The 70,512-nt window shown below is 46.3% G+C and overlaps 4 protein-coding genes and 1 long non-coding RNA gene across 8 annotated transcripts; 1 reads left to right on the top strand and 4 right to left on the bottom strand.

The window, feature by feature from the left end:
* Positions 1–866: 866 nt before the first annotated feature.
* LOC133250304 (lactoylglutathione lyase-like) lies at positions 867–2,704 on the bottom strand. Its single transcript, XM_061421328.1, has one exon. The coding sequence runs from the start codon at positions 2,636–2,638 to the stop codon at positions 2,084–2,086; it is 555 nt and encodes a 184-aa protein (XP_061277312.1). The 5' UTR covers positions 2,639–2,704; the 3' UTR covers positions 867–2,083.
* A 13,050-nt stretch (positions 2,705–15,754) lies between these two features.
* On the bottom strand, positions 15,755–23,694 carry TRIM11 (tripartite motif containing 11). The gene is made up of 6 exons (XM_061421329.1): positions 23,038–23,694; positions 20,776–20,871; positions 20,093–20,323; positions 18,251–18,273; positions 18,066–18,166; positions 15,755–17,572 (listed from the first exon to the last, which is right to left on the bottom strand). Exons 1-6 carry the CDS (start codon positions 23,443–23,445, stop codon positions 17,025–17,027), a joined length of 1,407 nt encoding a protein of 468 aa, XP_061277313.1. The 5' UTR covers positions 23,446–23,694; the 3' UTR covers positions 15,755–17,024.
* Positions 23,695–23,815: 121 nt separating this feature from the next.
* Positions 23,816–42,001, top strand: LOC133250306 (uncharacterized). Of its 4 annotated transcripts, none has more exons than XR_009737298.1 (4): positions 23,816–24,042; positions 27,316–32,037; positions 32,686–33,376; positions 41,831–42,001. It is a non-coding gene; the product is annotated as an uncharacterized LOC133250306 (long non-coding RNA). The 4 variants fall into 4 exon arrangements; XR_009737300.1 differs by lacking the exon at positions 41,831–42,001 and adding an exon at positions 33,944–34,073 and having other exon boundaries at positions 33,173–33,376; XR_009737299.1 differs by lacking the exon at positions 41,831–42,001 and adding an exon at positions 33,944–34,073 and having other exon boundaries at positions 32,824–33,376.
* On the bottom strand, positions 24,506–31,885 carry TRIM17 (tripartite motif containing 17). The gene is made up of 7 exons (XM_061421327.1): positions 31,787–31,885; positions 29,207–29,640; positions 27,894–27,989; positions 27,178–27,408; positions 25,803–25,825; positions 25,607–25,707; positions 24,506–25,310 (listed from the first exon to the last, which is right to left on the bottom strand). The coding sequence occupies exons 2-7, from the start codon at positions 29,633–29,635 to the stop codon at positions 24,763–24,765; spliced, it is 1,428 nt and encodes a 475-aa protein (XP_061277311.1). The 5' UTR covers positions 29,636–29,640; positions 31,787–31,885; the 3' UTR covers positions 24,506–24,762.
* A 22,377-nt stretch (positions 42,002–64,378) lies between the features above and the next one.
* On the bottom strand, positions 64,379–67,241 carry H3-4 (H3.4 histone, cluster member). Its single transcript, XM_061421325.1, has one exon. It carries the CDS (start codon positions 65,271–65,273, stop codon positions 64,569–64,571), a length of 705 nt encoding a protein of 234 aa, XP_061277309.1. The 5' UTR covers positions 65,274–67,241; the 3' UTR covers positions 64,379–64,568.
* Between the last annotated feature and the right edge of the window lie 3,271 nt (positions 67,242–70,512).

Raw genomic sequence — 70,512 nt, 5'->3', positions numbered from 1 at the left:
GACAGCAAGGAGATCCAACCAGTCCATTCTGAAGGAGATCAGCCCTGGGATTTCTTTGGAAGGGATGATGCTAAAGCTGAAACTCCAGTACTTTGGCCACCTCATGTGAAGAGTTGACTCATTGGAAAAGACTCTGATGCTGGGAGGGATTGGGGGCAAGAGGAGAAGGGGATGACAGAGGATGAGATGGCTGGATGGCATCACTGACTCGATGGACGTGAGTCTCAGCGAACTCTGGGAGTTGGTGATGGACAGGGAGGCCTGGCGTGCTGCGATTCATGGGGTTGCAAAGAGTCGGACATGACTGAGCGACTGATCTGATCTGATCTGATGTAGAAGATCATGTCATCTGCAAACAGTAGAGTTTTACTACTTCTTTTCCAATCTGGATTCCTTTTATTTCTTTTTCTTCTCTGATTGCTGTGGCTAAAACTCCCAAAACAATGTTGAATAGTAGTGGTAAGAGTGGGCACCTTTGTCTTATTGTTGACTTTAGGGGAAATGCTTTCAATTTTTCACCATTGAGGGTAATATTTGCTGTGGGTTTATCATATACGGATTTTATTATGTTGAGGTATGTTCTTTCTATGCCTGCTTTCTGGAGGGTTTTTGTCATAAATGGATGTTGAATTTTGTCAAATGCTTTCTCTGCATCTATTGAGATAATCATATGTTTTTGTTTGTTTGCTTTTGTTTGTTTTTTAATCTAAAATTTTATTTTATTTCAGTCTGAGTATTGCCACTTATTCAAATAGCTCACATAAACCCATTGCATCCAAAAAGGAAATATAAAATGCTTCTAACAGCATAAGCACAGTTGGCATGGCCTATCCAAAGGTCTTCCAATAGTGTCCACAAGCAAAAAAAAAAAAAAAAAATCTAAATGGAGTTAAGCCATAAACTGGATGTTCTTATCATCTGTGCCGTAAGAAATATTCAACATCAGTTTGGTTTTAAAAACCCATCAAATATCAGTCATGGCAAGGAAGACCACTGAGCTGACTTCTGATAACTAAGTTGTTATCACTGAACGTAACGTATCCTACATGATTGCTGCCATGCGGAAGATCTTGGGGTAGGAGCTCTTCACAAGTAACACAAGCACCACTTGCACAGGAATGGCCGGGCATTCCCAGAGCAGCCATGTGCTCCTGACTTCCTCCACTGCTTCTTCCTCACCATGGCACTCAAGCCTCCAAAGCTGAGAGGGCAATGCTCAAACTCACTGAAGGCTTTTACAAAGAAGACTAATGAAGGAGATGTTGTGAGGTACAGCTAAATACTAAAAGTGATGACGATGATGAGATCTTGAGTACTTGAGCCTATTTATATTGCCTTGGATTCATTGATTTTGCATGTTAGCCTGATTTCTATCTCACAGGACACTGTGGGGGATTAAGTGAGATAAAGTATGTGACAGTCTAGTTTGTGTCTGCATAACCAGTATATAGTATTCCTATCCTCCTCCCCATCCCCAAAGAGGGTAGTCCTTGAACTTTCAGAGTACTCTGTAAAGAAGAAATTAGTATTTCTATCTGCATCCGTGTCAGCATGATTCTAAATTTCTCCCGAGAGTCACTTCTCTTTTGTAAAATAAACTTTATACTATTTGAAATATATGTGAAGCTTCATTTTTGTTCAGGGTTTTTAACTTCTCATTGTGAAGAGTTACTTCTGAGGAACTGAAACCCCAGAAGGTAACCATAACAAAAACATGTTCAGTGTTTTTTTATATTTTAAATGATGGTTCAAAGGCAGACTTGTAGACTTGTATCTCTTCAGGAGATGGAAGGCAAATGCAGCCTCTGAAGGGAACTGTTCTAATTATTGCCTAAAAAAGTAAAGTTATACAACTATATTCAAGGACATAAGACAAGGCACTACATTAAAACTAGGATGACTGAACAGTTAGGGGGAAACAGCTGAAAGAGTAAAGGGAGAGAGATTTAAGAATAATCTGAGTTGGGACAAGGATCCATCATTCCTGGATGCTTCTGTTATCTGAATATCTTGAATCACATGATTTCCTGTTTTACCCTCTACAATGTCTCCACTGAAATTTCAAATCAGCATTCTCACAGAACTAAATAATAGTTATCATTGTGTTGGGATTCAAAATTTCAATCCAGTAAACATCAGGATCTTGAATAAATGCCAGGCCTTTCATTTTACCATCATCAGGTTTCTTCACAAATTTGACTCCCAGTTCTTCAAATCTTTTACAAGCACCATGAACATCGGGAACAGCAATTCCAATGTGACCAAATCCTCGAGGGTCTGAATTGCCACTGTGGTAACTCTGGGTCTCATCATCTTCGGTGCCCCAACTGTGTGTCAGTTCAAGTGTAGCTTTTCTGGAGAATACCCACGCTACTTTTTCATCTTTATCTTTTGGGATGTCATTTTTATCCTCATAAGCCAAGAAATACAGTGAAAATTTCATAGTGGGGAAATCAAGTTTCTGGAGTAGTGTCATTCCAAGAATTCTCGTATAAAAATCCAGTGACTTCTTAGGATCCTTAATTCGCAACATGGTCTGCTGCAAGAGAAAATCCTTGGTGCTGGGGTCCGGGTCGGAGCAACAGCTGAGGGCAGCCTTGTTGATGAGGCCGCTGGACTCGGGCTGTGGTTCTGCCATGGCCGCACTGCTGTATCATGGACGACTGTCCCCGGGAATGCAAGACGTATCCCAATCATATGCTTTTATCTTTCAACTTGTTAATGTGATGTATCACATTGATTGACTTGCATATATTGAAGAATCCTTGCATTCCCTGGGATAAAGCCCACTTGGTTATGATGTATGATCTTTTTAATATGTTGTTGGATTGTTTGCTAGAGTTTTGTTAAGGATTTTTGCATCTGTGTTCATCAGTGATACTGGCCTGTAGTTTTCTTTTTTTGTGGCATCTTTGTCATGTTTTGGTATTAGGGTGATGGTGGCCTCATAGAATGAGTTTGGCAGTTTACCTTCCTCTGCAATTTTCTGAAAGAGTTTGAGTAGGATAGGTGTTAGCTGTTCTCTAAATTTTTGGTAGAATTCACCTAGTAGCACAGTTTATTTATCCGATACAAAGAAATAGAGGAAAACAACAGAATGGGCAAGACTAGAGAGCTCTTCAAGAAAATTAGAGATACCAAGGGAACATTTCATGCAAAGATGGGCTCGATAAAGGACAGAAATGGTATGGACCTAACAGAAGCAGAAGATATCAAGAAGAGGTGGCAAGAATACACAGAAGAACTGTACAAAAAAGATCTTCACGACCCAGATAATCACGATGGTGTGATCACTGACCTAGAGCCAGACATCCTGGAATGTGAATTCAAGTGGGCCTTAGGAACCATCACTACAAACAAAGCTAGGGGAACTGATGGAATTCCAGTTGAGCTATTTCAAATCCTAAAAGAGGATGCTGTGAAAGTGCTGGACTGAATATGCCAGCAAATTTGGAAAACTCAGCAGTGGCCACAGGACTGGAAAAGGTCAGTTTTCATTCCAATCCCAAAGAAAGGCAATGCCAAAGAATGTTCAAACTACGACCTAATTGCACTCATCTCACGTTAGCAAAGTAATGCTCAAAATTCTCCAAGTCAGGCTTCAACAGTACGTGAACTGTGAATTTCCAGATAGTCAAGCTGGTTTTAGAAAAGACAGAGGAACCAGAAATCAAATTGCCAACATCCATTGGATCATCGAAAAAGCAAAAGAGTTCCAGAAAAACATCAACTTCAGCTTTATTGGCTACCCAAAGCCTTTGTGTTGATCACAACAAACTGGAAAATTCTTAAAGAGATGGGAATACCAGATCACCTTACCTGCCTCCTGAGAAATTTGTATGCAGCTCAAGAAGCAACAGTTAGAACTGGACATAGAACAACAGACTGGTGCCAAATAGGAAAAGGAGTACGTCAAGACTATATATTGTCACCCTGCTTATTTAACTTATATGCAGAGTACATCACAAGAAATGCCACACTGGATGAAGTACAAGCTGGAATCAAGATTGATGGGAGAAATATCAATAACCTCAGATATGCAGATGACACCATCCTTATGGCAGAAAGCGAAGAAGAACTATAAGTCTCTTGATGAAAGTGAAAGAGGAGAGTAAAAAAGTTGGTTTAAAACTCAACATTCAGAAAACTAAGATCATGGCATCCAGTCCCATCACTTCATGGCAAACAGATGGGGAAACAGTGGAAACAGCAGAGACTTATTTTCTTGGGCTCCAAAATCACTGCAGATGGTGACTGCAGCCATGAAATTAAAAGATGCTTGCTCCTTGGAAGGAAAGCTATGACCAACCTAGACAGCATATTAAAAAGCAGAGGCATTACTTTGCCAACAAAGATCTGTTTAGTCAAAGCTATGGTTTTTCCAGTAGTCATGTATGAATGTGAGAGTTGGACTATAAAGAAAGCTGAGCACCGAAAAATTGATGCTTTTGAACTGTGGTGTTGGAGAAGATTCATGAAAGTCCCTTGGACTGGAAGGAGATCCAACCAGTCCATCCTAAAGGAAATCAGTTCTGAATATTCATTGGAAGGACGGAAGCTGAAACTCCAATACTTTGGCCACCTGATGCAAAGAACTGATTCACTAGAAAAGACCCTGATGCTGGGAAAGATTGAAGGCGGGAGGAGAATGGGACAACAGAGGATGAGATGGTTGGATGGCATCACTGACTTGATGGACATGAATTTGAGTAAGCTCTGTGAGTTGGTGATGGACAGGGAAGCCTGGCATGCTGCAGTCCATTGGGTCACAAAGAGTTGGACATGACTGAGTGACTGAATTGAACTGGGATAAAAGCCCAGCAGGACTGCACAGCCTCCTTTTAGATTCCCTGAGGCTTTTCAGCTTTTGATTTGCTCCTAAGGGCCATCACTGAGGATGGTTGCTAGAGAAGGGTTACAGTGATCCACAAGTGAAGGACTTGCCCTGGCCAAGAAAAGAAGAAAAATAAGGATGGTGGAGGGATGAATGCACGGATGTAAAATGCATTAGAGCTGGTGATGAGGCTCTCAGGAACTGGTGACATGATTCAGGGGATTGTTCCTCAGGGATATTGACATTCTCAAAGATAAGTATACAAAATGGCAAATCACTTTGAGGACTGCATGGCAGTTCATTGTAAAGTTAAATGTTCAGTTACCCCCATGACCCATGAATTTCATTTCTAGGCATACTCTAGAGAATATATGCCCACAGAAAGTTCAGGACAAGAATATTCTTAACAGCATTGTTCATAATTGCTAAAATCGAGCACAATCCATTGTCCAAACAATGTTGTCCAAGAGATGAACAACAGAATGCTTTCTATAATTTAAAACTTAGCAAAATAATCAGAAAAGGCCAAAAGTGGAACAGTTGGTAAAGTCTGAGTAGGATCTGGGGATTGTGATATGGTTATTGAATAGTTTTGTATGAATGTTAATTTTCTGGTTTGAGCCTTTTACTGTGTTTATGCAACGTGTTGCCCTATGCATATTCTTGGTGCTATTTTGAAACTTCTTTGTAAGTCTAGAAACATGTTTTTTTTTCATGTGAATTGTTTTAATGATGAGTGTTAGAATAGGCTAATTGGCCAGCCAGGGAGTTGTTGTTTGGTCATAATAGAGATGCAACATGGGTGAGCTCCATCCCCACAGCCTGAACCCCAGGGAAAAGGATTTTGGGTGGAGGAGGCGGGGGAGAATGTGGGAAGCAGCATTGAGAATGTTAAGGGAAAACAGACAAATAGCCACTGCTAGAAATCTAACAGGAGTACAGTTCCACTCCGGAAGGAGGAAAGGAGACTTCTGGGGAGAAATCTGAGGTCTAAATAGTGGAACATAGATCTTATCAAGTTGATGGGGATTGGCACTCAGGAAATCTGAATTACTGGGAAATCCCAGTGGAGACCCAGGCAAATGAGAGCATACAGGGCTTTAGAGTGGATGAGCGTGGGCTCTGGCCCTCGTGCTGGGCCAGGATGAAATGAGGATTCCAGAACAGGTGGACACTCAGCTGGTCCCCAGATGCCCTCACTGCCTCTCTTAGGAAGCCCAGGTGTAGACAGACGTTCCACCCAGGTCACACACTCGGGGCCTGAGAGTGTAACTGAGCAGGACCCTACGGGGCCTTTCCGGGAGAGACCCCACCCCCACTCATGTCCCCTGCCTGTCTCCTGTTTGTAGAAAACCTTTAGCTGCCTAGGCCTTCCTGAGGTCCAAAGAATAAATTTTATCAGAGAAGTGAGAAAATGCAGAAACAAAGAAAAATAGTCAAGCAAGACAAAATAATAATAGTTTGGCCATAAAATAAAGTCAAGGACCCTCAGCTCCTCCTCAAGGGCTATAGATAATATTCTGAGTCATATTCTTTGAACTGTTTTGCTGATAACATAACCTTCACCAGGCAAAGAAGTTAATTACATGATGACCAGATTATAGCCAAGACATAAGCCTCTCTCATCTTGCACAATTCCAAGAACTGGCCTCAAGGAAATGGGAACAAACCAACTTTGGAGCTGAAGATTTACTATGCTTAAAATAATCAAGGTGACACCGACCAGACCACTGCATGACCAACTTCAAGATAATTGCTTCAGCTGAGTGTACTGGTCTCTACCCCCTTTACATGTAAACTCCTGAAATTTCTCCTTGAAAGCTCTTGCCCCCTGATTGACAATGGAGAGTTGATTTTTTGCGACATAAGTCCACCTTCACCCCAAGATTGCCAGCAATAAAGCTACATTTCTTTTTACCCAACACTTGTTTCTCAGTGCTGGATTCTTGAACAATGAGCAGCCAAAACTGAATTTCATAAGAACATCAAGAGGGACAGTGGGGCAGAGCTCCAGGTGGGAGAGAAATGGCCTGTTTGGGGACGTTTGTCTCAGCATGGGGGCTGTTAAGATCTCTCTCTGGGTTTTCCCTAATGGGATTTTTTAATGATTGATGTCACAATTGTCCAACAGCAGCCCCATCAATGCACATGGGGTACCATCTGGTGTCCTTTCATATCGTCCTCTGTCTGCCCAAGTCATTCCATGACCTCCCAGGCACCCCTGTGGTCTCCAGGACTGCCACTGTCTTCCTGTGTCTGTCTGTCTGTCTGTCTCTCTCTCTGTATGTGTGTTTCTCATTGTTTCTCTCTCCCTCTCTTTCTCTATCTCTGTCTCTGTATCTTTGTCTATCTCTGTATCTATTTCTCTCTGTCTCTCCTTCAGAAAAATATCTACTTCTGCTTTATTGACTACACTAAAGCCTTTGACGGTGTGGACCACAACAAACTGGAAAATTCTGAAAGAGATGGGAATACCGGATCACCTGACTTGCCTCTTGAGAAATCTGTATGCAGGTCAGGAAGCAACAGTTAGAACTGGACATGGAACAACAGACTGGTTCCAAATAGGGAAAGAAGTACGTCAAGGCTGTATATTGTCACCCTACTTATTTAACTTAAATGCAGAGAAAATCAGGCCAAGCACCAGGCTGGATGAAACACAACCTGGAAACAAGATTGCTGGGAGAAATACCAATAACCTCAGATATGCAGATGACACCACCCTTATGGCAGAAAGAGAAGAAGAACTAAAGAGCCTCTTGGTGAAAGTGAAAGAGGAGAGTGAAAAAGTTGGTTTAAAATTCAACATTCAGAAAACTAAGATCATGGCATCTGGTCCCATCACTTCATGGCAAACAGATGGGGAAACAATGGAAACAGTGACTTTATTTTTGGGGGCTCCAAAATCACTGCAGATGGTGACTGCAGCCATGAAATTAAAAGACATTTGCTGCTTGGAAGAAAAGTTATGACCAACACAGACAGCATATTAAAAAGCAAGACATCACTTTGCTGACAAAGCTATGGTTTTTCCAGTGGTCATGTATGGATGTGAGAGTTGGACCATAAAGAAAGCTGAGCACCGAAGAATTGATGCTTTTGAACTGTGGTGTTGGAGAAGACTCTTGAGAGTCCCTTGGACTGTAAGGAGACCAAACCAGTCAATCCTAAAGGAAATCAGTCCTGAATATTCATTGGAAGGACTGATGCTGAAGCTGAAACTCCAATACTTTGGCCACCTGATGCAAAGAGCTGACTTGTTGGAAAAGACCCTGATGCTGGGAAAGATTGAAGACAGGAGGAGAAGGGGACGACAGAGGATGAGATGGTTGGATGGCATCACTGACTCAATGGACATGGGTTTGAGCAAGCTCTGGGAGTTGGTGATGGAAAGAGAAGCCTGGCATGCTGCAGTCCGCGGGGTTGCAATGAGTAGGCCATGACTCAGTGATTGAACTGAACTGAACTGAACCTTCAACTTCAAGAAAAATAGAAAAAGAAGAATAACATGAACCCAAAGCAAGCAAAAAGAAGGAAATAACAAAGATGATGATGGAAATCATTGAAATAAAAAGAAAGAAAAAATAGAGACTATCAAATAAAATCCAAAGTTGTTCTTTGAAAAAATAAAAACAGATTTAAAACAAAATGTTTTTACTGAGGAAAAAAGGCACAAATTGCCAAAATGAAAGGGAAAACATTATTACCAACTTTTTAAAAATAATTAAAGTGATAATAAGGGAATTCTCTGAACACCTTTATGTCAGGAAATTAGACAACTTAGATGAAATAGGCAAATTCCTAGAAAGACAAAAATCACTTAAGGTATGAAAAATCTGAGCAGGCCCTAACAAATAAAATAGTAGTTTAAAATTTTCCCACAAAGAGAAGCCTAGAATCTGATGGCTTCATTGCTGCTGCTGCTGCTGCTAAGTCGCTTCAGTCGTGTCCGACTCTGTGCGACCCCATAGACGGCAGCCCACCAGGCTCCGCCATCCCTGGGATTCTCCAGACAAGAACACTGGAGTGGGTTGCCATTTCCTTCTCCAGGGCATGAAAGTGAAAAGTGAAAGTGAAGTCGCTCAGTCATGTCCGACTCTTTGCGACCCCATGGCCTGCAGCCCACCAGGCTCCTCTGTCCATGGGATTTTCCAGGCAAGAGTACTGGAGTGGGGTGCCATTGCCTTCTCCGGATGGCTTCATTGAAGAATCCACAAAACACTGAACAAAGAAACAACAGCAATCATTCACAAACTCTTTCAGAAAACAATGTAGGGAAAAAGACACCACAAGAAAACTACAGGCCCCTATTTGTCTTAAGTATGAATGTAAAAATCCTGAATAAAACATTAGCAAATGGAATTCAGTAACATATTGAAAAGAATCAGATGGGATTTATCCCAGGAATGTAAGGTTGGTTTGACATTTGAAAGTCAGTTATGTAATACACAGACTAGAAATAGGTAGGAGGCGTCTCTTTGAGGTGATAAAAATGCTCTAATAGTGGATTTTGGTGATGGATTTATTAGAAATTACTGAATTGCACGTTTGAAGCAGCTGAATTTTATGGTGTGAAAATTATACCGCAGTAAAGTGAAAGTTAAGCTGCTCAATGGTGTCCGACTCTGCGACCCCATGGACGCAGGCCACTCTGTCCATGGGATTTTCTAGGCAAGAGTACCGGAGTGGGTTGCCATTTCCTTCTCCAAGGAATCTTCCTGACCCAGGGATGGAACTCAGGTCTCCCACATTGTAGACAGATGCTTTACCGTCTGAGCCAACAGGGAGGGAAATCTGACAGAAGTTTGGACTTGGCAGGGTCTAGAGCAAGTAACCCGGGAAGGGATGGGACAGAGGGTCATGGGCAGGAGGTCAGATGGACTCACAGGAGGGGTGAGCTGAGACATGGAGGTGGGAGATGTGGGGGTTTGGGAGTGTGGCATGCGGGTCTGGGGTTGGGGCAGACAGGGCCGCACAGAGGCTGTGAGGCAGGGAGAGGCGGAGGGCTCAGGGCACTGGAAGGAGGTGTGGGGCACGAACAGGAGAGCATGGTGGGGCCTGGGATAGATGCGGAGGAGTGCTAAGCACGACAGGAACAGGGGCTGGGGGTCTCCAACAGGAAGGCGCACTGAGTGGGCAAGCGGTGCCTGCGGCTCCACCGAGAAAAGGAGGAGCTTGGGGACTCCAGGGATTGAGGATATGTGCGAGAGGTACCGGGCGTCAGGAATCCAGCAGGAGCATGCTGTGCAGATCGGACTGGTCAGTCCTAGACCCTCGAAGCTCCAGGCGCCTGGGTGCAGGTGGTGCGGATACTACCTGCAGCGCTCTCGAACAGCCGACTGGGCAGTAGTCCTCCGGATGTGTGTATACTGGGGACACCGCTTCTGTAGGCGGGCCAGAGCAAGTGCGGCCAAAGACATGAGTGCGGGGTGGGAGGCCTCGCCCTGCAGGTCACAGGCCAGGATCCGTTCCAGGAACCATTCCAACATGAGCCAAGAGTCACACAATGTGCACTGCTCCACGGCAAGTTAATGAAAGTCACTGAATTGCACATTTACAAGGGACTTCCCCGGTAGAGGACTTCCCGGGGGGGCGGGAGACCTGGGTTCGATCCCTGGGTCAGGAAGATCCTCTGAAGAAGGAAATGGCAACCCACTCCAGTACTCTTGCCTGGAAAATCCCATGGACCAAGCAGCATAGTAGGCTACAGTCCATGGGGTCGCAAAGAGTCAGACACGACTGAGCGACTTCACTTCTTCTTCCCAGGTAGAACTAGTGGTAAAAACCTACCTACCAATGCAGGAGATGTAAGAAAGGCCAATTCGTTCCCTGGTTGGGAAGATCTCCTGATGAAGGGAATAGCAACCCACTCCAGTATTCTTGCCTGGAGAATCCCATGGACAGAGGAGCCTGGCAGCCGACAGTCCATAGGGTCACACAGAGTTAGACACAATTGAAGCAACTTAGCATGCATGCATACACATTTATGAGTGAAGCTGAGGGTATAACAATTAGGCCTTAGTTCAGTTCAGTCACTCAGTCATGTCTGACTCTTTGTAACCCCATGAACCACAACTCGCCAGGCCTCCTTGTCCATCACCAACTCCAGAGTTCACCCAAACCATATCCATTGAGTTGGTGATGCCATCCAACCATCTCATCCTCTGTCATCCCCTTCTCCTCCTGCCCTCAATCCCTCCCAGCATCAGGGTCTTTTCAAATGAGTCAGCTCTTCGCATCAGGTGGCCAAAGTATTGGAGTTTCAGCTTCAACATCAGTCCTTCCAATGAACACCCAGGACTGATTTCCTTTAGGATGGACTGGTTGGATCTTCTTGCAGTCCAAGGGACTCTCAAGTCTTCTCCAACACACTTCAAAGCATCAATTCTTCTGCATTCAGCTTTCTTTATAGTCTAACTCTCACATCCATAAATGACCACTGGAAAAACCATAGCCTTGACAAGATGGACCTTTGTTGGCAAAGTAATGTCTCTGCTTTTGAATATGCTATCTAGGTTGGTCATAACTTTCCTTCCAAGGAGTAAGCGTCTTTTAATTTCATGGCTGCAATCACCATCTGCAGTGATTTTGGAGCCCAGAAAAATAAAATCTGACAGTTTCCATTGTTTCCCCATCTATTTGCCATGAAGTGATGGGACCATATGCCATAATCTTAGTTTTCTGAATGTTGAGCTTTAAGCCAACTTTTTCACTCTTCTCTTTCATCAAGAGGCTCTTTAGTTCTTCACTTTCTGCCATAAGGGTGGTGTCATCTGCATATCTGAGGTTATTGATATTTCTCCTGGCAATCTTGATTCCAGCTTGTGCTTCTTCCAGCCCAGCGTTTCTCATGATGTACTCAAGCAGGTGGACAATATACAGCTTTGACATATTCCTTTTCCTATTTGGAGCCAGTCTGTTGTTCCATGTCCAGTTCTAACTGTTGCTTCCTGACCTGCATACAGATTTCTCAAGAGGCAGGTCAGGTGGTCTGGTATTCCCATATCTTTCAGAATTTTCCACAGGCCTTCAGTTCAGTTCAGTTCAGTCGCTCAGTCATGTCCGACTCTTTGCGACTCCATGAATCGCAGCATGCCAGGCCTCCCTGTCCATCACTATCTCCCGGAGTTCACTCAAACTCATGTCCATTGAGTCGGTTATGCCATCCAGCCATCTCAGGCCTTAGTAGTTATTTAAAATCCCAGCTGTTTTAAGACCTAGCTCTCTTACCCTGTTGTCTCAGGCATGAAATGGGATGGTACCACAAAGACGTGCTGTGAGACGCGAGTAACTGTGGAGGAAACAAGTGAAAAAGGACCCTTTGTCTTTTAATCTGGCTTTGTGAACACATCACATGCCGCTGAGAGGTATAGGAGAGGAAGTAAAAGGGCCTGACAGAGACTGACCACCCATATAGACCGAGGGGGGCTGTTTTTGTCTTAAATATTCCTTTGACCATACTTCAGCCATAAAAGGGAAAAACGTGAAAAAGCGAAGTCACTCAGTCGTGTCTGACTCTGCAACCCCATGGACTGTAGCCTACCAGGTTCCTCCATCCATGGGATTTTCCAGGCAAGAGTACTGGAGTGGGTTGCCATTTCATTCTCCAGAGCATCTTCCCAACCCAGGGATCGAACACAGGTCTCCTGCATTGTAGGCAGACGCTTTACCGTCTGAGCCACACCAGGGAAGTCCCATAAAAGGGAGAGAAACTGTCATTTTCAGGGATGTCAATGGACTTAAGAGTCTGTCATACAGAGTAAAGCAAGGCAGAAAAACAAATACTGTATGCATATATGTGGAATCTCAAAAAATGGTTATCAATGAGCTCATCTGAAAAGCAGAAATAGAGACACGGATGTAGAGAACAAACCTATGGATACCAAGGAGGAAAGGTGGAGTAGGATGAATTGGGACATTGGGATTGATATATATACAGTATTATGTATAAAACAGATCACTAATGAGAACCGACTGTATAGCACAGGGAACTCTACCCAGTGCTCTGTGGTGACCTCAATGGGATGGGAATCCAAGAAGGAACATATGTATGTATATGTATGGCTGATTCCCTTTGCAGTCCAACAGAAACTGATGACAGCAGTGTAAAGCAACTGTTGTTGTTCAGTCACTCAGTCATGTCTGACTCTTTGCGACCCCATGGACTGCAGCACCCCAGGCTTCCCTGTCCATCACCAACTCCCGAAGCTTGATCAAACTCAAGTCCATTGAGTCGGTGATGTCATCCAACCATCTCATCCTCTGTCGTCCCCTTCTCCTCCTGCCCTCAAATCTTTCCCAGCATCAGGGTCTTTTCTAATAAGTCAGTTCTTCACATCAGGTGGACAAAGTATCGGAGCTTCAGCTTCAGCATCAGTCCTTCCAATGAATATTCAGGACTGATCCTTTAGGATTGACTGGTTTGATCTTGTTGTCCAAGGGACTCTCAAGAGTCTTCTCCAAAACTACAGTTCAAAAGCATCAATTTTTCACTGCTCAGCTTTCTTTATGGTCCAACTCTCACATCCATACATGACTACTTACTAATGCCTTTAGTATTATAGTAGCTACTTCCTCCAACTTCTGAGGTCTCCACCACGCCATCCTGAATATTTGCTTTTCAGCACTGACCTGACCTGGGTTCGATCCCTGGGTGGGGAAAACCCCCTGGACAATGAAATAGCAATCCACTCCAGTATTCTTGCCTGGAGAATTCCATGGACAGAGGAGACTAGTGAGCTACAGTTTATGGGGTCATAAAGAGTCAGACACGACTGAGCAAATAACATTTTCACTTTCACCCCAAAATGCTTATCTTCACTTTTTTCCTGTTTTCCCATTGTTCTGCTTAGTCATGTGGGAGGAGGGGTGCTAGGCAATACTTGGGGTTCCCTGGTGGCTCACTGGTAAAGAATTTACCTGCCAATGCAGGAGACACAGGTTTGATCCCTGGGTCAGGAAGATCCCCTGGAGAAGGAAGTGGCAACCCTCTCCAATATTGTTGCCTGGGAAACCTCATGGACAGAGGAGCCTGGCAGGCTAGTTCGTTGGATCACAAGAGTTGGACATGACTTAGCAGCTAACAAGGTAGTCCTTATGGTTGTTTTGAAGCCCCAGGAATGGCTGACACAGGCTACACTGCCCTGGCTTACTCTACATTCATCCAGCTTTATTTTCCTCCAGAATGCTCACTGACTACCCAAGTAAGAGCTCACCAACTGGTAGTCTTACCTCAGCTACTCCTAGTGTAGGAGGTAACTGCTGGTGTAAATCATTTATTGCTAATGTGGGAACCACCAGCTGCTAGCACTGACTGCCAACGTAAGAGCTCCTAGTGCCAATGTAGACCTCTACTGCTCGTGTAGGGGCTGTTACCCATCACTCGCTAGGTTTCAGGTCATGTCCATGAGCCTGCATGTTCTTTGTGGTCTCTCTCAGCCTAGAACACTGGGTGGCACCGCTGGGATGCAGGCACATTTGTAAAGCTGAAAATCAGTCTGCTTGCCAATAGGTGTCAGTGAAGCTCATTTTTTCCCCCTCTCAACTGGTGGAGAGTAGCAGAATGTCACCCCAAAACTTCTCATTTGCCATAGATTATGTAACCAAGCAGATCCTATAGGGCTTTCTCGGGACAGACCCTTCCCCCTCTGCTGTGGTTCCTCTCTGAAGTAGACAAATAACAGTAACTGATGCACAATCCCTGAATTGTTTTCACAGATGGAAGAAACTACTTGATGATCTGGACCCCTAGACCTACTGGAGCCTAAGACTGGTTAATATTAGCCACTCTGCTATCTCACCATCAACCAGAGAACTGTGTGCATGAGCTGATCGCATACCCTGAGATGCCCCCTCCCCAACCTGGCCTTTAAAAATGCCTTGCTGAAACCCTTCAGGGGGAGTTTGGGGTTTTAGAGACCCCTGCCCTATTTGTATTGGTGCCTTTACAATAAATACTGCATACCCAGGGTTAGTGGACTGGCTTTACTGCTCATTGGCAAGCCAACCCAAGTTTGGTTTGGTAACAATTATTTTGAGTTGTTGGTGTTTAAGAAGCAAATATAAGGTCCCTGCCTTTCCCCTTTTAAAAGCAGAACATACATTTTCAGAGGTATCTCTGTCCCCCCTCCACAGGAAAGATTTGGAGACTCCAGATCCTATCAGTTTAGAGACTGAGGGGACGGGATCTACATGTAACAAAGCATACTAACTAGCCTTAGTTACCGTCGGTTTACTTGCACGTTTTGCCACCCTTGGAAGCCTAAGGCTGCTTTCCCTGTCTTGTCACTTCTCCATAAACATTGATCTTTGTTGAAGTTATATCTAAGCCAGAGATCTAAGCTGCTGTTCTAAGGCACTCATTTTCCTGGGACTTCTTCTATGCATACCAGAGGCATACGTGTCAATAAACTTTTGTTTTTCTGTTATTTTTTATTTAAAGGTCTCAGCCAAGAACTCAGAAGGGTTGGGGGAAAATGATTTTTCCTCCCCCACACTTGTGTTCAGCTTTGTTCGAAAGCCAAAGCCAGAAGTGTCCTGACAGCAGTTCTATGCTCATTCATTAAACCCACGAGGCTGTTACGCAGACTAGGTTTCCAAAAGCCATTGCTGAAGTCCCAAACCTTAAAATCCGAATCGTTCTCCAGGCAGGAACCAAATAGTATGCTCAGATTTCCAGGAGGAAATGAAGCAGTGGGCCTGGTTACTTGGGAAATGATATGGGAATAATTTTTAACCAAAAACAAAAAAATGGCCAGACCCCTGACTCAACTGGGAAAATACTTCCCCCTATTGTATGTAATTTGAAGGAACTGCTGTTATAGATATTCAGAAGTGGTGTATAATAGTCACAAAGCCCAAGAATGGGAGAATGAGTAAGTAAATAAGTAAATGAAAAAGTACTGGCTATTGAACACAGTGGAATGTAGGAAATGTTTATCAGGTTATCTGTAAAAAGGAAAAAATCCCCACAGTACCCGCAGGACATAAACACACGTGCTGAGGGAGAACATGGAGAGGGTATCTGGGAGTTGCTGTGCTTGTGTGGGCAGCAGCTGCATCCCTGACTTGGCCAGTGAGCATCCTGCTTCCGTATCCCTCCCCGAGGGTGGGCTCTCTGGAGGATTTCCCCACTCTCCAACCTTAAGGACAACTGTGAGTTTATTTACTACGAGAATGGTAAATGGTTTATTTACTATGAGAGTGGCCCTTACAATTAATCAAAATTGAGGGGTGCAGAGACACTGTATCACACCTTCTTGAGAAGGGTGAAGAAGTGTCAAAACTTAAAGCAAAAACGAACCCTGGATTCTGTAAGCCAGGGTTCTCTGTGGCCTCACCCCCGCCCCCAGGCAGGAGTGCTACTCTGGGTTCTGAGTTCAGGGATGGCCCCACGGTCACTGAGGAGACACACTTGAGAGGGCAAGGCCAGCCTGCTCTTCTCAGTGCCACTCAGGTGGAAACTGTGGAGCTTCACACTCACTTCCACGCACTTACAACTCCCAGAACCGAACCTCTGCGCTGGGGACCAGGGAAGGACCTTTTTCCAGAAGCCCTGGGTGGGCCACACTCAGGGGGATTTGAGGACATCTGCGTGTCCTAGTTAATCAACCCCTTTATTCGGTGACTCACTTTCCACATCACCTGTCACCTGAGGACTCTGCTGCACCCCCAGTTAATCGGAGAAAACCACAGACTTCCCTAGCAGTTTGGACCAGACCCCAAGTCAGGTTGGTGGGCTTTGAACCACCTCTTGGCCAAGCAGTCTCACAGGATAGTAGCTTTCTTAAGGGGTAAGGGTCCGGGGGGCTCACACTGCAGGCTGAGTAAATTCTACAGGCTCTCGTCTCTTACCTCAGACTGCGGCTGGGCAGGGCAGGCTGCCGAGGCTCCTGGAACCAGAGCTACCAGGGCCCCAGGCTCAGGGCTCCGCAAAGGACTGTGGTGTGATGCACTGGTGAATGGGGTCTCAGCACCTGATGACCTTGCAGGGTCCCGGGGGGAGGACAGCCCAGCCTGCACACACTCACCCATGGCTTCCTGGGAGTGGCAGTGACAGAGTTCAGTTTGCTCCTCGATCTGAGTGGCACTATGGGTGCTTTCCATAGCTCAGAGGCCAAGCACCGTCCCCTCGGGTTTTCCAAGCATCTCGCAGACTCAGAAGGCAGGACAAGGGGCGCGAGAGGCCTGCTCACTGGGGAGCCAGCCCATCCCCGGGCCCGCCTTTCAGCCTGCAGATGGTCATAGGGGTCGGGCTGCTGGACAGAGGAGAGAAGAGGGCCCGCAGGGTTCCCGAGAAGGGCGTCTCAGGAAAGGTATACAAGAGCGACCCATCATTGGCACTGTAGAAGGACAGGTGTCCAGCCTCGTAGTCCAGAAAGATGCCCACGCGCCGGGGTGGGTCTCGGAGAGGGGCAAAAGCTCGCTCAGAGGAGTTGTAGTAGCTTCCCAGGAACACCAGGATCCAGAAGCCGTTGCCAGCAAACAGCTCGCCCTTCTCCTTGCGGTTGGCGTTCTCTCTGCAGACACCCAGGGCCCAGCTGGCCCGCTCCCCCACCTCCACCTCCCAGTAGTGGCGGCCCGAGGTCAGGGGCTCCCGGCCCAGCACACAAGGCCCAGGGTCGAACCGCTCGGGGCTGTCGGGCAGGGCCTGCCGCAGGTCCCCACGCCGCACACTCCTCCGGTCCTCGGACAGCACCAACTCAGGGTTGGCTGTGTCAGGATCCAGGGTCATGTCCCCTGCAGACAGAGCAGCGGTCAACCCTCCCAGCTGTCTGCATCAGATCCCTACAGCCCTGCAATCACAGCTTGTGACTGACCACAAACCGACCACACCCCTTCTCCCACTCAAAAAGATTATGCAACCACTTTGAGTTGTGTCTTGGAACATTCTAGAAAGTAGTTCATGCTTCCTTGTGATTCACCCTCCTTTAGAGGACAGAAGAAAATCCTGAGTGCTTTCTGTCTGTGTGTTCCAGCGCAGCAGGCTCCCCAAGCCTGGGGTCCACACAGTGCCCTGGGATTTCTGCTCTTCCTAAATATATCAGTGAAAAGTTTGGACCTGACCTGCTATCTCATCTGCCCAAGGGCCTCGATCCCTCTTAGTTTCTCATCCATGAACCGGGAGCTTGCGTGCTGTCCTACCCCAGACCACCAGCAGAAGCTCAGGACTGGCACCGTCTCTGATCTGGAAACAGCAGGTGGGACCCCCCGGCCTGTGCACGGCACTCACCTCGGAACCTCCGCAAGGCCTCCACCAGCCCAGGGACCCTGCACACGGTCCTCATCTCCATAGGCACCACCTCGGGAGGCTGCAGCTTCACGTCCTGGACTCTGGAGGGGCAGTGCAGACGTCACCCCTGCGGGGGGCCCGCCTGAACCCTGCCCCCCTCCCTGGGGAGAGGCCGAAGCTCCTACCTGCGGAGTGTGTCCCTGATGTCCTGTGGGAGAGACACACGGCGTCAGCACCCGTCTCCTGTCTCGGGCCTGCCCTCACCCTGGCCTGGCCCTGCACCAGAGTGCTCCCAAACCTTCTGCGTGGGCACACACTCATGTGGTGGGAAACCACCCTGGAGCTGTCCTGAATCAGGCATGAGGTCACTGCAGAGCTGCTCTGGGCGCGTCCAGCCCTGCAGACCCGGCTGCATCCCCTTCACATGCCTGGAGGGCACAGGGGATCTGGCTGCCAGCCCCCTTACCCACAGAGCCCTAGGCACCCCTGGGTGCCAGGAGAGGTGGGGTGGGGTGGGGTCGGGTGGGGTGGAGTCCCACCCTCCAGGGGTTGAAGGCTGTCTCCACCTTAGCCCGGAGCCATGCCTCTATCAGCCGAGCACTTTCTGCGCCCCAGGAGATAGGCAGCTGGTGGACTGGTGTCTGTGGTCTCATCTGCCCCCTGTCCTACAGGAGCTCCAGCCTGGCCTGCACCGCTGCCATCCCTCAGTCCCCACTCACAGCTGACCTTCCTGGAAAGGCCTCTCTGCCTGGATGCTCCTCTCTCTCGTGATGATATGTGAGGACAGTTTAAGTGTCACAAACCGATTGTGCCCCCCAAGTCCAAGGCGCTCCCTGCAGCAGGCCTCCTGACCAACACTGCAGGCCAAGGGTCAGCCCACCCGACCTCCTCCACGCCTCAGTAAACACGGTGCTATCCAGAGCTGCTCTTCCCCCAGCACAGGCAAAGGGCAGCTCTGGGGTTGAGGCGGGGGGTAGGGGGGAGAATGGGGGGCATCTTTTCTGCAGCCAGCCAGCCAGCCAGGTGACCAGGGAACCAAGAGGACGACAAAGGCCAGGAGATGTGAGCCCTTGGGAAGGTAGGGGAGCAGTGGTGAGCAGTGGGGGGCAGATGGGGTAGTAAGGAACAGGCAGCAGGGAGTGAAGGACAGGAAATGCAGCCAAGCCAGCTGAGGTCAGTCCCTCACTGAGAGATCTCAACTGAGACCTCACATTGCATTTCATATAAATCTGCGGTTCTCATCTTATTTCCTGGACCAATCTCTCCTCCCTCTAGAACCTCTGCTTCCTGCAGCTTTTCCAGCACCACTCACTCACCTTTGAGGGCTGCTCCCTATTATCCCCAGCTGCCTGCCCCAGCCCCACTTCACTGACCTCTGCTGACTTCCCTCAACCCCCGCCACACACTTGCCCAGGATTCTTCCTGCTTCCCAGGCTGAAAAATCACTTGTTGGCTCAGCACAGGCCAAAGGAATGTTTTAGCCCCAGGAGTGCAGCCTGAAGCTGGTCCTTAAAGGTTCACTCAGCTCTGAAGCTCCAAGGAGGGTCACCTCCTGCAGGAAGCCCCCTGGACTGCACATGCAGTGTCCTCACTCCCACCCGAGGGCACAAATTGCTGGGGCCAGGAGTCCAGCAGACTCTCAGGGGCAGCACTGGGCCCATGCAGGAATCACAGTGGGAGACCTGCTGGCTATTCCTCTCAGCCCAGTGGGCCCAAACCTTCAGAGAGCTCGGTGGTGGTGACCCAGTGGCTCTGGATCCTGGAATGCCAGCCATCCTGTGGCCTGGCCAGTCTCCAGGAGGCCTCCCAGGACAGGCACTAATAGCAGTTCATGCAGCTCAGCACTGCAGTCTACTCTGCATGTTTCACAGGAAGGTGACTAGCTATTGACCTGGGAGGTCCAGGCAAGCATCAAGGTAGTCGGTTTTCTCTGCACAATGCTTCCCCCACTCTCCGGCTCTCCTTTCCCATGCCTGGCCTTCCCCCAAGACCCCACACGCCCACTCCCAGTACGGGTGCCAGCTCACCTGCAGCAGCCCCAGTGCAGGCAGCTGGCAGCGGCCCTCCAGCTCGGTGATCAGCTCGGCCAGCTGGGCGCTCTGCTGTCCAAGGCGGGCCGCACTCTCCCTCAAGGGGGGCAGCACCTCCAGCTCCTCCTCTTCCAGCCTCTGCAGCAGCAGCTGCTCCTCCTCCACGAGCAGACGGCGCAGCCTCTCAAACTCGGTCAGTACATTCTGCCGCTGGGTCTCCACCATCTTCTGTGGGGGCCGGGGAGGATGGCTGAGGGCCTGGGACCTGGAGCCTCACTAATCCATCTGGGGTCCCCCACACCTATTCCTTCCTGACCCCAAAGCACTGCGCCACCAGGGGCACTCAACAAATCCAGGGGGACTTAGTATCCCCCCAAATCCCAACCTTACCTCCCAGTGCATTCCCAATTTCCATTTCCCCAACCCTCAAGGCCACAATCTGGGATGGCCCCCACACCCAACCCTCCCCACACCTCCCCACCTGGGACCCCCCCCCCATGCCTGGCCCTCCCTGACACCCATCCCCAGGTGGCAAACCCACGCAGAGTTGGGTTATACACGGGGTCTGGATCAAGAGTGCTGCCTGAGGAGCAGCGTGAGGCTGACTGTTAACAGTAGAGCCCTGTGGTGGGGCCCTCCTGCCCCCCACCCCCGCCCACATTGGGCGCCCGGCCACCTGCCTGCCACAGGGAGCAGGTCTCCTCCGCTTGGGCCTGGAACAGCAGCGCATCCTCCATTTGCTTCCGCAGATGCTCCAGGGATTTCTCCAGCTTGCTCTGCAGGGAGGTGAGGCCAGAGTGACTCCAGCCAGGCCAGGCCCCCAGGCTGGCTCTTATACCTGCTCCCACCTGCTCGACTCCAGCTAAGCCTGAACGCAGCTGGCAGGGACCAGTAGCGGAAACATGGGTCTGGGACACGGTGAGTCCCAAACTTGCCAGGAGACGCCCTCTAACTGGTGTGGCCCTTCCACCACTGCCCTCACGAGCGTGGCTCTCCTGCTACTGCCTTTTGGCTGAATCTCCTTTCTTCTGTGGTTCCCATGCCTCCCTCAGCTCAGGGCAACTTTCCCACAACCATTTTCACTGCGTCACCACCTTCTTTCTTCCAAACCCTGTCACGTCTCTCTGCCTGGACTGGGCTTGCTGGATTTCAGCTGGTTGGAACACACGGCAGGACGGGCTACATTTGTATCCGGTTCCTTGGCCCTGATTTCAGGCCTAGGCCTGACATTGCCTTCAACCCTGTTTATGACACGTTCAGCACCTTTAGGCCATAAGGCCTAAAGGACTATCACAAAAGTGACCATGGCGGCGCTCGTGGGGTTTCTACTGTTCTATCCATGTTCTAGACGCACCAGGGCCCCGAGAGGCTGCCCTTTGTAGTCAGGGCTTCCGGGCTGTGCAGATACCCGCCAGAGCCCTCTGCGGGGCACCTTCCCCAGCACTAAAAGCAAGCACCGGAACAGGGAAGGGGATTGGGTCATGACATCCCAGAAGATGACACGATGGTACCTACAGTATTTAGAGCTGAGATGACTGACAAACAGCAGAGCTCTCTGCTCTCCTCCTTTCGGCATTTTCCAAGACAAAGGTGCCTACCCTTTACCAGGAAGGGGAGAGCACTCATCACCCAGAGGCAAGCTGCCGATATGAGGTGGGTCCACCTTTCCACCTATTGATCTCTTCTGTCACTCTAATTTGCAAGCCTGAGTTACAGAACGTGATATGCTAGAGGAAAAGGCTTTTCCTCCCCTGGGACAGGGAGGGTCAAGGGCTACCATGGCAGACTTTATCAGGTCAGCTGGAAGAGGCCTCTAGAGAACTACTGGTCGTTCTCTGCTCTTCTGGTCACTATCCACACCCTGACCAGGATCCTCAGCGACAGGAGTGCAAATCTGCCAGACTGATACAAGGAGTGGGTGTTCAAGTGTGCATACTACGCCTCAAAGTCAGGGAAAAAAACCACAAGAACGTGTGAGCACAAGTCCAGTGATGTGGGCTCGGTACAGGTTTATTCTGTTGTCCTGAAGTTTATTCTACGATAGTGACAGAACAGCAATCCTAACGCGGACTAAACTGTGTACTCGAGGCACCTCAGCAGCAGATAGCACTGGCCACAAAGAGAAATGAAAATCACAGTCAAAAAGTTTGAAAGGTATCACCCACAGACTTTATACTTTGGGTTTCAGAAGCAAACCGACCCACAGACCAGGGAGGTAGCAGGCAGCTGGCCAGGTAAGTGTTTGTCCTGAGCATCTTAGCAGAGGAGAGTGCTGGTGTTAAGTTTGGATTTTAAGAAATACATTTCCATAACAGAGAAACAAGGCCTCTCTGCCTGGGCTCACAGCAGGGCTGCCTTGTCTGCTGGCAGAGTATCCAAACACTGGTGGGCTCTGGCTCCCAGAGCAATGGCTCCATCCTACGTTGATCCCAGCCTGGGGCTCTCCAGCAGCTTCCTGGCTGCCTTCCCATCTGGCCTAATCAGAACGTCAGCTCTGGCGTGGGCCCCACAACCTACTCTGCCCACCAGCCTCTGAGAACTCAAGAGTCCACATCCATGCACGTCCATCTGGGACCAGCCACCTCTCAGGTTCCCTCCCCACTTTTCTCCTACTCTCGGCTCCGTCTCTGCCAATGGTCAAACTGCCCAGTCCCCTACCCGGACAGCCCTCCCACAGCCTCTTTAGGACCTAGACTTCAGAAAGCTCGTCCCCTCCCCGCCCAGGTTCCTAGGCCAGCGCCTCACTGGTGGGCGGTGCCTCAACCCCCTAGGATGCTGGTTTGGGACAGGCTGCACCCCCCTTACACACCCACGAGACCCGGGGCAGGCTGGAACCTGAGCCCGCGACATCCGGCAGGATGCGCCCCATCCAGGCCCGGGCCCCCCACCCGCGCCGCGGCGATCTCCTACCAAGCCGTGCTCTGCCCGGGGCCTGCCCACACCTTAAGGTCTTCGGCCGCGTCCTGCAGCGGGCGCACACGGTGCGCCCAGTGCTCCCCTGAACGCTCGCAGGCCGCGCACAGAAGGCGCAGCTCGTCGCCGCAGAAGGCGGCCAGCGGCTCGCGGTGCGCTGCGCACACTCCCTGCGGAACAGGCGACGGTGGGTGCAGGCGCCGCGCCATCTCGGCCATCTTGGCGAGCGGGCGGTTGGGTCGCAGGTTCCGCTGCGGGAACAGCTCGCGGCACTCGGGGCAGGCGTACGGGCCCTCGGGCTGGCCCCAGCAGCGCCGGATGCACTCGCGGCAGAAGTTGTGGCCGCAGTCGGTCATCACTGGATCCGTGAAGTAGTCGAGGCAGATGGCGCAGGTGGCCTCCTCTTGGAGGTTGGTCGACAGGTCGGGTGCGGCCATGGCCCCGATGGGACGGACGAGGGCCGCGTTCTCCGCCGGGTCGGGCGGCCGCTGCAGGGACTCTGGGGAGGGGTTGGGGACGCGCGGTGCAGGGCACCAGGGGGTTCGGGGAGCTTCGGGGCGCAGGGTCTCCGGGGTCCGAGGCCTCTCGATTCCGAGGATGAGGAGTGTGCGGCTCCGAGACGCGGCGACTCCAGGAAGGTAGGGCCTAGGGATCCCGTTTGCAAGCAGGAAGGTACACTCAGCAGCAGCGGAAGCAGGAAGCAGCTTTCTTCCCTTCTGGAACCACCCACTGTAGCTCCGGATTGGCCGTGGTCTGTCACGCGGCCTCCAGCGGCACCCAACTGGAGGCTTGCTCACCCACTGACCTTGCGTCGCCGCCGCCACCTGTGCGCGAGTTCGTGGCTGCCTCTAGGGTGCTGCGGCTTTGCGGTACTTGCTGTCTCCCTCGGACCTCGGGGAACGTGAGGTTTAGCGGCCGGGGCCGCTCCGCACGGGCGCTGGGCTCTCCGCAATGCGCAGAGGCGGCGAGGACAAGGGGAAGCCGAGGTTGTGTCGGGAAGCCCCACGTCGTTCCCCGTGCGCTCCTGGGTCCTCGTAAGTCCCCGGGCTGGGAACGATCAGAACTTAAGGTGTCGGGGGCTCGGCCCACTGGGACTACTGGCCTTGTTGGGGGTCAGAGTACATTGGCCAGAATTCTGGGGTTCTGGCCACTGTTCCCCACTTGTTAATGCGTCTGCAATCACGCATCCACGGGGGTAGGATGGGCAGTGGAGAGTGAGTTAAAGGAAGGGACCCTGTATGATCCTTCTCTGAATTTTGCCGCTACAGCAAAGGTGGGCAGCTCTGAGGCTTGTAGGAATTCAGCTTGAAAAGTCCCTTCACTTTTTCATTTTCCCCCTGTGAAGGACCCAGATATGGAATTTGCTGAGGACAAAGAAGGTAGACACTTGAGGCCTTGGCTCTACATATAAAAACCTAAACCACTGAGCCCCCAGAGAATGGCAGTATCTCTAAGTGGAGAGTAGGGGACATGGCTAAAGAAAACCACAGCACACTGTGCCTTGTACGTATGCCTGTATATATTTAGAAACTGATCCAGTATGAAAGTTTTCTCTATGAAGCATCTGTAAATATTGACTCTTAGTGTTTAAGTGCTTTAATCATGATTATATTTCCACTTTGTAAAACCAGCCTGCACAGCCGATGGCTTGCAAATGCCTCATCGCGATAAGCTGGGCAGGTGGGCCTTGCTGAGTGGGACCACCTCACCTTCTGGAGAAAGGAGGGTTGCCCAGGCTCCACCAGCCTGCGCCCCTATCCCTTCACCCACAGAGTCACTGTAGAGATGACCATCTGGCCTGATTTGGGGGCCCCAAGGCAGAAGAAGGGCTGCAGGGGGCCAGGGAAGGCAGGCTGAGAGTAGCTATGCAGGTGGGACCCATCGTTCGCATTGTAGAAGGCCAGCTCTCCAGCTTCAAAATCCAGGAAGATGCCCATGTGGCTCGGAGGCTCGGCCAGTGTGACGGGAGTTGGGGGAAACGCGGCAGGTGCGTACCTCTTTCCCTTGCATAGCTGCACCACCCAGAACCCGTTTTCTGGGGACTTGGGGACCCTGTTCCTCCGGCTCACGTTGTCCCTGCACACGCCCAGGGCCCACAGTGCATCACCGGTGAGGTTCATGCCCACCTCCCAGTAGTGCCTCCCTGAGGAGTAGATCTCTTGGCCAACCGCACAGGGATAGGCGAGGAACCTGTCCTTGCCACAGGGTGTGCCATCCATCGGGGTGCTCAGGTAGCGCCTCTGGCGGCTCTCATACAAGAGGAGGTAGGGGTATGCCGTGGAGGGGTCGGGCACCACATCCTCTGGAGACAGGCCCAGGGTGGAGGGGAGAGGGGGGCCTTTCAGGGTCAGTGTGGGGAGGGCAAGGCCCTAGCAGGGGCCGTTCCTCCTAACCCCCACCCAGGCCTCCCTTTGGCTGAGTTCAGCCGTGAACCTGGAGTTAACTGCATGATCCTATACCCCAACTGTGGGTATTGGCAGTGCCAAGGAGATGGGGCTGGGGTACCATTTGGGGAACCCCTGTCCTGTTGGTGGCTCTTGCTTTGAGTGGCTGAGAGCAGGGTGGGGCATTGCCAAGAGCCCCTGGGCCCCCACTTACCTTGGAAACTCTTGAGGACCTCTATCTGCCCTGGGACCCTACAGATGGTCTTCAGCATGATGGAGGTAGCCTCTGGGTACTGCACACTCAGGCTGCTCTTCCTCCAGTGGATACAGGTCTCACTGTTCCCTCCGGCCACACTTACAGTCCTCCCTGCGCCCATCACCACCCCCACCGCAGATGGTACGGTAAGTACCTGCTGAGGAGGCCTTTCATATCCTTCAAAAGACATGGAAGAAAGCAGAGACTGGCAGGGTCTGTGGTGTTCCCCAGCACCCCATGTTGACATTTGGCCAGAAGAGCTAGAGGGGCTTTATGTGTTGCCATGGCCCCATTTCCGGTTTCTACAGAGTAATCCTGTCTTGGCTATGCACAGTATCATTTATCTGACTTTCCTGGGCCTCCTCTTCCCCATCACAATGAATGAGGACCCAGGGAAGCTGTCCAGCTCATGACACACCATGAAAGCCTCTGCGGGCCTCGGGCCTTGAGTGAGTCAGGAGTCAGTTTAGTGGGTTGCAAATAGATTACATTTTGATATAAGGCAAAGTATTCTCCCAAAGGTAGACAGAGTGTATAATCTGTTGTCAACACCAGGACACTTATTGGCAACAAAACCCACAGGATGCTGGGATAACAGGCATATAAACTGACTGACCCAGGCATCCTGGGAGATCTAGATACCCTGCGTGTGGCATTTGCTTCAGTTGTATAAACACATTCCTGTGAATATATGTATAATGACTCGCAATGTGAAATGTGTTTTATTGCTGTGGAGCCCCTCGCTCTGCACACTTGAACCAGTTACCCCCTTTTCAGCCAGTATAAACTGCCCCTTCCAGGACCTCAGTGTGCAGGCCCATCCCTGGTAGGCCAGCTGTACCCTCTCCCTACTTCCACAGCTGGCAGGTGTGATCGTGTGACTTGCTCTTGCCTGTGAAGTCACCAGTGCCTCTCTGGGGCCAATATGCCCGTGCCCTGCATCCTTGTGTGGACAACAGCTGCCCTCAAGCCACATCCCTGGGCTATGAAGGAGATGAACACAGCCCAGTAGGACTGAAGCCTGTCATGGGCTGAATTGGCTCCCTCCCCAGATTCATCTATTGTGGAGCTCAAACCTTGAAGCACCTCAGTATGAGTGTATCTGGAGATAAGGCCTTAAAGATGTGATTATGATAAAATCAGATCATTAGGGTGGGCTGTAATCCAATCTGACGATGTCTTCATAAGAGGAGGCTATCAGGGCGTAGATTGTATACAGGGGAATGATTATGTGAAGACACAGGGAGAATATGGCTTACAAGCCAAGGAGAGCTCCCAGGAGAAGCCAACTGTGCCCACAACTTGCGCTCAGACTTTCAGCCTTTAGGAGTGTGAGAAAGATACGTGTTGTTTAAACCACCCAACTTATGATATTTGTTACACAGCCTGAGCTGACTGAGACAGAGCCTTCCCCGTTGGCCTGAATCTGTTGCCTCAGGTCAGCCCACCCTGACTGTACCTGACCCAGAGCTCAAGTCCCCATCCACCCACCCACCCCCCCAGCCAGGTACACAGGCGTGCCATCTCACCTGCAGCATCTGGAGCGGTGTGTGCTCATTTCTGTCCTCCAGCTGCAGGAGCAGCCTCTCTAAGGAGTGACTCTGCTGCTTCAGTGAGGCTGTGCTCTCCTGCAGCTTTGCCACTGTCTCCTCCTCCTCCTTTTTCAGGGCCTGGAGCAGGCGCTGCTTCTCCTCCATCAGGAAGAGGCCCATCTTCTCAAACTCGACCATGATGCGCTCCCTCCGCTCCTTCACCTTCTCCTGTGTGGGGGTGGGTGGGCTCCTGGAGGTGAGCCCCACCCAGGGCCCTACCACCCCTGGTGCCTGCTTTCACACCAGCTTGGAAGGGCTGCTCTGGCAACAATGGCACATCTCCCCTGGATCCCAGTGACCCACAGAAAACCAGCCAAGCAGGCAGGGCTGGAAGCCAGGGATCACACAGAGGCCCCCCTGAATGTCACTGGGGCATAATTTTACTCTAAGCCCCAAATGGCAACATCCAAGTGCCTGTGCACTCTTGCTCGCTGCATCTTTCAAATGGCCAGCCTGTGCTGAGGGCACCGTTCTCAGTCCTGATCTGGCAGGAATTCTGTGAAAACCATTGCCTTTCTGGGGTCCTGTGTTCTCATCCACACAGGACAGTGATTTCCCCCTCAAGGGGCTTCACAGGTCGGGAGGCCTGTGGGGGCCTGGCTGGGCCTTCCCCCCCGTGCCTGGCTGCTGTGTGTGGTGGCCCTGGCACCTACCTGCCACTCGGCCAAGGTGTGTTCCTCCTTGGCTTGCAGCTCTTCCGTCTTCGTCATCTCCTCTCGAAGATGCTCCATGTCCTCCTCCAGCTTCAACTGTGGTGCACCCAAACCACGGGATTTGGGGGTCAGTGGGCCCCCTGCATGTCCCACATCCAGACAGTGCCCTCTGAAGCAGAACCACCCTGAACCATCCTAATGGGGTGCAAGGGATGGAAATATGCCACCCCAAAATCTGTCCCTTTGGCAGAAGGATTATTTTGAGCTGGAGGCAATTAAGAATCAACAGATGCAGAAAGATGCTTTCCAGGGGCTCCCATTATCTGACCAGAAGCACCTCACTGGGGATAGTTTGTGCCCACAAAGAAGACGGTAAGTTGGTGTCAAGATGAACCTACACAAAAACCCCCTATCTTCCTTTACTTTCTCCCTATATATATTTCTGCTGTCACCTGAATGTTTGTGTCCCTCCGACACCCAAAGTCATATATGGAAGCCCTAACTCCCGATGTGATGGCAGAGGTGGGGCCTTTGGGAGGCGACGAGGTCATGACAGTGGGACCCACATGGATGGGATTAGTGCCGTTATAAAAGAGACCCGAGAGAGGACAGCGAGATGCTGGCCGTGTGTGCGCCAGAAAGGGACTCTCACCTGAGTGTGCTCATCTCTGACGTCAGCCTCCAACTGTGAGCAATACATTGCTGCTTATAAGCCACCCAGTCTGTGGAATTCTGTTACTGAGACACCTTCCCACAGTCTGCCACCCTTGGGAGCCTGCAACCTTTACCTTTGTCCTGTTGCTTTTCTCCAAATGTACTGTTCTTTGTTAAGATGCCCAAGTTCTAATTGACTTTTTTTTTTTTAACTGTTGCTGCAGTCTCTCCCAAGTGACTGGCATAGCAGTCATATGTTAGTAAATGGTTTGCCTTTCTCTTCAATTTGTCTTTGCTCAATCTAATTCATGAGCCCCCAGCCACAGAGCCTCAGGTGGATGGAGGGAAAAGGCTCCCCTCCCCCTGCCTGTCAGGGGGTTGCCTGGTTTGCCCACCCCAATGGCTGCACAAGGACCAGGGACTGTGGATGGGGCTGGGTGGGGACTTGATCATTCTGGACTCCTGCATAATCATAGAGGTGATACCGAGATGGCATGGCCCCCAACCTGCTCTGTTCTGGAGTAAGGGAACACTTCCACCGTGTGGGCCTGCATATGGGGCTGTTTGTTACAGCAGCCGTTCTCTGCTAATACCGTCCTTGACATGTGCGCATACTTGGGCACCCTTGTCCCCTGTTCTGGCCCCTAGCCAGGACCCACCTTGTACTCTTGCACGGCCTCCTCGATAGGGACCACCCTGTGGGGCCGGTGTTCCTGGGACTCCCTGCAGATGATGCAGATGGGCCTCTGGTCATCCTCACAGAAGAGTTTGAGCAGCTCTCGGTGTACCTGGCACAGGTCCCTGCTCTGGGGACTGGGGTGCTGCCGCACCATCTCGGCCACCTTGGTCAGCAGACGGTTGGGCCGCAGGTTCCTCTGGGGGGACAGCTCGCGGCACTCAGGGCAGGGAAAGGAGCCCTTCCGCTTTCTCCTCTTTTTCTGGCCTCTGGCCTTCTCCCAGGTCAGCTGGATGCACTCTCGGCAGAAATTGTGACCACAGGTGGTCATCACGGGGTCTGTGAAGTAGTCAAGACAGATGGAGCACGTGGCCTCCTCCTGCAGCTTTCTGGCAAGTTCCACAGCATCCATGGCGCCTGGGGAAGGAATAGAGTGTCCTGCCACATCCTCTGCCTGCAGCCCTGAGCTCTTCAGTGGCACTCTCTTGGCCTCCTTTTGAAGATGGGAGTCTGAACCTGATGGGGTTTTAGGGTACCATGACTCACCTTCAATAAAGGGCACAAATGTCTCTCTGGAAGCTGACAAAGACCCTGTCCTTCAGCAAACCCCAGCCAGCTTCCCCTGAGCTGTAGGCCTGTCTTTGGCTGGCCCCACCCGGTTTCACAGTACTCCGGCTGTGATATGTGATCTAGTTCCTCATCCCCCACCTATAATGAATTGATGTCCTTGACCCTCCTTAAGCAAGAATCCTCTTAGGCCTGTTTAGCAATAAGCCCCGTCCTTATGGCACCTCTGGGTGATTCTCCATCACTGACCACCATCACTCCACTCCTTGGCTACAGATCTGCAGCTGTCTCAGCTGCATTCAGAGATGACACTGCGACAATCTTGAATAGTCTTGCTTACCGTTTTAACAAGCACATAGGTTTCTCTTTAACAGAACTCCGCAGAACAAAGGCAAAAGGGAGTTTAAGAGGAAACATCTCTCTCATTAGGGAGCAGGGTTGACAAAGTTTTTCTCTTTAACCAACACTTGCTCAGGCTCCAGAATTTTCCAACCAAGCCTTGGACTTACACGTCGGTCTCTATGCTGTTCAAGTTTAGAAGAAATCCCACTAGGTGGGTTTAACCAGACCCCCCGCCCCGACCACCACTCCCTGCTACTAAGATGTTTCCTCCTAGTAACTTCTTGTAACTGGCCCTACCCTACTCCTTAAAAATCCCCACTGGCCCATGCTGTATTCAGAACTGAACTTCACAATTCTATATAGAAGGTCTAGTTCTATATAGAACCCCAGTTTCTATGCTAATATCTTTCTTCCTATTTCAATAGTCCCAAATAAAACCTGTTTTTACCCCTGTACCATCCAGCTCTGATTTTCCTTGACAAGGAGCAGTGCAGAAAAGATAAAGGAGGGCCATTTACACGCACACATGCTCACACACATACCCAGGAACACACATGTACACGTGCATGCATGTTTACACACTGGCACACACACACAAAGGCACATGCAGAGGCACCTGGACACATGCACCAACATCTGAACACAAACACACATACACACACACTCTGGGGTTGGAATAGCCATGACTTGATACAGTGGAGATCCAATCCTGGATGTACTTCACAGGGTGGTGGTTAGGGCTGACTTAGAGTGGATTTAAACATTATTTCTGAATTATTAATGCAAGCACTGTCCAGGTTCCCTTCTATGCAGTCTGCAACTATCGCAGCTGGATTCTGCAGATTCCTGAATCCCTGACGTTGGTTCACTTTGTCTCTGGGAAGAGCCTTTGGCGTGAGTCTCTCCCTCTGCTCTCAGCTGCCCTTCGTCCCGACTGCTGCCCACCCAGCAGAAGCTGGGTGAGAGTGGGGCAGTCTGGACACTAGGCTCTGGCTCAGGTTCTGGGGGAAGCCATCCAAGGGCTCTGGGCCAGTAATGGCGGACAGGCCTTCCTTGACCCTGGAATGTTACTCTGTAAATGCAGGGCTAAAATAGCTGGCTCCTCTGGTTCCAGTCAAAGCTATGGTTTTTCCAGTAGTCATGTATGGATGTGAGAGTTGGACTGTGAAGAAAGCTGAGTGCCGAAGAATTGATGCTTTTGAACTGTGGTGTTGGAGAAGACTCTTGAGAGTCCCTTGGACTGCAAGGAGATCCAACCAGTCCATTCTAAAGGAGATCAGTCCTGGGTGTTCTTTGGAAGGAATGATGCTAAAGCTGAAACTCCAGTACTTTGGCCACATCATGTGAAGAGTTGGCTCACTGGAAAAGACTCTGATGCTGGAAGGGATTGGGGGCAGGAGGAAAAGGGGACGACAGAGGATGAGATGGCTGGATGGCATCACCCACTCAATGGACCTGAGTTTGAGTGACCTCCGGGAGATGGTGATGGACAGGGAGGCCTGAACTGAACTGAACTGAACTGGTTCCAGTTTACAACCACCTTCAAAGCTGGGACAGCCACTCCACTAGGGCAGAGGGTGCACGGGGTCCCAACCGGAGCCTCAGCACCCACAAGGTGACCACCCGCCGGCTCCCTCAAGGGGGTGATACTTACAGGGTAAAGCGGTGCACGCTGCACCTCGCCAGGCACCCCGAACTACGCCTCCAAACGCAGCCCAGGAAAGCCTGCTTTGGGGCGATGGAAACTACCCGGGCGGGAATCCGAGGGCGCCGGGCTTCGGGCTTTGTGGCGTCAGCAGGAGCCCGAGGTCGAGGGGCGGGGCCGTAATCAGGTTGGGGACGGGGAGGTTTCGTTGGCGAGCGGTTGTCAGCAGCCTAGGGATGGGGGCAGGATTCTCCTGAAGGGTAAGGAGCCCTTACAGAGCTGGCCGGAGCTGAGGGGGCGGGGGAAGGAGCGGGAACAGGGCAGGGTGTGGGGTTAGGTAGTCAGGCGGAAGGGGGAGGGGTAGACGGTGGTGGGAGCCTTGTTGTCTGCAGAGGGGAAGACGTGTGGGGCTGCAGGGAGCGGATCCCATATTGGGAGGGGCGTGAGGACGGAAGGGGCAGCGGGTGTCAGGCACACTTCGGTGGAGATGGAGGGGATCTCTGGTCGACCGGAGGCTCCAGGTCTCCCGGGGCTCCGCACCCCGCCTGGCTGGCTGAACTGTGTGTATTTCTGCTAACATTTCCAGGACAGAGTCCAGTGGTTCAAGGCTCAGGGCAGCGAGTGGGGTTGGGGGCCAGAAAGCTAGTTGAATGAGGCAATGTGTGTGTTAGTCGCTCAGCCTTGTCCGACTCTGCGACCACAGGGACTGTAAGCCCCTGCAGGCTCTCGGTTGCTGATTAGAATCCCCTGAAAGTCCCTGAGCCTGCTCTGCATGTAAGGTGAGTCTGGGCTGACAGTTTCTTTCAATTTAGAAAATAGAATCACAGGATTTTAAAAACATTTCTTTCTCTGTTCTTGTTAACTGTGTGTAACTCTTTTTTTTTTTTTTTTTTTTCTGGCTAAATAAGCCTGTGGCCCATCTCATATATCAAGAACGATTCAAAGACCTAGGAGCATTTCTGAAATGTAATCATTTCTCAGAGTCCTGGGAGGATATGGACCTACCTTGTCATCTAACTTCAAATCATTTTTGATCATAATTGCAGGAGAAAATTAGCAACATTATCATGAAGACATGAAAGTAACAGGTTGTATTCACTTAGCCATAGGAAAAGAAGAGGTTCCCTTCCATCTCTGCACCCCTTGGGATCAGCATCGCGTTCTTGTTCTAATTCAATAAGAAAACTTGTTTTTTTCTTTTTTCTTTCCCTTTCTCTTCTCTGTGAGTGGTTTTCTGGGTTGGGAGCAGATTTTGTTGTACATTTCCCCATTAATGTGCAGCAAAAGTTGAGAACTAACAGTGATCAGATTCAGACTTACATGTCTTTACCAAGAATATTGTGTCCAGGTGAAGGTGTGGTTGCAGGTGCTACAGAACCAAAGTTTTTTTTAAAGAACTAGCAAGACCATTAAATCTGCAACAGAGCTGGAGACCCTTGGGTCACTGTTGAGAATCTGAGACAGGGAGAGTGTGAACCATGACCCAGCATCATCTGTGCAGCTTGGTGGAAGCCTGGGGGCAGCTTTATGAGCTTCTACTACTGGCTGCAGCACCATATGCCACCTGCTCAGAAGGACACGTGGACTCAAATGATCCGGGTAACAGCACAGAATATGCATCCTTCAAGAAGCAGTTTCTGCCCCACAAGACTCCTTATTCTCTTTCCAATGTGGAAGTAGATGGAAACAGCCCGTGAGAACAAGCAGAGGGCATTCACTCATAGCTCTCTGCGACAAGGGAGATGAGCACCATCCCTTGGCAGCAATTCAGGGTCAGTCCATGGTGTGGTGTGCTTCCTCTTGGAAAAAGAGACGGTTTTAGGTGTGCCCTGATGGAGGCTTGTGGGTCTGGGAAACTGGAGCAACTGTTGGGAAGTGAAGTTCCTGGGTTGTTGTTAGAGATAACAGCCTAATGTCCTGTAAGTCTGACTGATAGCAGGTTGGCTTTCTGGGCTGATTAATGTAGAGGGTATGTTGGCTTCCTGGACAGTTTTACTATGGACTGAATGTGTGCCCCTAAAATTCATATGTTGAAATGTAGCCCCTGGGAGGTGGGGCCTTTGGGAGGTTGATTAGGTTAGGAGGGTGGAGCCCTCATGAATGGGGTTAGTGCACTTAGAAAAGAGACTCCTTTCTCCCAGAGAGCTCCTTTATCCTTTCTATCAGGTAAGGACATAGCAAGAAGATGGATGTCTGTAACCCAGGAAGCAGGCCCTCGCCAGACACCAAATCAGTTGGTACCTTGCTCTTGGACTTCCAGCCTCCAGAACTGTGAGAAATAAACGTTTGTGGTTCATGAGTGGCCCCATCATATTTTGTTATAGCAGTCAGAGCAGATTAAGACAGGACTGCTGCACATTGTGGGTCAGAGTTTTCTTTTTATATATGGATGTTCAGGCTCCCACTGGAATGAAGCTGCAGTTAGATCAGGGCCTGTCTGACCTGGGAGAGCCGTTCTTCTCACCTGATGGTTTCTAGAGGAATTCAAGATTACATGTGGGGCAGTGGTTTCCTGCCCATCCTGAAGCTGTGCTGGGTGGTTCCCTCACCCTGCCTGTTTGGAGAGTTCAACTTAGCTACAGAGAATCAGCTCAGGCTGCAGTACCTGGAGACAGTAGAGGAAGGCTGTGGATCTGACAAAAAGCAGGATGGGAAACATAAAAATGTAATCTAAAACTAAGGAGTACATGTGTTAGGGAACCATGGACTGAAACCGCCTGCTGTGACCAGGCAGCATAATAACTGCTTGCATGAGTTATCACACAACAGGAGGTCCCAAGAAGGAACACAGAGCTAATAAGCTACTGCCAAAAGGAGGGGTTACACCAGCCCATACATGTCCTGCCAAACCTCCAGAAACCTTCATGCTGAAACCCATTGTGGCTGAGGGACGCTTACACTCCCAAGGACTCTGAGTCAGACCAAACAGGGGCAACAAGCAAGAAGATTGGCCAGAGAAAACCCAGAAAGCTAACCCCATTACCATAAAACCTGAGACTGTGAGCCTCTTGGCAGAGCAGTTCTCCTGGGTTCTCTTACCTCACCATTCTCTCCCTGGGTGCCCCTTTCCAATGAAGTCTTTTGTTTTGCCAGTACATGTGTCTCCTTGGGCAATTTGTTTCTGACAGACAAAAGACCATTTTAGGCCTTGGAAGAATTCCCTCTTCCTGCAACATTTGTGTGCCTGAGTCTGTGGCCTTCAGAGCCTCACTTCATCTCATGCCTGATGACATAGACTTACAACTTCATTTCTGGTTCTTTTTTCTACTTAGTCACTTTTGTAAAATTTGAATCCTTTCACGTAGAGTTTTTGTTTCCATTTATATTTGCCACTTTTAGTCAGAGGGACAGAAGCAAAAAATTAAGTCGGACTTTTTCTTTGAAATCTACAAAGCTAAGTGTAAAGGAAATATAAGCTTTCAAATGATGATTTTGATGTGTTTGTAGCATTTATTCTTCTGACGTATAGGGAAGGAACATAATTTACTATTTTAGAGGCATATGAACTAAACCAATAAAAGACAGAATAACAAAAGCATAAACATTTTATTTAATTTTATTTTTTAAAAATTTATGTGCTTGAGGGCTTCACAGACAAGAACTGTAACCCTCCCGCCCCACCACCACCACCTCGGCCAAAAAAGACTCAAGGGCCTATTTGGTTAACTGAAAAAAATATACAATGTGACTTTCATGAAGTTTTATTAGGATAAAATGAGGACTACAGCCTGGGAGACAGTTTCGGATACTTCTGAGGAACTGCTTGGAAGAGGTGAGGGGTGGTCAGTGTATATATGATTTTGGTGAAAGGATATACATGCAATCAAGCACACATTTTTGTATTAGGTTGCTGCTAGTCATGGAGAAGGAAATGGCAACCCACTCCAGTGTTCTTGCCTGGAGAATCCCAGGGACGGGGGAGCCTGGTGGGCTGCCATCTATGGGGTCGCACAGAGTCGGACACAACTGAAGTGACTTAGCAACAGTAGCAGTCGTGAGGAGCATATGTCTCTGTTAATGACTGTAATGCTTTTCTAGATATAAGATACAAGAACTGGGCTCATAATCTTCTGCTGAAAATATTGAACTGTCCAAAGGCCTGTTCTGCCCATTTTTCCCCAGAGCTCAGAGTGCCTCATTCCTGATCTCCACACTGAGGTCCTTTTGGGGTGTGTGTGTGTCAGTGACTATATTGGCAAGTGAATTAATCTTTGTAGAGGCAAATGGCAGATGCTAATTTTTAGTTGGCAATATTGATTTTAACAAAGGTGATAAATTGTGGAGAAGTTAAATAAAAGGTGTAGTGGGGAGCGTCTGTGGTGGCTCAGGTGGTGAAGAATCCACCTGCAGTGTGGGAGACCTGGGTCCAATTCCTAGGTTGGGAAGATACCCTGGAGAAAGCTACCCACTCCAGTATTCTGGCCTGGAGAATTCCATGGACAGAGGAGCCTGGTAGGCTACAGTCCATGGGGGTCACAAAGAGTCGGACACAACTGAGCGACTTTCAAAAAAAAAAGAAAAATAAAAAGAGCTTGAGCTTCTTGTAGTCATGAATTGTGGGCAGGTAAATATCTGGGGAAATTAATGATAGGTATAGGGGTTTCTGGAGAAGGCAATGGCACCCCACTCCAGTACTCTTGCCTGGAAAGTCCCATGGACGGGGGAGCCTGGTGAGCTGCAGTCCATGGGGTCGCTAAGAGTCGGACACAACTGAGCGACTTCGCTTTCACTTTTCACTTTCTTGCATTGGAGAAGGAAATGGCAACCCACTCCAGTGTTCTTGCCTGGAGAATCCCAGGGACGGGGGAGCCTGGTGGGCTGCCGTCTATGGGGTCGCACAGAGTTGGACATGACTGAAGTGACTTAGCAGCAGCAGCAGCAACATAGGGGTTTCCCTGGTGGCTCAAATGGTAAAGAATCCACCTGCAATGCAGGAGACCCTGGTTCCATCCCTGGGTCAAGAAGATCCCCTGGAGAAGGGCATGGCAACCTACTCCAGTATTCTTGCATAGAGAATTCCATGGACAGACTGTGGGGTTGCAAAGTGTCAGACATGTCAGAGCAACTAACACACAAACACATGGGTTATATAGCAAGTTTTGCTTATGCAGACTCATCTCAGTATTGACTCCCTCTTTGGTGATCCCATTTTTCTGGTACAGAGGTCAGGGGACACCTACACAAGGGAGACTTATGGTCTGCTTTTAGGCAGATAGAGGGAGGGCAGAGAGTTCATCCTGTGTCTGCTTTATCTCGACTGACTTCAGCTCAAAATAAGCGTATGGCAACTGGGGCTTCCCTGATAGCTCAGTTGGTAAAGAATCCGCCTGCAATGCAGGAGACCCTGATTTGATTCCTGGGTTGGGAAGATCCACTGGAGAAGGGAACGGCTACCCACTCCAGTATTCTATGACTTCTCTTATGGCACAGCTGGTAAAGAATCTGCCAGCAATGCGGAAGACTTGGGTTTGATCCCTGGGTTGGGATGATCCCCTGGAGATGGGAAAGGTTACCTTCTCCAGTATTCTGGCCTGGAGAATTCCATGGACTGTATAGTCCATGGGGTCACAAAGAGTCAGGCGCAACTGAGTGACTTTCACTTTCTTTCAAAGTAGCATTGTGTATATGCTCTAACAGTTTCTTTTTATAAAGTAAGTGCCTGACTTACACTTTGGTTGCTAAATTGTCCACTACAAAGGGGCATTCTGAAGGCTATCTCAAATAAATACACTGCCAGCTACATGACTAGATTAAACAACCAGGACTTGAGTGTGCACTACCTAAGTCACCACTGACATGCCTTCTGTGTTCCAAGAACTGTAAGTAAAAAATTATTTTTTCTTCAAAAGTTCTAATAGTTATTGCTGAAGAACATCTTGCAAAATCATAATAAAACCCACACGTGTTGGTCCATTTGTAACATTAATTTGCACAGGGTTCTGTGGGAAACTCACCAGGCTCCGAGGAGTGTTCCCCAACCCCCAGGCATTTCTAGGTATTACTATTGTCAGGCTGAGACTGGCACAAAACAGGCACATATTTTGGGCTTCCCTGGTGGCTCAGCTGGTAAAGAATCCGCCTGCAATGTGGGAGACCTGGGTTTAATCCCTGGGTTGGGAAGATCCCCTGGAGAAGGGCATGGCAACCCACTCCAGTATTCTTGCCTGGAGAATCTCCATGGACAGAGGAGCCTGGTGGGCTACAGTCCATGGGGTCACAAAGAGTTGGACACGACTGAGCAACTAAGCATGAAGGTTGTTGTCAAAGATAAAGACAGATACTAGTTAAAGGTGGTGAAGACAGATTTTATCCCATACTATTACAAGACGGGAAAGAGACCTTGGTATTGAACTGATCTCAACTCTGGATACAACAAAAACAACTGGGATTTGTAGCCCGTGAGTGGAGAGAGGTGGTCAGTGGTTGGAAAGTTACTAAGAGGGAACATCAGTGGGAAACGGGTGTTGACAGAAATAATCTATAATAGGAATAGAAAAGTTTTATTTCAGCCAAACTGAGGATGATAGCCTGGGAGACAGCCTCAGAGGTAGCTCTGAGGAACTGCCCTGGAGAAGCATGTTTTTCACCAGAGTTTTATATCTTGTCAGAAGAAAGAACATCAAACAGACAGGTACATTCATTCAAGGCTTGCAAAAAACCCCCCACAAAACCCAGACCAACATGTGCACAGTGAGTCAGTATGGCCTTGGTACCTGGGAAGGGAGTCTTATCACCAAAGGAGTACTAGTAATGGCAATCCCAAAGAAAGCATTTAATCTTTATCTTTTTAGAAAAAGATGTTTACTTATTTGACTGTATCAGGTCTTGGTTGTGACAAGTGGGATCTTCATTCTATGTGTCTTTTGTTGTGGCGTGTGGGCTCTGGAGCTCATAGGCTCAGAAGTTGCAGCATGCAGGCTTAGTTGCTCTGTGGCATGTTGGACGGGGTCAAATCCATGTCCCCTGCATTGCAAGGTGGATTTTTAACCACTGGACCACCGAGGATGACCATAATCTTTATCTCTAAAACAGACATGCTTTACGTCTGATCGATGCAAATTTTTCTTTAATGATTAAAGCAGATGTACAAGGTATGTTTGATAGACCATGAACCAGCTACTTTAGTTAGCATGAAATTCAAGTTATATCATGTATAAGCCAGAATGACGGTTACCATATATCGATATTTGAAAATTCCATCCACTAGGGTGTCCCTGGTGGCTCAGATGGTAAAGAATCTGCCTGCAGTGCAGGAAACCTGGGTTCAATCCCTGGGTTGGGAAGAACCCCTGGAAAAGGGAATCACTATCCACTCCAGTACTCTGGCCTGGAGAATTCCATGGACTGTATAGTCCATGGGGTCCCAGAGAGTCAGACATGACTGAGTGACTTTCACTTTCAGGGGGAGTCTTGCTTAACTGGCTGTCTTAGTCTGTTTGTTGCTGCTGCTGCTGCTGCTGCTGCTGCTAAGTCACTTCAGTCGTGTCTGACTCTATGCGAGCCCATAGACAGCAGCCCACCAGGCTCCCCTGTCCCTGGGATTCTCCAGGCAAGAACACTGGAGTGGGTTGCCATTTCCTTCTCCAATGCATTAAAGTGAAAAGTGCAAGTGAAGTCACTCAGTCGTGTCCGACTCTTCACGACCCCATGGACTGCAGCCTACCAGGCTCCTCCGTCCATGGGATTTTCCAGGCAAGAGTACTGGAGTGTGGTGCCATTTAGTCCTCTGTAATAGGATACCATACTGTTCATGGGGTTCTCAAGGCAAGAATACTGAAGTGGTTTGCCATTCCCTTCTCCAGTGGACCGCATTTTGTCAGAACTCTCCAACATGACCCATCCATCTTGGGTAGCCCTGTATGGCATGGCTCATAGTTTCATTGAGTTAGACAAGGTTTTGGTCCATGTGATCAGATTGGTTAGTGTCAGGAAGCATTTAACAGGAGGCTTCCTGTATGCTGTTTTGGATCTGTCAGAAATTCTCTGCTCCTTATTAATTCCTGAATACTCAGGAATTAAGAGGTGAGGGAAGCCTCTCCCTGGACTGAGGAATCCAGGCATTTCCTTCATTAGTGTTTCTATATGGTGATAAGCAACCTCTTCCTTGTGAACCATATGGTAAAAGTGATTATTTACAAATCTCTCTCTTTAATATGGATTGCCTATGTTTTGTAAGTCATGGAATTTTAATCTTTATCTTTGCTGAGAATAACTACCTTGTAAGACAGTATATATGCCCACACCATGTTGATTAAAACACCTTGGCTCCATCAGAGCTCTGGTCTCCGTGTCTGTCTTTCTCTTTCTTTCTCTCTCTCTCAGGCTATTTCTTTGGAGCGCAGAGACTCTCTGAGTTCACTTTCCTGCCCAGGCTTCTAAGACCCTCTTGAGAAGGCGCTCTGCGCCTTCACCCCATCGAGAGGGCGCCTGAGGCTTCCATGAACAGAGCAAGCCCCGTGCCAGGGGCTTTACTGGCTTTCTGTGTAAACCAAGGAATATCAGCCTCTTTCTCTCCTTTACTTTCTTATCATCAACTCCAGACCACCAGGCTCTGGTCCATTAAAGGACCTCAACAGGTTAATTTTCTGTGATTGTGATTTTCAGTCTGTCTGCCCTCTGATGGAGAAGGTAAGAGGCTTATGGAAGCTTCCTGATGGGAGAGACTGACTGAGGGGAAAGCAGAGACATTACTTTGCCAACAACGGTCTGTCTAGTGAAGGCTATGGTTTCTCCAGTGGTCATGTATGGATGTGAGAGTTGGACTATAAAGAAAGCTGAGCACCAAAGAGTTGATGCTTTTGAACTGTGGTGTTGGAGAGGACTCTTAAGAGTCCCTTGGACTGCAAGGAGATCCAACCGATCCATCCTAAAGGAGATCAGTCCTGGGTGTTCATTGGAAGGACTGATGCTGAAGCTGAAACTCCAATACTTTGGCCACCTGATGCGAAGAATTGACTAATTTGAAAAGACCCTGATGCTGGGAAAGATTGAAAGTGGAAGGAGAAGGGGATGACAGAAGATGAGATGGTTGGATGGCATTACTGACTCAATGGACATGGGTTTGGGTAAACTCCAGGAGTTGGTGATGGACAGGGAGGCCTGGCATGCTGCAGTCCTTGAGGTTGCAAAGAGTCAGACATGACTGAGTGACTGAACTGAACTGAATAGGATACCATAGAGGGACCAGGGACCAAACTTGATCACTCAAGAGCTTTTGTGTTTTATCAAAGTATAAAAAGGGACACAGAAAGCTTCTGACATCGACTTCAGGAGGGGGACAGAGAATGCCCCCCCCCTTGCCAGTTTATCAAGGGAGCTATATACTTTATTACAGTAAAGAGTCTTAGCAGACCCACTCCCATAATATTAGTTAACCAGATTAGAACAAACAACAGAAAGGTCTTACTAGACCCACTCCTAAAACATAAGATTAGAGAACAAGATTAGTCAGAAGGTTCTTGTTAAGGAGAAACATGTCCTTGAGCAAGATACATTGTTATATAGACTAAGACAAAGCAATGAAGGAAAAAAGTTTATCCTTTTCTCCTCCTCGAGAGCCCCAGACCGCTTTCTCCTCCTTGGGGACCCTGGACTTCTTATCAACCTACCTAAGAATTGACTCTCTCAGTGGCTTATAAACAACAGACATTTCTCACAGTTCTGGAGGCTGGAAGTGTAAGATCAAAGTGCTGACAGGTTTGGTGAGAACTCACCTTATGGTTCATGGACTTGCCTTCTTACTGTGTCCCCACATGGAATCGGGGAGCTCTCTGGGGTTTCTTTAGCTTTACCTTCCTGACCTAATCACCTCCCACAAAGGCCCCACCTTCTCATACCAGCACCTTGGGGGTTAAATTTTAATATATGAATTCTGGGAGGCCATCAAATGGCCTACAGCCTGCCTAACAGGATTTTTTCTCAAGGTAGGTCAAGGATGCACAAATACAAGGATGTACATATAAGCCAAAGGTAGGGGATAAAAAACTAGACATCATGGGTTGGGGGCATCGAGTATCTCTTACTAAATTGACCTAGCATGATCCTTTGTTAAAGGCACTGCCCAGGATGAACACAGAAGCCCAAGATGAACATAGAAGCCTTGTCTAGATGAGGGCTAAGAAGAGCCTGGCTGGAATTTGGTCAAGAAGAGTCTTTAACATGATTAAACTTGAACTTGCATTAAGAATTCGGGGCACTGCAAGTTGCCCTCTGGTTTGTGGGAGCTGATGGGCATTTGCATGCTTTGCTGTGACGTCCAGAATGACTGGGAGAACTGTCAGCATTCTTAGAAACTTTGAAGTTGGTATTTTATGGAATGTAATATTGGGAAAATTGAAATGCATACAGTATCACTTTGGGGGTGTCATTCCACAGAGCTGTTGGGTCTTGGTGTCAGATGAGACCCTGATGTTCTACCCGTCTTGTCAAAGTGGGGTCCTTCATACAGTTATCCTCAAAACAGGCACCCACCTCCTGGTGAATAAGATGTATGCCTATCCTCTTCGGGAATCAGGTGGGAATGGGCTTAGGTCAAGTATCTGCAGCCCTGCAACGTCCAGGCCTGGTTCCAGGTGTTCCTTTTAAAATAACAGAGTACTCCTCTCTTCTATCTCATGTAGTCCTTCAATATCCGGAGGTATCCATTTGTTTCCCCCACACTTTACCCACTGACCCTCTCCAACAGGTTGTCCATTCTTTAGCCGTTCTGCCTTGGCCTGGTTTCCAGACATTCCACTAACACGATGGTTTTTCTCTGTAGTTACCATAGACAGCCTGCTGTACCTGTAAGGAGTTTGTTGTAGTAACAAACAGCCCCACATCCTGACGATGCACCAAACAAAGGTTATTTCTCACATCTACTGTATGTGCATCATGGGCCTTGTAGGGGAGGGGAAAAACATTTTCCACCCATCCTCTTACGCTTTCCCAAGCTTTATGAATTAAACTGACAGCAGACAGATTAGTGAAAGTGAAAGTCGCCCAGTCGTGTCTGACTCTTTGTGACCCCATGGACTGTCCGTGGAATTCTCCCAGCCAGAATACTGGAGCGGGTAGCCTTTCCGTTCTCCAGGGGATCTTCCCAACCTAGGGATTGAACCCAGGTCTCCTGCATTGCAGGCGGATTCCTTACCAGCTGAGCCACCAGGGAAGCCCAAGAACACTGGAGTGGGTTAATAGAAGAAAAGGATACCGATTTTTTTAAAAAAGGACAATAAACTGGGGAGAAGTGACTAGACTAAGAAAACGGGATCTGTACTTCTGGGTTTGGAGGAGGGGATTGTGGGAAGGTAACTAAGGAAATGTGTGAAAGTGAAAGAAAGTTAGTCATTTAGTCATGTCCGACTCTTTGTGACCCCATGAACTATAGACCACCAGGCTCCTCATTCCATGGAATTCTCCAGGCAAGAATACTGGAGTGAAATGCCATTTCCTTCTCCAGGGGATCTTCCTGACCCAGGGATCAAACCCAGGTCTCCCACATTGTGGGCAGACTCTTTACCAACTGAGCCACCAGGGAAGCCACAGGAAATGTATGGGAGTAACCAATGACAGATAAGGGCTTTTGTGCAGACTCGTCTCAGTCCCATCTCAGGTGATGAGTCCCTCTCCTTTTTTTCCTGGTATGAGAGAGAGGGAGTACCTTTACAAATGGAGATTTTCTATAAAAATGGGAAACTTCTGCCCTGCTTATAAGCAGAGTGAAGTGAAAGTCGCTCAGTCGTGCCTGACTCTTTGTGACCCTGTGGACTATAAAGTCCATGGAATTCTCCAGGCCAGAATGCTGGAGTGGGTGGTGTTTCCCTTTTGTAAACAGAGAGAGAAGCTCAAATTCATCAGTAGAGCAAAGGAGCATATTTTGGGGTGGCGTGTCCTGAGCCCCTTTAGCCTCTCTGGGGATTTTACTTCAATGCATCTTCTTTGAGGAGGCCAGTTTACAGACTCTACCATCTGGAACATTGCCAACTGCCAGGATGGGGGTCACCAGCTCTCAAAGCCAGTTACTCCAGAAAATGCCAGTGGGTGACCCTCTGGCTTAAAAAAACCCTCAGTTATTTTGAGCCACTGGGACCCAAGACACAGGTCTCCTTAGTGACGGCTAGTAGCATCTGTTTGGGCCTCAGCTACCTTAGGAAGTGGTAGCAACCCAGTGGACATCCCAGTCCAGGCAGCCTGAGAACACGGAGCTTGTCTGGACTCTCCTCTGTTGGATTTGTGGGCTCACTGCAACAGCTAACTCCCAGCAGAGGGGCTGTGCACAGTCTCCTGGGATAAGGGAGAAGACAGCAAGCTGATACACGACCCTTCAGTCCACGATGGCCCAGAGCTGATTTTACTAGATGCAGAGGATTTTTCTGTTTAGGTATCCGGGGTTACCCATTTCTGGAAGCCTTTCTTGCCAGATGAGAGCCACTATGACTCTCTGTCCAGTTTGTACTCTCTGTATCTGGGAAGCGATGAATGTGAGCCAGGGCTCCTTCCTCTGCTTCATTCAGTTTCTACCTGCATTCTTTCTCAAGGACAGGGCAGGTGGGCCATCAGAAAGAGTTCCTGGGGGGTCCATCAGACAAGAAACCTGTATGTCCTCATAAGGAGGGGGACAGGCAAGTGGTGACCTATTGGAAAACTCTGTTCTGCCTAGATTGCAGTACCAGCTTCCTGGATCCAGGTCCTATGGAGAGGGAAGAGGGGAGATGTTGCTTAAGGTATAAACTTGTAACCAGTAGATAAATAAGTCCTAGAGATCTATTGCACAGTATAATGATTATGGTCACCAGTTCTGTATTATAAACCTAAAGTTGCTAAGAGATTAGATCTTAATTGTTCCTTCTACAAATAAGCAATGCTGATTATGTGATATTAATAAGTAGTGTTAATTAAGAGGTGTTAATTAGTGTTATGGTTGTAATTATATTGCAATATATAAATGTATCAAATCAACACATACACCCTACATTCATGCATTGTTATATGCCAATTATGGGCTTCCCTGTGTGGATCACAATAAACTGTGGAAAATTCTGAAAGAGATGTGAATACCAGATCACCTGACCTGCCTCTTGAGAAACCTATATGCAGGTCAGGAAGCAACAGTCAGAAGTGGACATGGAAAAACAGACTGGTTCCAAATAGGAAAAGGAGTATGTCAAGGCTGTATATTGTCACCCTGCTTATTTAACTTATATGCAGAGTACATCATGAGAAACGCTGGGCTGGAGGAAGCACAAGCTGGAATCAAGATTGCCAGGAGAAATATCAATAACCTCAGATATGCAGATGACACCACCCTTATGGCAGAAAGTGAAGAGGAACTAAAAAGCTTCTTGAAAGTGAAAGGAGAATGAAAAAGTTGGCTTAAAGTTCAACATTCAAAAAACTAAGATCATGGAATCCGGTCCCATCACTTCATGGGAAATAGATGGGGAAACAGTGGAAACAGTGTCAGACTTTATTTTTTTAGGCTCCAAAATCACTGCAGATGGTGACTGCAGCCATGAAATTAAAAGATGCTTACTCCTTGGAAGGAAAGTTATGACCAACCTAGATAGCATATTCAAAAGCAGAGACATTATTTTGCCAACAAAGGTCCATCTAGTCAAGGCTATGGTTTTTCCTGTGGTCATGTATGGATGTGAGGGTTGGACTGTGAAGAAAGCTGAGAGCTGAAGAATTGATGCTTTTGAACTGTGGTGTTGGAGAAGACTCTTGACAGTCCCTTGGACTGCAAGGAGATCCAACCAGTCCATCCTAAAGGAGACCAGTCCTGGAATTTCTTTGGAAGGAATGATGCTAAAGCTGAAACTCCAATACTTTGGCCACCTCATGGGAAGAGTTGACTCATTGGAAAAGACCCTGATGCTGGGAGGGATTGGGGGCAGGAGGAGAAGGGGATGACAGAGGATGAGACGTCTGGATGGTATCACTGACTCAATGCACATGAGTTTGAGTGAACTCCGGGAGTTGGTGATGAACAGAGAGGCCTGGCATGCTTCGATTCATGGGGTCGCAAAGAATCAGACACAACTGAGCAACTGAACTAACTAACTAACTGGTAGCTCAGCTGGTGAAGAATCCACCTGCAATGCAGGAGACCCCGATTTGGTCCCTGGGTCAGAAAGATCTGCTGAGGGGATAGGGTACCCACTCCAGTATTCTTGGGCTTCCCTGGTGGCTCAGCTGGTAAAGAATCTGCCTGCAATGCAGGAGCCCTGTGTTCTATCCCTGTGTTGGGAAGATCCCCTGGAGAAGGGAAAGGCTACCCACTCCAGTATTCTGGCCTGGAGAATTCCATGGACTGTATAGTTCATGGGGTCACAAAGAGTCAGACATGACTGAACGATTTTCACTCACTTCACTATGGCAATTTTATGTCAATAGGAGTTTTGCAGATGGTTCTATAGAGTCTCTTTGAACTAAAAAGGAAGTTGCTGGTCTTGACCCTGGGTGGCACGTCACGTGGTGAGCAGGAGAACCTCAGATTTTGGCCGCTCCTTGGTTAAAGGAGGGCCTCATGGTATAAATCATACCTGCTATTCTGTGACCTCTTGAGGCACAAGTCTTATAAAGGTGCCATGGAGGAGAAATCATCTGTGAGAACTCAGAAAGACCTGTTGGCTGAGTGACCACTGGTGACAGTAAGAGGAAAGTTGACTTTTATTTTAAGCAAATTCATGGTGTTGTCCGATAAACATAAGACAGGAAAAGAAAGAACATCTATCTGGAAAAGCAGACATTGGCCTTTTGTTTAAACATGTACCTGGATCGGTTTTATTCTGGGAAAGAGTTCAGTCATTTCCAGTCATACTTACCTTGTAATAGTAGCCATAAGACATGTTTCAGAATTTACGTGGCTGCTGTTACTTATTTTTTTTTTAATTTTATTTTCAGAAACCATGGAAATGGTATAAAACTTAACTCCAAAAGGCTGATAGTGAAATTTTGAGTCTCTCTCAACTGAAGGTTTTCTCAGTTCCAAGTTTCCATTTTTGAGATTGAATTTCTTGTATATTCTTTAAAAGGTGCATATTCAAGGGTGTATTATTTTTATCTAAATGATGCCATATTATGCATACTGTTCTACAACTTGCCTTTAGTTAAACCTACCAAGTTACCAGGACATGTAAGAACTATCTGATTCTTCTTAATGACTTCACATTTTCCCCTTTGAAGCTTTGAGATTGTTTCCAATTATTTTATCATGAAGGTGATATATTTTTCTGCCCAGTAACCTGAGGCAAACAAATAGGACATTAATAATGAATGTCTTGGGCTGATACAATATTTTTACAAATACTTCTTACATATCCCACATCATGCTGGTATGAGGGCAACAGGTTTTGTACAACCTGATGTACAAAAGAAAATACAAATTAAAAATAAACAACTTAATTCTCTCTGTGGAAATTAAGGGGACATGTCCCCCCTTCTTTTTCTTTCATAATTTCTTTCTCTGCCCTTTTCACATCTATGTAAATCTTTTTAGTGGCTAAACTTTCTAGTCTCATATCTCAGGAATGTTTCCCCAAGCACCTGGAACTCATCTCTGAAACATAATTGTAGGGAAGGAAAAAACTTTTCCTCTCCCCTCTTAGATTCAGTATCTGAGGCCTGCAAATTAACATGACAAAAGACAGATTAACAGGGGAAAAGGCATTCAAATTGTATTGATGTTAATATTTTTACATGCTTGTGGAGACTTATAGCAAAAAGTGAAAATCCAAGAAATGGTTTGACTCAGAAGCTTATATATCATTTTACCAAAAGGTATTATATTGTGGGAAGATGAGTAACAAATGTATGGCAGGTAAATGTCATTTAATAAGGTTTGTTTGTTACTCATCAGGGTGCTAACTTTCCATCTTCTTCATGCCCATAAAATTCCCTCAGGAAGGGGCTTTCTGGCAGTCCTAATTTCTCAGAAGTTTCTGCTTTTAGTTAGATAAGGGAAGCTCTGAGAAGGTATATTTCTACATCTATTGATTCTCAGTTGGCATCAGCTCAAAATAATCCATATGCCAAAGTGGCATAGTTTGGGGTGGCATATTTGGACCCTCTTAATAATCATCAATGAATATAATGCCCATTTCCCAACTTCCTTGGAGGAAATGAGCCTAACTATCCCTTGCAAAATGTATCTGAAGTATCGAATGGGTTGCATCTACTCAGCTCTGTAAAAGAATGAAATTTCTTACAAGCAACTATAGTTGCCAATAAAATGGACAACCTGTAAGAAATGGACAAATTCTTAGAAAAGTACAACATTCCAAGACCGAACCAGAAAGAAATAGAAATCATGAACAGACCAATCACAAGTAATAAAATTGAAACTGTGATTTAAAAACTTTCAAACAAACAAAAGTCCAGGACCAGATAGCTTCACAGGCGAATTCTATCAAACATTTAGAGAAGAACTAACATCTCTCCTTCTCAAACACTTCCCCAAAAAATGCAGAGGCAGGAACACTCCCAAATTCATTCTGTGAGGTTGCTATCATCCTAATGCCAAAACCAGACAAATATATCAAAAAAGAAAACAAGAAAATTATAGACCAATATCACTGATGAACATAGCCATATGTTGAGGTCCCTTAATGGACCAGAGCCTGATGGTCCGGAGTCGACGGTAAGAAAGTAAAGGAGAGAAAGAGGCTGATATTCCTTGGTTTACACAAAAAGCCAATAAAGTCCCTGGCACGGGGCTTGCTCTGTTCATGGAGGCCTCAGGCGCCCTCTCGATGGGGTGAAGGCGCAGAGCGCCTTCTCAAGAGGGTCTTAGAAGCCTGGGCAGGAAAGTGAACTCAGAGAGCCTCTGCGCTCCAAAGAAATAGCCTGAGAGAGAGAGAGAGAAAGAGAAAGACAGACACGGAGACCAGAGCTCTGATGGAGCAAAGGTGTTTTAATGAACATGGTGTGGGCATATATACTGTCTTACAAGGTAGTTATTCTCAGCAAAGATAAAGATTAAAATTCCAGACTTACAAAACATAGGCGATCCATATTAAAGAGAGAGAGAGTTGTAAACAATCACTTTTACCATATGGTTCACAAGGAAGAGGGTGCTTATCACCATATAGAAACACTAATGAAGGAAATGCCTGGATTCCTCAGTCCCGGGAGAGGCTTGCCTCTCCTCTTATTCCTGAGTATTCAGGAATTAATAAGGAACATAAATTCCTGACAGATCCAAAACAGCACACAGGAAGCCTCCTGTTAAATGCTTCCTGACAGCCATAAAAATTCTCAACAAAATACAAGCAAATAAATCTAACAACACATTAAAAGGATCATACACCACAATCAAGTGAGATTTTCCCCAGGGATGCAAGAATTGTTCAACATATGCAAATCAATCAACATGATACACCAAATTAACACTGAAGAGTAAAAATATGATCATCTCAATAGATGCAGAAAAAGTTTTTGACAAAATTCTATACCCATTTGTGATGAAAACTCTCTAGAAAATGGGTGTAGAGGGAATCTATCTCAACAGAGTAAAAGCCATATTTGATAAACCCACAGCAAACATCATTCTTAATGGTGAAAAACTGAAAGCATTTCCCCCTAGATCAGGAAAAAGACAAGGATGTCCATTTTCACCACTATTATCCAACATATTAACAGTTTTGGAAGTCCTAGCCACAGCAATCAGAGAAGAAAATGAAATAAAAGGAATCTAAAATGGAAAAGGAGTAAAATTGTCACTGTTTGCAGATGACGTGTTACTATACATAGAAAATCCTAAAGATGCCACCAGAAAACTACTGTGCTTAGTCAGTCAGTTGTGTCCAACTCTTTGTGACCCCATGGACTGCAGCCTGCAAGGTTCCTCTGTCCATGGGGATTCTCCAGGCAAGAATACTGGAGTGGGTTGCCATGACCTCCTCCAGGGGATCTTCCCAATCCAAGAATCAAACTCAGGTCTCCCTCATTGGAGGTGGATTCTTTACCATCTGAGCCACCATGGAAGCTCTAAGAAAACTACTAGAGCTAATCAATGAATTTGGTAAAATTACAGGATACAGAATTAATGCACATCTGGTCCTGGATTTTTGTTTGTTTGGAATTAATGCACAGATGTCTCTTGCAGTCTTCATGACACTTTGGACTATAGCACACCAAGCTCCTCTGTCTATGGGATTTTAGACTAGAATACTGGAGTGTTTGCTATGACCAGTGCCTTCTCTTGGCAAAACTCTGTTAGCCTTTGCCCTGCTTCATTTGTACTCCAAGGCCAAACTCGCCTGTTATTCCAGGTATCTCTTCACTTCCTACTTTTGCATTCCTATGCAAAAAAAGGACATCTTTTTAGGTGTTTGTTCTAGTAGGTCTGGTAGGTCTTCATAAAACTGTTCAACTTCAGCATTAGTGGTTGGGGCATAGACTTGGATTACTATGCTACATATTACTACATATGTACATAATACTACATATGACTATGACATTGAATGGTTTCCCTTGGAAATGAATCAAGGTCATTCTGTCGTTTTTGAGATTGCACTGCATTTCAGACTCTTTTGTTGACTATGAGGGCTATTCCATTTCTTCTAAGGGATTCTTGCCCACAGTAGTAGATATAATGGTCATCTGAGTTAAATTTGCCCATTCCGGTCCATTTTAGTTCACTGATTCCTAAAATGTTGATGTTCACTCTTGCCATCTGTTTGACTGCTTCCAATTAACCTTGATTCATGGACCTTAATTCCAGGTTCCTATGTAGTATTGTTCTTTACGGCATCAGACTTAACTTTCACCACAAGACACGTCTACAACTGGGCATCATTTCCACTTTGGCTCAGCCTCTTCATTCCTTCTGGAGCTTTCTCTGCTCTTCTCCAGTAGCATATTGGACACCTACCAACCTAGGGGGTTGGGTTCATCTTTCAGTGTCCTATCTTTTTGCCTTTTCATACTGTTCATGGGGTTCTCAAGGCAAGAATGCTGAAGTGGTTTGCCATTCCCTTCTCCAGTGGACCATGTTTTGTCAGAACTCTCCACCATGATCCATCTGTCTTGGATGGCCCCACATGGCATGGCTTATAGTTTCATTGAGTTACAGAAATCTGTGATCCATGTGATCATTTTGGTTAGTTTTCTGTGATTGTGGTTTTCATTCTGTCTGCTCTCTGATGAAGGGTAAACTTATAAGAGGCTTGTGGAAGCTTCCTGACGGGAGGGACTGGCTGTGAGGAAAACTGGGTCTTGCTCTGGTGGGCAGGGCTGTGCTCATTAAATTTTTAGTCCAATTTTCTACTGATGGGGGGGTGTGGGTGGTGGAGGGGGTGGCCTGAGGCCAAACTGTGGTAGGGGTATGGTGGTAATTTTGACCTTGAACAAAAGGACTTATGCCAGCATGCTGCACCCCCAGGACTGCTGCCGTCAGTGCCCTGACCCTGTGGCAGGCCACTTTTGACTCATGCCTCCACCAGACTCCAAAACACTCACAGGCAAGTCTGGCTCCGTCTCTTGCAGGGTCACTGCTCCTTTCTCCTGGGCCCTGATGTGTACAAGGCTTTATTGTGCCCCAGAAGAGTCTCTTTGTCCCCAGTCTTGTGGAAGTTCTGTAATCAAATCCTGCTAACTTTCAAAGTCAGATTCCCTTGGGATTTTTAGTCCCTTCACCAGATCCCCAGGTTAAACCGGAAGTCTGTTGTGGGGCCTAGAAGTTTTGCAACAGTGGGAGAACTTCTTTGGTATAATCGTTCCCCAGTTTGTAGATCACCCACCTGGTAGCTCTAGAGTGGGGCTAATGCAGTCCCCTTTAAGAGGGCTTGCACCACACACCGTGCTCCCAGGCTGCTGCTGCCCCGTCCCCATCGCAGGCCACTGCTGGCGCACGCCTCCCCAGGACATCATCAAACACTCACAGGCGGGTCTGGCTCAGTCTCCTGTGGGGTCACTGCTCCTTTCACTGGGTCCTGGTGCCCGCAAGGTTTTACTTGTGCCCTCCAAAAATCTCTGGTAGGTATGAGGTTTGATTTTAAATGTGGTTGTGCCCCTCCTATGGTCTTGTTGCAGCTTCTCCTTTGTTCCTGGACATGGGTTTTTTTTTTTGGAACTTATCACAAAATTCAGACTTAAAAAAGTAGGGAAAAGCCACTAGGCCATTCAGGTATGACCTACATAAAATCCCTTATGATTATACAGTGGAAGTGACAAATAGATTCAAGGAATTAGGCCTGGTAGACAGAGCACTTGAAGAACAATGGCCAGAAGTTCGTAAAATGGTGCAGGAGGTGGTGATCAAAACTATCCCCAAGAAGTAGAAATGCAAAAAGTCAAAATGGTTGTCTGAGAAGGCCTTACAAATAGCTGAGAAAAGAAGTGCAAAGCAAATGAGAAAAGGAAAGATATATTCATCTGAATGCAGAGTTCCAAAGAATAGCAAGGAAAGATAAGAAAGCCTTAAGTAAACAATGCAAATAAACAGAGAAAAACATTAGAATGGGAAAGACTAGAGATCACTTCAAGAAAATTAGAGATACCAAGGGAACATTTAATGCAAAGATGGGCACAACAAAAGAAAGAAATGGTATGGACCTAATAGAAACAGAAGGGATTAAGAAGAGGTGGCAAGACTATACAGAAGAACTATACACAAAAGGTCTTAATGACCAGGACAACCACAATGGTTTAGGCACTCACCTAGAGCCAGACATCCTGAGTGTGAAGTCAGGTGGGCCTTAGGAAGCATTACTACAAACAAACTTAGTGGAGGTGATGGAATCCCAGCTGAGCTATTTCAAATCCTAAAATTTGATTCTATTAAAGTGCTGCACTCAATATACCAGCAAATATGGAAAACTCAGCAGTGGTCACAGGACTGGAAAAGGTCAGTTTTTATTCCAATCCCAAAGAATGGCAGTGACAAAGAATGTTCAACTTACTGCACAATTGCATTCATTTTACATGCTAACAAGGTAATGTTCAAAATCCTTCAAGTTAGACTTCAACAGTACGTGAGCCGATAAATTCCAGATGTACAAGTTTGATTTAGAAAAGGCAGAGGAGCCAGAGATCAGATTAGCAACATCTGTTGGATCATAGAAAAAGCAAGGGAATTTCAGAAAAACATCTACTTCTGCTTCATTGATGATGCTAAAGCCTTTGACTGTCTGGATGACAACAAACTGTGGAAAATTCTTACAGAGATGGGAATACCAGACCACCTTACCTGCCTCCTGAGAAACCTGTATGCAGGTCAAGAAGCAACAGTTAGAACTGGACATGGAACAACAAACTGGTTTCAAATTGGGAAAGGAGTACATCAAGACTGTATATTGTCACACTGCTTATTTAACTTCTATGCAGAGTACATCATGCAAAATGCTAGGCTGGATGAAGCACAAGCTGGAATCAAAATAGCCAGGAGAAATACCAATAACCTCAAACATACAGATGACACCAACTTAATGGCAGAAAGCAAAGAGGAACTAAAGAGCCTCTTGAAAATGAAAGAGGAGAGTGAAAAAACTAACTTAAAATTCAACATTCAGAAAACTAAGGTCATGGTATCTGGTCCTACCACTTCAGGGCAAATAGGTGGGGAAAAATGGAAATAATGACAGATTTTACTTTCTTGGGCTCCAAAATCACTGTGAATGGTGACTGCAGCCACAAAATTAAAATACACTTACTCTTTGGAAGAAAAGCTATGACTAACCTAGACAGCATACTAAAAAGCAGAATCATCACTTTGCCAATAAAATCTGTCTAGTCCAATCTATGGTTTTTCCAGTAGTCTTGTATGGAGGTAATAGTTGGACCATAAAGAAGGCTGAGCACTTTAGAATTGATGTTTTCTAACTGTTGTGCTAAAGACTCTTGAGAGTCCCTTGGACAGCAAGGAGATCAAACCAGTCAATCGTAAAGGAAATCAACACTGAACATTCATTGGAAAGACTGATGCTGAAGCTGAAGCTTCAATCCTTTGGCCAGCTGATACAAAGAGCTGACTCACTGGAAAAGACCCAGATGCTGGGAAAGATTGAGGGCAGGAAGAGAAGGGGAAGATAGAGGATGAGATGGTCGGATGCATCATCGACTCAATGGACATGAGTTTGAGATAGTGAAAGATAGGGAAGCCTGGCGTGCTGCAGTCCATGGGGTGGCAAAAAAGAGTTGGACATTACTGAACAACAACAACATACGGGAGTGGGTTGCCATTTCCTCTTCCAGAGAATCTTCCTGACCCAGGGTTCAAACCTGCATCTCCTGCATTGGGAGGCAGATTCCTTATCTACTGAGCCATGGGGGATGCCATTCTTACACTAACAATGAAAGACCAGAAGGAAAAATTAAGGAAAAAAATTCCAATTACCATTGCAACCAAATGAATCAAATGCCTGGGAATAAACCTACCTAAAGAGGCAAAAGGCCTGTACTCAGAAAACTATAAAATACTGATGAAATACATCAGAGATGACACAAACACATGGAGATACGTTCCATGTTCTTGGAATGAAAGAATCAATGTTGTGAAAATGACTATACTGCCCAAGGCAATCTACACATTCAGTGCAATCTCTATCAAACTATCAATGGCATTTTCCAGATAATTAGAACAACAACAACAACAAATCTGTACAACTTATATGGAAACAGAAAAGACCCTGAATAGGAAAAGCGATTTTGAGAAAGAAAAACTGAGCTAGAGGAAATCAGGCTCCCGGACTTCAGACTATAAAACAAAGCTACAGTAATCAAGACAGTGGGACATGGGCACAAAAATAGAAATATAAATCAATGGAACGGGATAGAAAGCCTGGAGATAAATCCACACACCTGTGTCACCTGGTCTGTGCATCTATGCACTGTTATCACCTAGGCTATGATCATTAGATGAGAATATACAATGGAGAGAAGACAGCCTCTTCAATAAGTGGTGCTGGGAAAACTAGACAGCTACATGTAAATGAAATTAGAACACTTCCTTCTACCATACATGAAAATAAACTCAAAATGGATTAAAGACATAAATATAAGGCCAGACACTCTAAAACTTTTAAAGGAAAACATAGAACATTCTTTGACATAAATTACAGCAATATCTTTTTTGACCCACTTCCTAGAGTAATGAAAATAAGCAATTGTGATATAATTAAACATAAGCTTTTACATAGCAAAGGAAACCATGAAGAAGATGAAAACACAACTCTCAAATGGGAGAAAAAATTGCAGATGAAGCAACTGACAAAGCATTAATCTCCAAAACATACAAGCAGCTCATGCATTTCAGTATCAGGGGGGGAAAAAAAAGAATTTAAAAATGAGGAGGAAGAACTAAACAAACATTTCTCCAAAGAAGGCATAGATGGATAACAGACACATGAAAAGATGTTCAACATCTCTCATTATTAGAGAAATGCAAATTAAAACTCCATGAGGGGCTTCCTTGGTGGCTTTAGTGGCAAAGAATCTGCCTGCCAATGCATGAGGCATGAGTTCAATCCCTGTTCCGGGAGGATCCCACATGCAGCTAAGCTTCTGCACCACACTACTGAGCCTGTGCTCTACATCCTGGGAGCTGCAACAACTGAAGCCCACATGCCCTTAAGCCTGTGCTCTGCCGCAAGAGAAAAGTGAAATGAGAAGCAACTAGAGAGTACCCCCCTCTGGCCACAAATTCGAGAAAAGCCTGTGCAGCCATGAAGAACCAATGCAGCCAAAATGAATAAATTTATTAAAAAATTGCTTGAGGTATCGATACCGAAATCAGGCTGATTATATTCTTTGCAGCCAGTGATGGAGAAGCTCTATGCAGTTAGCAAAAACAAGGCCTGGACATTACTGTGGCTCACACCATGAGCTCCTTATTGCAAAGATGAGGCTTAAATTGAAGAAAGCAGGGGAACTACTAGGCCATTCAGGTATGACCTGAATAAAATCCCTTACAATTATGCAGTGCAAGTGACAAATAGATTCAAAGGATTATGCCTGGTAGACAGAGTGCCTGAAGATATATAGATGGAGGTTCGTAACACTGTGCAGTAGGCATTGACCAAAACCTTCCCAAAGAAAAAGAACTGCAAGAACGCAAAACGCTTGTCTCAGGAGGCTTTACAGATAACTGAGAAAAGAAGTGAAAGGCAAAGGAGAAAGGGAAGGATACACCCCACTGAATACAGAATTCCAGAGAACAGCAAGGAAAGATAAGAAAGCCTTCTTAAGTAAACAATGCAAAGAAATAGAGAAAAACAATAGAATGGGAAGACTAGAAATCTCTTCAAGAAAATTGGAGATATCAAGGGGATATTTCAAGCAAGGATGAACACAATAAAGGACAGAAATTTTAAGTACCTAACAGAAGCAGAAAATATTAAGAGGTGGTGAGAATACACAGAACTATATATAAAAAGTCTTAATAACCATGATGGTGGGGTCACTCACATAGAGCCAGACATTCTGGACTGTGAGGTCAAGTGGGCCTTAGGAAGAATTACTATGAACAAAGCTAGTGAAGGTGATGGAATTCCAGCTCAGCTATTTAAAATCCTAAAAGATAGATGCTTTTAAACTGCTACAAACCATATGTCAGCAAATTTGGAAAACTCAGCAGTTGCCACAGGACTGGAAAAGGTTAGTTTTCATTCCAATCCCAAAGATGGGCAATGCCAAAGAATGTTCAAACTACCATGAAATTGTGCTCATTTCACATGCTAGCAAGGTTATGCTCAAAATCCTTCAAGCTAAGGTTCAGCAGTACTTGAACCAAGAAGTTCCAGATGTACAAGCTGGGTTTTGAAGAGGGAGAGGAATCAGAGATAAAACTGCCAATATTTATTGGATCATACAGAAAGCAATGGAGTTCCAGAAAATCATCTACTTCTCCTTCATTGACTATGCTAAATCCTCTCACTGTGTAGATCACACACACACACACACACACACACACACACAAACTGGAAAATTCTTAATGAGATGGGAATACCAGACCATCTTACTTGTCTCCTGAGAAGCCTGTATGTAGGCAAAGAAGTAACAGTTAGAACTGGACATGGAACAACTAACTGGTTCAAAATTCAGAAAAGAGTATAAGGCTGTATATTGTCACCCTGCTTATTTAACTTATATGCAGAGTACATTATGCTGTCCTAGATGAATCACAACTGGAATCAGAATTGCTGGGAGAAATATCAACAACCTCAGATATGCAGATGAAACCACTCTGATGGCAGAAAGTGAAGAGGAACTAAAGAGCCTCTTGATGAAAGTGAAAGAAGAGAGTGAAAAGCCAAACCTCGGCGTTCAAAAACAAAGATCATAGCATCTTGTCCCATCACTTTGTGGAAAATAGAAGGGGAAAAATTGCAAACAGTGACAGACTTTCCTTTCTTGGGCTCCAAAATCACCACAAATGGTGACTGTAGCCATGAAATTAAAAAAACACTTGCTCCTTGGAAGGAAAGCCACGACAAACCTAGACAGTGTATCAGAAAGCAGAGACATCACTTTGCCAACAAAGGTCTGTATAGTCAAAGCTATGGTTTTTCTAGTAGTCATGTACAGATTTGAGAGTTGGACCATAAGGCAGGCTAAGGGCTGAAGAATTGATGCTTTCAAATTATGGTCCTGGAGAAGACTCTTGAGAGTCCCTTAGACAGCAAGGAGATGAAACTAGTCAATCCTAAAGGAAATCAATCCTGAATATTCATTGGAAGGCCTGATGCTGAAGCTCCAATACTTTGGCCACCTGACTGAAGAGTTGACTCATTAGAAAAGACCCCGATGCTGTGAAAGATTGAAGGCAAAAGGAGAAGAGGGTGGCAGAGGATGAGATGGTTGGATAGCATCACTGATTCAATTGACATGAATTTAAGTAAACGCCAGGAGATAGTGAAGGACAGGGAAGACTGGCATGCTGCCATCCATACCCTTATAAAGGGACAGATACAACTTAGTGATTGAATAACAACATATGTCAGAATCGCATAATAAAAACAAATCTATAAACAATAAATGCTGGAGAGAGTGTAGAGAGAAGGGAACCCTCTTACACTGTTGGGATACAGCTACTATGGAGAATAATCTGGAGGTTCCTTTAAAAACTAAAATAAAACTACCACATTTATGCAGAGAAAATCAGAATTCAAAAAAATGCATGCAATCCGAATGTTCATTGCAGCACTATTTACAGTAGCCAGCACATGGCAGTAACATAAATATCCATCAAAAAAGGGATGGATAAAGAAGATGTAATACGTACATACAGTGCAATAGTACTCAGCTATACGCCAACAGGTTCAGGTGTGCCTGTAGTCAGAGTGGACTCTTAGCACCATCACTGTCCTCTTTTTTAATGAGGTCCTCTAGGCAATGGCCACCAAGGCTTGCTGTACTAAAGCAAAGATGCAATTACGTCCTTTATTTTCTCTTCAGTTCAGTTCCATCTCTCAGTCATGTCCAACTCTTTGTGACCCCATGGACTGCAGCACGCCAGGCTTTCCTGTTCATCACCAACTCCTGGAGCTTGCTCAAACTCATGTGCATCAAATCGGTGATGCCATACAACTATCTCATCTTCTGTCAACCCTTTCTCCTCTCGCCTTCAATCTTTTCCAGCATCAGGGTCTTCTCTAATGAGTCAGTTCGTTGCATCAGGTAGCCAAAGTATTTGAGTTTCAGCTTCAGCATCAGTCCTTTCAATGAATATTCAGGACTGATTTCCATTAGGATGGACTGGTTGGATGTCCTTGCAGCCCAAGGGACTCAAGAGTCTTCTCCAGCCCCACAGTTCAAAAGCATCAATTCTTCAGTGCTCAGCTTTCTTTATGGTACAACTCTCACATCCATACATGACTACTGGAAAAACCATAGCTTTGACTAGATGGACCTTTGTTGGCAAAATAATGTCTCTGCTTTTTAATATGCTGTTTAGGTTGGTCATAGCTTTCTTTCCAAGAAGGAAGCATCTTAATTTCATGGCTGCAATCACCATCTGCAGCCATGGGAACCCCCCAAAATAAAGTCTCTCACTGTTTCCATTGTTTCCCCATCTTTTGCCATGAAGTGATGGGACTGGATGCCATGATCTTAGTGTTCTGAATACTGAGTTTTAAGCCAAGTTTTTCACTCTTCTCATTCACTTTCATCGAGAGGCTCTTTAGTTCTTTTCTTCTTTCTTCCATAAGGGTGGTGTCATATGTGTATATGAGATTATAATATGCCGGGAGATATTTCTCCTGGCAATCTTGATTCCAGCTTGTGTTTCATCCAGCCCTGCATTTTGCATGATGTACTCTGCATAGAAGTTAAATAAGCAAGTGACAAAATACAGCCTTGATATAATCCTTTCCCTACTTGGAACCAGTCTGTTGTTCCATATCCAGTTGTAACTGTTGCTTCTTGACCTGCATACAGATTTCTCAGGAGGCAGGTAAGGTAGTCTTGTAGTCCCTTCTGTTTAAGAATTTCCCACAGTTTGTTGTCATCCAGACAGTCAAAGACTTTGGCATAGTCAATAAAGCAGAAACAGATGTTTTTCTGTAACTCTCTTGCTTTTTCGATCATCCAGCAGATGTTGGCAATTTAATCTCTGTTTCCTCTGCCTTTTCTAAACCCAGCTTGAACATCCGGAAGTCCATGATTCATGTACTGTTAAAGCCTGGCTTGGAGAATTTTGAGCATTACTTTGCTAGCATTGAGATGAGTGCAATTGTGTGGTAGTTTGAACATTCTTTGGCATTGCCTTTCTTTGGGATTGCAATGAAAATGGACCTTTTCCAGTCCTGTGGCCACTGCTGAGTTTTCCAAATTTGCTGGCATATTGAGTGCAGCACTTGCACAGCATCCTCTTTTAGGATTTGAAATAGCTCATCATCTCCACTAGTTTTGTTTGTAGTGATGTTTCCTAAGGCCCACTTGACTTTGCTTTTCAGGGTGTCTGGGTCTAGGTTAGTGATCACATCATCGTGGTTATCTGGGTCGTGAAGATCTTTTTTGTACAGTTCTTCTGTGTATTCTTGCCACCTCTTCTTAATATCTTCTCCTTCAGTTAGGTTCATACCATTTCTGTCCTTTATTGTGCCCATCTTTGCATGAAATGAAATGTTCCCTTGGTATCTCTAATTTTCTTGAAGCGATCTCTAGTCTTTCCCATTCTGTTGTTTTCCTCTATGTCTTTGCATTGATCACTGAGGAAGACTTTATCTCTCCCTGCTATTCTTTGGAACTCTGCATTCAGATGGAGATAGCTTTCCTTTTCTCCTTTGTCTTTAGCTTCTCTTCTTTTGTCTGCTATTTGTAAGGCCTCCTCAGACAAACATGTTACCTTGTTGCATTTCTTTTTCTTGGGGATGGTCTTGATCACTGCCTTTTGTACAATGTCATGAATCTCCATCCATAGTTCTTCAGGCACACTATCAGATCAAATTCTTGTATCTATTTGTCACTTTCACTGTATAATTGTAAGGGATTTGATTTAGCTTATACCTGAATGGTCTAGTGGTTTCTCCTACTTACTTCAATGTAAGTCTGAATTTGGCAATAAGGAGTTCATGATCTGAGCCACAGTCAGCTCCTGGTCTTGTTTTTGCTGACTGTATAGAGCTTTTCCATCTTTGGCTGCAAAGAATATAATCGATCTGAGTTCAGTGTTGACCATCTGGTGATGTCCATGTAGAGTTGTCTCTTGTGTTGTTGGAAGAAGGTGTTTGCTATGACCAGGGCATTCTCTTGGCAAAACTCTGTTAGCCTTTGCCCTGCTTCATTTTGTACTCCAAGGCCAAATTTGCCTGTTACTCCAGGTAACTCTTGACTTCCTACTTTTGCATTCCAGTCCCCTATAATGAAAAGGACATCTTTTTTGGGTGTTAGTTCTAGAAGGTCTTTTAGGTCTTCATAGAACCGTTCAACTTTAGCTTCTTCAGCATTAGTGGTTGGAGCATAGAATTGGATTACTGTGAACTGGTTTGCCTTGGAAGTGAACTGAGATCATTGTCTCATTTTTGAGATTGCACCCAAGAACTGCATTTCGAACTCTTTTGTTGACTACAAGGGCTACTCCATTTCTTCTAAGGAATTCTTGCCCACAGTAGTAGATATAATGGTCATTGGAGTTAAATTCACCCATTCCAGTCCATTTTATTTTTTGGATTCCTAAAATGTTGATATTCATTCTTGCCATCTCTTTTTGACCACTTTCAATTTACCTTGATTTGTGGACCTAATATTCCAGGCTCCTATGAAGTATTGTTCTTCACAGCATTGGACTTTACTTCCATCACCAGTCACATCCACAACTGGGCTCTGTTTTCACTTTGGCTCTGTCTCTTCATTCTTTCTGGAGTTATTTCTCTACTCTTCTCCAGTAGCATATTGGGCACCTACCTGGTACCTGGGGAGTTCATCTTTCAGTGTCCTATCTTTTTGCCTTTTCGTTCTGTTCAAGGGGTTCTCAAGGTAAGAATGCTGAAGTGGTTTGCCATTCCCTTCTCCCATGGACCACATTTTGTTAGAACTCTCCACCATGACCCATCCATCTTGGGTGGCCCTACATAGCTTGGCTCATAATTTCATTGAGTTAGACAAGGCTGTAGTCCATGTAATCAGTTTGAATAGTTTCCTGTGATTGTGGTTTTCATGCAGTCTGCCCTCTGACAGATAAAGATAAAAAGTTTATGGAAGCTTCCTAATGGCCGAAACGGACTCTGGAGGAAACTGGATCTTATTCTGATGGGCAGGGCCATGTTCAGTAAGTCTAATCCAACTTCGTTGATGGGTGAGGCTGTCTTCCCTCCCTCTTGTTTGACCTGAGACCAAACTTGGTAGGGGTAATGAAGATAACGTTGATCTCCTTCAAATATCTTGGGCACACACTGCTGTCCTCAGTGCCCCTGACCCTGTAGCAGGCCATTGTCGACCCACACCTCCACCAGACTCCTGGACACTGACAGCAAGTCTGGGTCAGTCTCTTGTGGGGTATATTTTCTGCAGTTGTGAATTATTAGAGTAAACTGATTTAGTCATGATATGTCACCCTAAGGGCAGGGTCCCATTTCTTGGAATTCTTGGTTGCAAACCCCAACTTAAACTGGTTTAAAATCATGGCACATTTACATCCTTATCAGGACCCTGATCAGGCAGGTCCTTATGAACAATGACATCATAATATTATAGTATCACCAAATGCGGGGTCTGGCTGCTCTTTACTAAAAAGCCAATAAGCAGGCCTGGCTAGTGGAAAGGAAAATTTGCTTTATTTCAGATGCCAGCAACTAGGGTTGGGGGAGACAGATGTCCTGGAAACTAGTGAGGCAGGAGCTTTTTTTAGACAAAAGTGGGGGACAGCTACATATAGAAATAGCAGTCAGTTTTGACAGTTATCTTTAAATTGGTCACTGGTGACCTACCTAGCATCATCTTAGTAATTTTAGGTACAGTTAATCTTCAGATCCAGGGTCCATTTGTTCCCATTTCTTTGAGGCCAGTTCTTGGAATTGTGGCAGCTTATGTCATGGGTACAGTCTGGTCATGTAATTGATTTTTCACCCTAGTGTTTTAGTCTCTATGACAGCTCACAGGATATGGCTCAGAATATTACCTAAGCTATGCTACGCTAAGTCACTTCAGTCGTGTCCGACTCTGTGTGACCCCATAGACAGCAGCCCACCAGGCTCCCCCGTCCCTGGGATTCTCCAGGCAAGAACACTGGAGTGGGCTGCCATTTCCTTCTCCAAAGCATGAAAGTGAAAATTGAAAATGAAGTCGCTCAGTCGTGTCCGACTCTTAGCAACCCCATGGATTGCAGCCTAACAGGCTCCTCCATCCATGGGATTTTGCTTGGGACCCAAGCAAGATACTGGAATGTAGCTCTTGAGAAAGAACTCAAGTTTCTTGACTATACTCACTATATTGTCATTATTCGGTCTCCTTGGATTGTTTTCCTGTTTCCACATTTCCTACTTCTCAAATTAAACTTATTTGACTACAGTTTTCCACAGACAAAAGGCAAGTAAACGAAATGAAGTTGGGCGGGGGGTGGCAGGCAAGTACCATAGGGTCCTGCTGTTTCAGTAATCCCTAGCACCAGCCTAGAATTATTGGTCACAGCTTTTATTGCCATGGGATAAAAAAAAAAAAAAATCAGAATAAAACAACAGGCACCAAAGTAAGAGTTGGGAGATGAAAGACAAAGCTGGTGCTAACTTGAAATACTTATCTCCTTTTAAATAACCCTGAGTCTGCAACCTGCCTTTTCTGTGCTTTGTGAAGTATTTATCTTGCAAGGAATAGATTGAATTCATAGAAAGCAGCAAACCCAGACTGGATCTGCATGTCACCTGGTGACCTGAAATTAGAGTTCCTGGAATGAAGCAAACAACATCTGGAATTGAAGCTTTTCCGAGATACACAGACCAGGCCTGTTCGAAGTTTATCACCAAGACTTTGGTGGTGACATACTGCAGATTATGTCCACAAGGAATGACCGTTGTGATTAGAGGTTTGAAACCTTCAAGCCCACCTCCAGGAAGGGGACAGCAGCTGGAGGTTGCGTTCAATCACCGACAACCAATGACTCAATCAACCGTGCCTGTGTAATGAGGCTTCCATGACAATCCCTGTAGGACTGGAGTTTCCAGGTTGGTTAGCAAGAACTCATACACATGCCCGGAGGGTGGTGCAACCACAACTCCACGGGAGCAGAAGATCCTGCATTTGGGACCCAAGTACATTATCTCGTATCTATTTATAGCCTTTAATTTTGTATAATTAAACCAGAAATCTAGTAAGTAAAAAAATCAACGTTGGTTATTTCTCTCTGCCACCCAAGGGTGGACTTTGACTTTGAGGATCAATTGTTACTCTTGCTCTAGTAGATAGCTACATATACGCTTCATCATTTCAATCATACACATTGTAAAAGTGTAGCCCAAACAAGTATAGTAGGGAATGGATTTTATGCCTTACCCCCTTAATGCAGAGGAGTTTGCACGACCAGCAAATCTAGCAGGCTTTTAATCAACTTCATAAAGCCTCAGTGGAGAAACTTCGAAGCATCACCAATGAAAAATTCTTTTCCCCCTAAAATCCATGCTCCCATCATCTCCACAGAGCTCCACTACTAAAAGTATGGTTAACCACCCTGTGTTTCCTCAGCAAGTTCACTCAGTGGGGATGGAAAACTCATTACCACGTGCTGCCAAGTTACCAGCTATTCCTCAGTCGTGTCCGACTCTTTGCAACCCCATGGTCTGCAGAACGCTACGCTTCCCTGTCCAACTCCCCAAGCTTGCTCAAACTCATGACTCCGTGACGCCATGCCACCGTCTCACTTGCTGTTGTCCCCTTCTCCTGCCCTCGATCTTTCCCTGTTATCAAGGTCTTTGCTAGAGTCAGTTCTTTGCATCAGGTGGTGAAAGTACTTGTTAACTTCCATAACAAAGCTCTCTCCTTAAAGGGTAATACTTGGTACTAACCCATGATTTCACTGAGGCTTCCCTGATAGCTCAGATGGTCAGGAAGCTGCCTGCACTGCAGGAAACCTGGGTTCAATCCGAGTGTCACTAAAGATCCTCTGGAGAAAAAAATAGCAACCCACTCCAGTACCCTTGCCTAGAGAATTCCATGGACAGAGGAGCCTGGCATCGCAGAGTACGACACGACTGAGCGACGAACACACACACACACACACACACACACACACACACCGTAAGAAGCCGTATAGATGCTTAATAATCAGGCCTTAAACTCAAAAGGAGCTAACTCGCCTGTGCACAGCACTTTTTTTGAGCAGCTAGTGGCTCTGAAAAGAGCCTTTGGGGTCAAAGATCAGCAATCACGTACGCAAAAGAATCTAGGCACGTTCTCCACGAATTCGCCGTGCCAGCTGAATATCCTTAGGCATGATGGTGACACGCTTAGCATGGATGGCACACAGATTGGTGTCTTCAAAAAGGCCGACTAGATACGCCTCACATGCCTCCTGCAGTGCCATCACGGCGGAACTCTGAAAGCGCAGATCGGATTTGAAATCCTGCGCAATTTCCCGCACCAGGCGCTGAAACGGCAGCTTCCGAATCAGAAGTTCAGTAGACTTCTGGAAGCGGCGGATCTCGCGCAGTGCTACAGTTCCAGGCCGATAGCGATGTGGCTTCTTCACGCCACCGGTGGCTGGAGCGCTCTTTCGAGCAACTTTGGTAGCTAGCTGCTTACGAGGCGCTTTGCCGCCGGTAGACTTGCGGGCAGTCTGCTTCGTTCGGGCCATGCCGCTGCTGCGTCTGTCGCCTAAATGACAGTTGCTATTATAATCTCCGTCCCTCGCCAACGTGCGGAAGTGCGAAGTCTGCCCTCTTTTATAGAGGGTGTAGCCTTCCCATTGGCCAATTGCTGGGTGGCGTAAGGACAGGCTAAGCTCTGATTGGTCCATGGAGGCATACTGCATGGGCGCCTGCCCCTTATTTTCGCGATGTGAGGACTTGGCCTCACAGGCTGGCGTTTTGGAGCTCGCAGGGTTGCTCGAAAACCAAGTGGGTCTGGGTTGGATGGGGGTGCGCATCATGTCTGGCTTCAGGTGGACGTCATTGTGTGTATTATATTTCCCTGTACAGCTCTCTTGTTTTTCCTCAGCATTCTCTTCCTCCTCTATGGGCTGAGGGAAGAAAGTTCTAGAAGCTTACACTCTATTTGGCCTGTAGGTGGTGTAGGATTCCCTCAATCGTTGTGCCCTGCAGTGAACCATCTTCGCCAAATGACTCTGATGACACTCAAGATGCGGGTGGGGAGGTGGGGGTGGGGGTGGGGTGCGAAGTGGGAGAAGCAAAAATAAGAAATATGAAGTAGAGGACCGAAGGGAGGACCTCTGGCAGGAAACTGCCCCCCAAGACATACCCTCTTCCCTGATTGGCCTTGGGCACATGCTATTTGCATTCCTTTCCCTGATTGGTGGCAGGTAGAAGCCCTATTTTGCATACAGCTGAACCAAAGGAGGAGTCAGCACGTATATAAAGGAAAAATCAAGTGCGCTCTAGACTTTTCTAGGGTTGTGGTTCTCTCTCGTGTCATGACAGTTTGTTATGTTACATTTTTAATAGTTGTGCTTGCCTGAGTTCTTACTGGACCATAAGTAGTTTGGTGTTTCAAACTCTTGCTATACCAGAGGAAAGCTGAGATAATCCTGCGTGCTTGAGCTGTAGTTGATTTGGTGTTTCAAATCTCTTGTGTTGAGAACCTGCTGAGAGAAATAAACCAGCCTGACAGTTCTGAGCAAGGTGCTTATCTGCTCAGCTTTGGTTCAGTATCCTATTTCCGGGCCGTAACCTGGGAACTGGCTGGGCTCAGGGTGAAGCTTTCCCTGACCTACTGTCCTATTGACTGCCCTGACATTCCACTTCCCCATACCCAGTGCTTCCTAGTCTTGCTCACTTCTCATTACAAAAGATCTTTCAGTATCTAAACCTGTGAGAGGCTTATAGACCTTAAGGACATATCTGAAGGGGACCAGAATGTGCCATCCCCAAATACTATGCAACTTGAGCGAAAAGATTGTCTTAAACTAGACACTTGAAAAACAGCTGATGCGAGAGCATTCTGAGGTCTCCTCTTTCTTAATGAAAACGGGAGTTAAAACTCCCTCGTGAAAGATGCCTGCCCTATGCAAGAAGAAACAGTCTTGTCATCAAGGATGAAATATTAAGACCAAAGAGGATTCTGCACAAACTGACCTTATTAAGGTAATTCCTGTCGTCTTGTAGCCTCCCAGGTATATTTTAGTCATTTTTCCATAATTGCCTTTGTTCCATCTAACACAAAAGCATTTAGGTTTTGTCTCTGGGTATTCATTTCCTTATGAGGGCTCCTGAGTCATGCTGGAACTTTCATGCTTTGCTTTTATTAATTCATCTTCTGTTAACAGAGCCCTAGCTAAGAACTAAGATGGGTATAAGAAATAATTTTCCTTTCCTATTGCAATAGCCCTTTCCCCTCCCTTGCAAACATCTTTTCAAATGAAAATCTCTGCTTACTATATCTGGATTTTTCATTTGACAGATTGCTGCAAAAAGTCCTGCCACCCTCAAGTCAGGTGTGATTGGCCAGGAGAGAGGCAGAAGGACCAGAGGGACCATCCTAAGCAAGCCCTGTTGTGCATGATGTGGGTCTGACTAGGGACAGACTCTTCATCTGACTGGAACACATTGGTTAATCTCCTCAAAGCCACCACTCATTCAGAATAGGCAGTGTCAGAATCTCTGCATGTTCCCAAGGTTAAAGGGTATGATGATGGATGGATAGATGATCGTAGTTTGGTAAAGCTCAAGACTATTTAAAAATATTTTTAATGCATAAAGTGGAATGCCTCAGAATGTTTTTAAATATGTAAAAATTTTTTAAATACAAAGAATCAATTATGTTGAAGTTACCAAAATATATACAAGCTATCAAAATATAAATTTGTCACATCATTATAAATGTGTATTTTTATCAATGATTAAACAACTTCTAGTTGGAGAAGACTTACAACTACTGTCATTTCAAAGTAGTTATGAACATTAAAGATATTTAGAGATCTCTGTCATGACTGTACTGTGACATGATTCCATGCCCTATTCTCTATCTAGCATACCAATTTTAAGGTGATTTTCCTAGAGTTTGAAATATAGGTTCATAGCCAATCTCAGTCCACTTTCAAATGACACTTTAATTTCACGGGTTAGCGCAGGTAACATAAATACGAATAACAGAATATTACCATTTCCTCCCTTCCATCCCTAACATTGCTGTCATTATCATCCAATCTATTGTTGCCATTACTATTTGAACAGTTATCAGTTATTAAGAATAGATAAATAATTTTTTTGAGCTGGGTCAAAAAGAATCTTGCTGTGACATATGTCAGAGTATACTGTCAATGTTTTCTCTGAGAGCTTTATAGTTTCTGGCCTTACATTTTAATCTTTAATCCATTTTGAGTTTATTTTTGTGTATGATGTTAGACAGTATTCTATTTTCATTGTTTTACATGTAGCTGTCCAGTTTTCCCAGCACCACTTCTTGAAGAGGCTATCTTTTCTCCATTGTATATTCTTGCCTCCTTTGTCAAAGATAAGATGCCCATAGGTGCTTGGGTTTATCTCTGGTCTATTTTGTTCCATTGCTCTTCATTTTTAGTTTTGCAGCAATACCATACTGTCTTAATGACTGTAGCTTTGTTATAAGCTGAAGTCAGGAAGGTTGATTCCTCCAGCTCCATTCTTTTTTTTCAAGATTGCTTTGTCTATTTGGGGTCTTTTATTTTCTCCTTCACTTTTTTTTTTTTAAATTTTATTTTATTTTTAAACTTTACATAATTGTATTAGTTTTGCCAAATATCGAAATGAATCCGCCACAGGTATACCCGCGTTCCCCATCCTGAACCCTCCTCCCTCCTCCCTCCTCCCTCCTCCCTCCCCTACCCTCCCTCTGGGTCGTCCCAGTGCACCAGCCCCAAGCATCCAGTACCGTGCATCGAACCTGGACTGGCGACTCATTTCATACATGATATTATACATGTTTCAGTGCTATTCTCCCAAATCTCCCCACCCTCTCCCTCTCCCACAGAGTCCATAAGACTGATCTATACATCGGTGTCTCTTTTGCAGTCTTGTACACAGGGTTATTGTTACCATCTTTCTAAATTCCATATATATGCGTTAGTATACTGTATTGGTGTTTTTCTTTCTGGCTTACTTCACTCTGTATAATAGGTTCCAGTTTCATCCATCTCATTAGAACTGATTCAAATGTATTCTTTTTAATGGCTGAGTAATACTCCATTGTGTATATGTACCACTGCTTTCTTATCCATTCATCTGCTGATGGGCATCTAGGGTGCTTCCATGTCCTGGCTATTATAAACAGTGCTGCAATGAACATTGGGGTACACGTGTCTCTTTCCCTTCTGGTTTCCTCAGTGTGTATGCCCAGCAGTGGGATTGCTGGATCATAAGGCAGTTCTATTTCCAGTTTTTTAAGGAATCTCCACACTCTTCTCCATAGTGGCTGTACTAGTTTGCATTCCCACCAACAGTGTAAGAGAGTTCCCTTTTCTCCACACCCTCTCCAGCATTTATTGCTTGTAGACTTTTGGATTGCAGCCATTCTGACTGGCGTGAAATGGTACCCCATAGTGGTTTTGATTTGCATTTCTCTGATAACAAGTGATGTTGAGCATCTTTTCATGTGTTTGTTGGCCATCTGTATGTCTTCTTTGGAGAAATGTCTATTTAGTTCTTTGGCCCATTTTTTGATTGGGTCATTTATTTTTCTGGAGTTGAGCTGTAGGAGTTGCTTGTATATTTTTGAGATTAGTTGTTTGTCCATTGCTTCATTTGCTATTATTTTCTCCCATTCTGAAGGCTGCCTTTTCACCTTGCTAATAGTTTCCTTTGTTGTGCAGAAGCTTTTAAGTTTAATTAGGTCCCATTTGTTTATTTTTGCTTTTATTTCCAATATTCTGGGAGGTGGGTCATAGAAGATCCTGCTGTGATGTATGTTGGAGAGTGTTTTGCCTATGTTCTCCTCTAGAAGTTTTATAGTTTCTGGTCTTACGTTTAGATCTTTAATCCATTTTGAGTTTATTTTTGTGTAAGGTGTTAGAAAGTGTTCTAGTTTCATTCTTTTACAAGTGGTTGACCAGTTTTCCCAGCACCACTTGTTAAAGAGATTGTCTTTAATCCATTGTATATTCTTGCCTCCTTTGTCAAAGATAAGGTGTCCATAGGTGTGTGGATTTATCTCTGGGCTTTCTATTTTGTTCCATTGATCAATCTTTCTGTCTTTGTGCCAGTACCATACTGTCTTGATAACTGTGGCTTTGTAATAGAGCCTGAAGTCAGGTAGGTTGATTCCTCCAGTTCCATTCTTCTTTCTCAAGATAGCTTTGGCTATTCGAGGTTCTTTGTATTTCCATACAAATTGTGAAGTTATTTGTTCTCTGTGAAGAATACCGCTGGTAGCTTGATAGGGATTGCATTGAATCTATAAATTGCTTTGGGTAGTATACTCATTTTCACTACATTGATTCTTCCAATCCATGAACATGGTATATTTCTCCATCTATTAGTGTCCTCTTTGATTTCTTTCACCAGTGTTTTATAGTTTTCTATATATAGGTCTTTAGTTTCTTTAGGTAGATATATTCCTAAGTATTTTATTCTTTCCGTTGCAATGGTGAATGGAATTGTTTCCTTAATTTCTCTTTCAGTTTTCTCATTATTAGTGTATAGGAATGCAAGGGATTTTTGTGTGTTGATTTTATATCCTGCAACTTTACTATAATCATTGATTAGTTCTAGTAATTTTCTGGTGGAGTCTTTAGGGTTTTCTATGTAAAGGATCATGTCATCTGCAAACAGTGAGAGTTTTACTTCTTCTTTTCCAATTTGGATTCCTTTTATTTCTTTTTCTGCTCTGATTGCTGTGGCCAAAACTTCCAAAACTATGTTGAATAGTAATGGTGAAAGTGGGCACCCTTGTCTTGTTCCTGACCTTAGAGGAAATGCTTTCAATTTTTCACCATTGAGGATAATGTTTGCTGTGGGTTTGTCATATATAGCTTTTATTATGTTGAGGTATGTTCCTTCTATTCCTGCTTTCTGGAGAGTTCTTATCATAAATGGGTGTTGAATTTTGTCAAAGGCTTTCTCTGCATCTATTGAGATAATCATATGGTTTTTGTTTTTCAATTTGTTAATGTGGTGTATAACATTGATTGATTTGTGGATATTGAAGAATCCTTGCATCCCTGGGATAAAGCCCACTTG

The sequence above is a fragment of the Bos javanicus genome, chromosome 7 (genome assembly GCF_032452875.1).
Source record: "Bos javanicus breed banteng chromosome 7, ARS-OSU_banteng_1.0, whole genome shotgun sequence".
Lineage (NCBI taxonomy): Eukaryota > Metazoa > Chordata > Mammalia > Artiodactyla > Bovidae > Bos > Bos javanicus.
Note: the sequence above shows the minus strand (reverse complement) of the source record. Positions and strands in the feature narration are given on the sequence as shown.

Coding starts and splice junctions, on each gene's coding strand:
- LOC133250304 (XM_061421328.1), bottom strand. CDS start 2,638: ATGGCAGAACCACAGCCCGAGTCCAGCGGCCTCATCAACAAGGCTGCC.
- TRIM11 (XM_061421329.1), bottom strand. CDS start 23,445: ATGGCCGCACCCGACCTGTCGACCAACCTCCAAGAGGAGGCCACCTGC. Junction 20,872..23,037: donor ACGCGGCCGAAGACCTTAAG/GTGTGGGCAGGC, acceptor ACCTCCCTGCAG/AGCAAGCTGGAGAAATCCCT. Junction 18,274..20,092: donor CTGCACTGGGGCTGCTGCAG/GTGAGCTGGCAC, acceptor TCTCTCCCACAG/GACATCAGGGACACACTCCG.
- TRIM17 (XM_061421327.1), bottom strand. CDS start 29,635: ATGGATGCTGTGGAACTTGCCAGAAAGCTGCAGGAGGAGGCCACGTGC. Junction 27,990..29,206: donor AGGCCGTGCAAGAGTACAAG/GTGGGTCCTGGC, acceptor GGTGCACCACAG/TTGAAGCTGGAGGAGGACAT. Junction 25,708..25,802: donor ATGAAAGGCCTCCTCAGCAG/GTACTTACCGTA, acceptor TATCCACTGGAG/GAAGAGCAGCCTGAGTGTGC.
- H3-4 (XM_061421325.1), bottom strand. CDS start 65,273: ATGATGCGCACCCCCATCCAACCCAGACCCACTTGGTTTTCGAGCAAC.